At 42.6% G+C, this 72,089-nt stretch overlaps 1 protein-coding gene across 7 annotated transcripts; it reads right to left on the bottom strand.

The window, feature by feature from the left end:
* Positions 1-29,254: 29,254 nt before the first annotated feature.
* Positions 29,255-54,044, bottom strand: LOC133804663 (aspartate aminotransferase, cytoplasmic-like). 7 transcript variants are annotated; one of them, XM_062242804.1, is made up of 13 exons: positions 53,838-54,044; positions 53,696-53,767; positions 53,459-53,520; positions 53,276-53,359; positions 52,970-53,072; positions 52,758-52,878; positions 52,408-52,571; positions 52,092-52,229; positions 51,800-51,921; positions 48,998-49,092; positions 48,444-48,564; positions 30,043-30,173; positions 29,255-29,910 (listed from the first exon to the last, which is right to left on the bottom strand). In XM_062242804.1, the coding sequence occupies exons 1-12, from the start codon at positions 53,925-53,927 to the stop codon at positions 30,089-30,091; spliced, it is 1,257 nt and encodes a 418-aa protein (XP_062098788.1). In that variant the 5' UTR covers positions 53,928-54,044; the 3' UTR covers positions 29,255-29,910; positions 30,043-30,088. The 7 variants fall into 7 exon arrangements, 6 of the variants coding, with proteins under 6 accessions (XP_062098788.1, XP_062098789.1, XP_062098787.1 ...); XR_009878569.1 differs by lacking the exon at positions 48,444-48,564; XM_062242805.1 differs by lacking the exon at positions 29,255-29,910 and having other exon boundaries at positions 29,936-30,173; positions 52,970-53,069.
* Between the last annotated feature and the right edge of the window lie 18,045 nt (positions 54,045-72,089).

Below are 72,089 nucleotides of genomic sequence, written 5' to 3' on the forward strand. Positions count from 1 at the left end.
TTTCGACATAGATGTTCTCCCTAGTCTCTGTTTGCTCGGTGTAAAAAATATAAATGGAGATGTACTTTTCTCCTTTTTTTCTTCTTACTCCCTTTTGTCTCGGGAGTATTTACATCATCCTTCTTCCTTTTAGAAGAGTTATCATTGGAAGGTTGTACAGCAGTTGGCATCGCCGAGCTTGCAACATGGTTCGTATTCATCATTGTAGTTATTGGGGCAGGAGGTGCCAACTGTAATGTTAACCTAGCCTTTTCTACATTGATGAATCTCTGTGCTCATAGCATGAATTCCATTATGGTCTGAACTGGTTTTCGCTGCAGGTCAATCCAAAGGACGCTTCATGGCAGGATTCTAGCTCGAATTGCCATCAGGTGACTGCTGTCATCAACGTCTCGAGCTCGGGAAACTTCGATATTGAATTTCTCAATATATTTTTTGAGTGATTCTCTTGGGTGCTGCTTAATATTTTCCAAGGATGAAGCCTCCAACTTAATGATTTTCGCAACTTGAAATTACTTTTTAAAATCTTTGGACAATTACTCCCACGACGAGATGGAATTCCTTCAAAACTTATGGAACCAACTTTTTGCTGCTCATGTTAAAGTTGTGGGGAACAACATACATCTGAGCTCGAGTCCCACATTACTTGCTCTCATCACCGTATTAAAGGTGCTTAGATGGCTTCCTAGATTAGTACTTCCATCGTATGGTGCCACATGGGGTTATCTTAAAACCACTTGGAAAAGGTATGCTCGAAATATGAGGGGCAAAAAGTTCAAGCTCCTCATCTGAGTCATAAGCTTTCTCCTTGTTTTTATCTTCTCAAAGAGCCTAAATTGTTCTTGGAGCATGTTTATTCTTTCCTAAACCAGATCTACTAGGGGTTGAGCATGTAATCTGGGGAGCTGGTTATTGTTCATAGGAACTCCAATTTCCTACTCCTTGATGGTGCAACAGTTTATAATTATTCACGTACGCTGGTTCCAAAGGCTCTCCTCATTGGGCATTTAGATGTGCCCTTAGGTTTGAGTTTGGTTGGTTGTACTGCCCCCAGTTATGATTTAGATGGTCTCGAAGATCAGGGTCATTATTTGGGTAGTTCTCATAGTATCTTAGCTCGATGTTGTTGTGATTGGTTAAATACATGGTGAAATTGGACAGCTCGACTTCAGCGTGAGTGTTCGCATTGACGCAGGCAGAGGCTGAGGCTAGTCCCTCAGTAGTGACAAGTCAGATTTCTAGTGCTGGAACCTCTTATACTGTTTGGATTGATTCTGGTGCTACACACTCTTTTGTTTCTAGTAGGATAATTGATAGACTATGTAGACCATGTGATTATTATACTACGGGGTTTGGAACTTTATTGCCCACTGGGGAGTTAATAGTCTCTAGGAGATGGACCAAATCGTTGCCAGTGACAGTGGATGGAAAACAGTTGTCAGTTGATTTTATTGAGCTAGTAATGAATGACTTTGATATGATTTTGGGCATGGACTGGTTAGTGAAATATGGGGCAACCATAGATTGCAAAAAGAAGATGGTAACCTTTAAGCCTAAGGGTGAGGATCCCTTTGTATTTGTTGGCATTATGCATGGACCCCATGTACCAATGATATTAGTATTGAGGACTAGAGACCTGGCGAGGTGGTTTCATGGGATTCCTAGCCAGTGTGGTAGATACCACTAAGGTCGTGCCAGTGGGACCAAATGAGACTAGATTAGTGTGTGAGTTTCTGGATGTGTTTCCAGAGGATTTGCCAGGGTTGCCACCACACAGAGATATAGAGTTTGTTATTGAACTGGCTCCATGGATAAAGCCAATGTCTTGGGCACCGTACAGAATGGCCCCAACAGAGTTAAAGGAATTAAAAATACAGTTGCAAGAGTTGTTAGACTTGGGTTTTATTAGATCCAACTTCTCACCATGGGGTGCACCAGTCCTGTTTTTAAAGAAGAAGGACGGTTCTATGAGGATGTGCATTGACTACAGGGAACTGAACAAGTTAACAATCAACAACAAGTATCCTCTGCCAAGGATAGATGACTTGTTTGATCAGTTGCAGGGTAAGACGGTATTCTCAAAGATAGATCTTCGATCTGGTTATCACCAATTGAGGATCAAGGAAGAAGATATACCGAAGACTGCTTTTCGCACCAGATATGGGAATTATGAGTTTCTAGTCATGTCATTTGGTTTGACTAATATCGCAGCAGCTTTTATGGATCTGATGAACAGGGTTTTCAAAGATTATCTGGATCGGTTTGTGATCATCTTCATTGAAGATATTCTAGTTTATTCTCAGTCAGAGGAAGATCAAGGGCAACATCTTAGGCTGGTGTTACAGAGACAGAGAGCACAAGCTGTATGTGAAGTTCAAGAAGTGTGAGTTGTGGTTACCACAGGTGACTTTTCTTGGTCATATTGTCTGTAGAGATATGATCAAGGTGGACCCAACTAAGATTGAGGCAGTCATAGATTGGCCAAGGCCAAGGAATGCCTCAGAGATATAGAGTTTCCTTGGATTGGTAGGTTACTACAGGCACTTTGTGGAAGGGTTCTCAAGGATTGCTACCCCACTGACGAAACTGACACGCAAGAACCAAAAGTTTGCATTGTCAGATAGGTGTGAGAACAGCTTCCAGGAGTTGAAGCGGTGTTTGATTATCACTCCAATTTTGAGTCTTCCAACAGATCAGGAGAAATGTGTGGTTTACTACAATGCCTCGAGACAAGGGTTAGGTTGTATCCTTATGCAGGCATGGAAGGTGATTTCCTATGCATCACGATAGCTGAAGGATTATGAACAATGGTACAATACGCATGTTCTAGAGTTAGCAACGGTGGTATTTGCACTAAAGGTATGGAGGCATTACCTTTATGGGGAAAAGTGTGAGATATACACTGACCACAAAAGCTTGAAGTATTTCTTCACACAGAAGGATTTGAACATGAGACAAAGGCGTAGGTTAGAACTGGTGAAGGATTATTACTGTGAAATCATGTATCACCTAGGAAAGGCCAACGTGGTGGCAGATGCCTTAAGCCGGAAAGGTCCAGGACAATTATACGGTGCGAGGAAGATATCCAAGGAGTTGGCAGAGGATATGACCAGAACAGGAATAGATTTAGTGGTGGGCCAGTTAGCCAACATCACCCTATAGTCTACTTTTTAAGAAAGGATAAAGGAAAGTCAGTTAAATGATTCATAACTGATGAAAATTAGAGGGGATGTCCTAGCTGGAGTGGCTAGAGACTATTAAGTATCATATATGGGCTTACTGAGGTATAAGGGTCAGATTTGTGTTCCGACGGATGCTATTATCAGAAAGGAGATTCTGGATGAATCTCATACCACCCCTTACTCTTTGCATCCAAGCACCACAAAGATGTATCAGGATTTAAGATCGCTATATTGGTGGCCTAGGATGAAGAGAGATGTAACTGAATATGTGGCTAAGTGCCTGACATGTCAGCAGGTCAAAGTTGAGCATCAAAGACCAATGGGGCTATTACAGCCTTTGGATATCCCAGAGTGGAAATGGGAGGATATCACGATGGATTTTGTGGTTGGGTTGCCCAGGACTGTGGGTCAATATGATTCGGTGTGGGTTATCGTGGATCGATACACCAAATCAGCTCACTTCTTACCAGTGAGGATGACTTATACAGTTGACCAGTATGCAGATATCTATGTGAGAGAGATAGTGCACCTTCATGGGGCTCCGAATTCGATTGTATCAGATCGAGACCCCACATTTACTTCCAAGTTTTGGGGAATTCTGCAGAAGGCTATGGGTACACAATAGAAGTTTAGTACTGCTTATCATCCTCAGACAGATGGACAATCTGAGAGGACGATACAGATATTAGAGGACAAGTTGCGAGCATGTGTGCTTGACTTTGAAGGGTCTTGGAGTAAGTATTTTCCTTTGATAGAGTTTTCCTACAATAATAGCTATCAGTCAACCATTGGAGTGGCTCTTATGAGATGTTGTATGGTAGGAATTGTAGATCGCCCATTCACTAGGATGAGATGGGAGAAAGGAAATACTTGGGTCCTGAGGCAGTTCAGAGGACCAACAAGGCTATTGAGAAGATCAGAGCTTGGATGCTCGCATCTCAGAGTAGACAGAAAAGTTATTCAGATATGAAGCGCAGGAACGTGAAGTTCCAAGTGGGAGACTATCCTTATAGTTTCACTATTGAAAGGGGTGAAGAGATTTGGAAAGAAGGGCAAGTTGAGCACTAGATTTGTAGGACCTTTGAGATCCTAGAGAGGATCGGTCAGGTGGCCTATAGATTGGCCTAACCTCCGGCATTGTCGGCCGTACACAATGTGTTTCATATTTTGATGCTTTGGAGGTATGTATCAAATGTGACTCATGTATTGAGTTACAAGGATCTGAAGCTGTAGGCAGATCTTTCTTATGAAGAACAGCCAGTCAAGATATTAGATAGGAAGGACAAGGTCTTGAGGAATAAAACCATACCTTTAGTTAAAGTATTATGGAGGAACAGCAAGGTCAAGGAAGCGACCTGGGAATTAGAGTCCAACATGCAGGATCAGTATCCCAAGATGTTCAAGTAAAATTTCGAGGACAAAATTCCTGTAAGGAGGGGATAATTGTAACGTCCCGATTTCCCTAATAAGGCTTAGTTCCTTGATTAGGGGGTCAGGAGGGCAATAATTGATTTAATTATGTATTACGTGATTATATGCATAATTATATGAATTATGTGAGTTATATTATAATATTGCTATATTGGCATGTTTAGGTGTTTAAGCATGCATGTGGGCTCGTTTCTTATTAGAAGGGCATTTTCATAATTTTGACTCATTAAGGACATATTTTAATAAATGTGTGTGTGTGTGTTTTATGGTTGAGACCACATTATTATGTAGATATATTTGGGTTATTTGACATGAGGCGATCCTAGGGAGCAAGTTGGTAGTTTAGTCATAACGGGGTCTAATACCCGGCTCAAGGTGAGCCTAGGGGTATCTTGTAAAGTTAGTATATTACCGGAATTTATCGGGTAATGGGAAATTATTTGGGATTACTGGAGAGGTGTTAATTGAGATTAGCTAGAAATGTATTAAATGTCGTATTGCCCTTAAGGGCATTAGAGAGCAAGGACATAAGCAAGGGGCATTTTAGTCTTTGTGCCAAGGTAGTGACTTAGTCACTTGATTGCCTCAGAGGTAGGAAACAAAAGAAACACTCAACTCTCTCTCTCCCTGACGTTCTCACTCTTTTTCTCTCCCTTGCTTTGTTTAAAATCATTGAATTTTGGAGGAGTTTGTATCGAATTGAAGGCTTGAGGCTAGGATTGGATTAGGTTCAGCTCAGGGGTCGTAATTCTCAGTTAAGGTAAGCTCTAAATCATGTTTTGATTAAATTCTGATTTGGTTTTTAGAGTGCTCTTGAGTTTTGAGCTCAATGATTGAATTTTGATTTGTGATGAGGTTTATGGCTAAGTTTTTGGGTATTTGTGTTGCCCTAAGTGTAGTATTGAAGTTTTGGGACTCAATTATGGGTTTGGTATCACGCTGGGGTGAATTTTGAGTGAATTGGCTCGGAGAAATTTTTTGAAAACCTGGGTTCGCAGGGTCGCGCGCGTGGTCCTGTTCTTGGGGCACCGCGGCCCTCATGAAATCAGAGGCCAAGGCAGTTCTCTGAACCGCCATGGCACTGCGGCACTTGGTGGGCTGCGCCGCGATGCGTATCCAGAGAAACAAGGTCAGGGCTCTCTGACTTGTAGAGAACCGCGGCACTTAGTGAGGGGCACCGCAACTTAAATGGGGTTATTGGCCAAGCTAGGTTTCTGGTGGCGGGAACTCAAACCTAAGGACTCGGGAAGGGTTCTACTACCCGGTTTAGTAGAATTCGAGGTCCCGGAGGCAAGGGCTTGGTCCATAAGTCTTTATTTACTTGATATTGATGGATATCACTTATTATGGTTGTGACTAGGGTACCACTAGGGCTCAAGATGGGATCGTGCTCAAGGGTCGTTGTTCATTAGCTTGAGCTTGGACCAGAGGTAAGAAAATTACACCCAATATGTGATATATGTGATTAGGGCTTAGCCCGGTTGTTAAAGGATATGATTAGGGCTCGGGCCCCTGTGAATGAGCATGATTATGATTATGCATGTGATTGATTAAGCATGCTTAAATTCTTTTTATCTGGATAATTATTAAATGATGTCTGCCTATCTGCATTATTTGATTTAAAAGGGTTGAATTATTAGTCAAGGACAGCAATAGCGCACTGAGTGCTAGTCAAAAGCATTGAATTTTAAGTCATGGGCAAAAATAGCGTGCGGGGTGCAAGCCGATATGGTCAGGCCTAATCAAGAGCATGGTATACGCTTGACTGACCCTATGGTCGTTTTGAAATTAAAGCGCCAGGTACGCTGGACCAGCTTTAAGGTTGGTTATACAGAAGATAGGGCGATGGGTCCCATGGTGACTCTATAGTCCCATATCCTAGGGCAACGGACCCCGGTGTGACTCTATGGTCACGTACCTAGGCCAACGGGCCCCAGTGTGACACTATAGTCACTTATCTGAATAGAATGCATGCATGAGTAGGGATATTACTACTATGCATGCTTATTATGATTCTGTAATATGTTATTAACTACTTATGAGCATGTTTAAATTTTCTTGTTGAGCCTCGGCTCACAGGTGCTTTGTGGTGCAGGTAAGGGGAAAGGGAAACTAGACCAGCCCTGAGTTGGAGAGCTTCGGTGGCCAAATGACTTGTTTAGAGAGTCTAGCACTAATTAAAATACATAGTGTAACGATCTTGGCTATCCAAGGCCTTACACTAATATTATTACATTTTGGGACCTACAAGGTTCAGGCTCCTCATCTGGACTATACTCATGGTCGGCTTGCCTAATACCCAGGGTAAAAACACCATGACAAAGGGAAGGCCACGACAAAAAGTTTGTACCGTATTCCTCAAAAATAGTGGACCTAAAGTGCAAGGTATTATCTACCGCTATGGTACATCTCGGGTAACTATGGTCGTAGCGTACGACCAAATGATCCACACACTGAAGGAGGGTCACATTCAGGTCCGGATCAACTAGGTGTCGACTCATGAGCTGCCTTGGGTTGAATCAAACTAGCCTAAACCTGGCACCAGCTCAGTTCATTTCTCTATATGGGTTACCTTGGCCGGAGGTGCTGGCTTCTGCCCCTGAGTTAGCTCAGCCTGGTTCAGGATCTTGTCCATCCTCAGGAATCTTTCTTTTACGCACCAACTGTGCGACCTCCTCTTTTTCATTGACCTCTTCAGTGGCTGGGAGGAGTTGCTGGGGAGGAGGGGGCTCTTGGAGGGGGCCTCGATGTAACGACCCAAATTCGCTAGTAAGGCTTAAGGGCCTTGAGTAGTGTGCCTGGAGGGCATAACGGGATTTTTGTGTGGCTTTAATGAGTTTAATGCATGATTATGATTTAATGCACGTTATATGACTATTTAATTATTTGAGATGCATGACTATGTGAATTAGTATGCATGTAGACCTGATTATCTTTGAAAGAGCATAATTGTAATTTGGCCATTTTGGGCATGACTGTGTTGATATCTGTGATCTATGACTCGAGACGATCCTAGAGTGAGCGGGTTAGCGGAAAAGTCAAAGCGGAAATCTATACCCGGCTTGGGTTAAGCCTGAGGAGTTTAAATGAGAATTTGGAAAATATATTGAGGTTAATCTTGATGATGTGGAATGTATATTTGGTGATTAATCAGGTATTGGGTAGCGAGCGGGAATTATTAGGAGCACTTGAGGAATTAGTGGGAATTTGGGTAATATGACTAAAATGCCCCTTATGGGAAAAAAGGTTTAGAATTATTAAGGAGGGCATTTTGGTCTTTAGGCTTGTAAGAGATGAGTTAAAGGGGGCTTTATACTTAGTGGATTTTGTAGAAAAAGAGCTATAGGCTGAAAAGAAAGAAAGAAGGAAGAGAAAGGAAAAGAGAGAAAAGCTTAAGGGTTTGTTCCAAAGAATCGGTTTGTGGCTCTCCCAACCATTTTCCCTTCATCTTTCTTGGAGTCAAGCTCAATGGAGAGCTAGGGTAGGCTGAGCATCAAGGATCCTAAGCTAGACTTGAGGATTGGCAAGGGGTTAGCAAGATCACATCAGAAATTTGAGGTAAGTTCTTGGAGATTTCAGTTTTAGGGCTTGACTGGTTTGAATTGTGTATTTGAGCTAAATGGATGGGATTTTTGGGGAAATCAGGTCAAGGTTGTGAAGGTGCAAGCTAAGGAGGTCTAGGGTTCAACTCAAGGTCAAATTTCCATCCACGGTATGATTTCTAAGACCTTATCTTTATTGTTTGAGTGAATTTCTGGTTTTTGGGTTCATTATGGTAGATCTTGAGTTTTGGGTAGCTTGAGCTTGGGGTATGAGTTCTTGGGATGCTTGGGATGAGTGTGAGGTGTTGATAAGTGTGTTTTTGGGCTTGGGAATGATTTGGACAAGTTTGGGGTTGAAATGGTAGAAGGAAATCACAAGAGGCGATTTTTGGGTTTTGCTGGTCTGCAACTAGCGCTACAGCGCTAGGCAGGGGGCGCTGTAGCGCTAGCCCCTATTTCTGGAGGGGTGGTTCTGCTTGTAGCGCTACAGCGCCCTCTTTAGAGCGCTACAGCGCCCTCTTTAGAGCGCTATAGCGCTGCACTGTTCACAGAAGGGGATTTTTGGGTTTTTGATGAGGGATTTTGACCTAGGGTTCGGGGCTCGATTCCACCACTTTGTTTTGGGGATCTAGGACTTCCCAGGGGCTCGGGATTGGTCCCGAGGCTAGGTTTTGGACTTGAGGTTTGGTAATGACTTTGACTTGTGTATTTTTCTTAGGTAAGCGCTAGGGCTCGAGTAGGATCGTGCTCAAGGAGTCAGGTTGATCAAGGCCATCGAATTTAAAGGTAAGAAAACTGTAACACCCAGGATTAGCGCATGGGCCCACAGTGTTATTGCAGGGCATGGCCCTAGATTGTTTTACTTGCAAATGTATGACCTTGGATGAATTATTATATGTTTGAACAGATTATTTCGAAATGTATTATGCGTGCGATTATAATGAAATGAACAGCTAAGGCCGAGAGCGGCAAGGGTCGGGTACGGCCTTGGGGCCAGAAGTAACTCTCAGCACATGGGGTGCTTATAGCCAGGGTGGGACCCAAAGGATACATGAGTTATCCTGACGGTGAGGACCGAGACCCCAGGCTTTGGTAAGGCCTCTGGGGCGGTATGGCCGTGCTTGTTTAGTCTGATGGTTTTCCTATTTATCAGTGGATTATGTCAACTATATACTATGCATATGTTATGTACTATTTGGGTTTTCTTGCTGGGCTTCGGCTCATGGGTGCTCTGTGTGGCAGGTAAAAGCAAGGAGTCAGTCAACCGGCCATTAGTATGGAGAGCGTGGGGGCGGCGCGTACATGTTCGGCCTGCCCGACTGCTTTGGTTGGGGGAATTTTGTATATGGCTGTATTAACTCATTCTTTTGATAGTTAACCTGGTGTAAATCTATTTTTGAGTTGTAAATATTTTGTAAACCTTATTTTGGGATCCCAGATGTTTGATACTTAATGCTTTCAATGAAACTAAACATTTTCAAAGAGTACAGCCTTAAATTCTGGTTTATTCACACTTTTGGTTTTAGAAAACACGTAGAGTCGGTCCAAAAGCACGATTTCTATTTTAAACTCACTAAGTAACGGCTCTAAGGTAGTAGGGCGTTACAACTTAGTATCAGAGCGAGCCAAGGTTTATTGGTTCTGGAGATTGACCGAACATGTACACACGCTGCCATTGAAAAGCTCGACTTAGGGTTGATTGGTATGGTCAATTGATATATACATGAATATGTGTTTAATGCTTTGTGTGCCTGCCTAGATTGTTATGAGCATGATGAGTGAAATAACATATGCATGATGCCAGGGCAGGGCTCGTTGTGTGCTGTATGATATCTATATGTCATGTTGGATTGTTGATTTTGGTTGTTGTTGAGATTGAGAGGTGGAAATTGGACCTTGTTATCATGCCTGATGAGCGGTGTCACTGATTGCAGGCATTTAGTTGTAATGCCTCGCCAATCATCGAGACTCCGCGGCATTTGGGCCGAGGATGACAACCAGGGTCAGGACCCTCCACCTGCTCCTCAGAATTGGCAGCAGATTTTAGCCGAAATGGAGGCTAGGTTGAAGAGAACAGAGGAAGAGCTTAGTCAGTTGAGGTAACCAGCTCCTCCACCAGCCACTGGGTTACCACTACAGCCGAGTGTAGCACCAGCTCCGGTTCAACCTGTGACTGAGAACAGGTTGGAACCTCTGTATGAAAGATTCAGAAAACAGCAACCTCCTACCTTTGAGGGCGGAGCAGACCCACTGTAGGCTGAGCAGTGGATGAGTACGATTTCTGTAATCTTGGACTTCATGAGGGTTGAAGGAAAGGACAGGGTTGATTGTGCCAGTTATATGCTTAGAAATGATGCACGAATATGGTGGGATGTGGTAAGGCAGCGAAGGGATACTGCAGCTATGACTTGGGAAGAATTCAAGAGCATTTTTAACGAGAAGTACTACAGCGTGGCAGTTCGAGCCGCGAAAGCTGATGAGTTTATCAACCTGACTCAGAGCAGGTTATCTGTCACTGAGTACACCCTAGTATTTGACAGATTGGCGAAGTTTGCGCCAGAGCTAGTGCCGACTGATGCGGCCAGAAGGGATAGGTTTATACGGGGATTGAACGTAATGATCGCCCGTGATGTGAGTATTACACTGGCTCCAGAGACTACTTATGCGCAAGTGGTAGACAAGGCCCTCACTGCTGAGAGGGCTGAGGATCAGATCTGGAAAGATAGCGCTGCTAGGCGCGATACCAGGAGGGCAGTGCCTTCTTCTTCTGGGCCTAGTCGGGGCAGTGGCCCCAGTGAGCAGAAGAGAAGAGCGCCAGATTCATTTGCTCCTTATGGTTCTGATAGGAGGGTTCGCGGTTCGATGGGTGGTCGTCAGGGCGGAAATGACAGCTGGAGGAGCTTTCCGATGTGTCCTCGATACAGGCGACGGCATCAGGGCGAGTGCCAGACCAGGGCATGTTTTGTTTGTGGGAGCACCAGCCACTTGAAGAAATACTGCCCGCAGGCCAAGAAAGAGGAGCCAAGGCAGGGAGACAGCCTCGCTCCTGCTAGGGTTTTCACTTTGACTCAGACTGAGGCAAAGGCCAGTCCCTCAGTGGTCACAGGTCAGATTTTTAGCGCTGGTTTCTTGTTTACTGCATTGATTGATTCGGGTGCTACTCACTCTTTTGTGTCTACTAGGGTGATTGATCAGCTTTGTAGACCTAGTATTTTGTATGCTAGGGGTTTTCAGACTTTATTGCCAACGGGAGAACTGGTAGTCTCTAGGAGGTGGGTTAGAGCATTACCAGTAGTTGTAGACGGTAGAGAATTGTTTGTTGACCTGGTTGAACTAGATATGGAAGATTTTGATATAATACTAGGAATGGATTAGTTAACACGGTATGGAGCAACAATTGACTGTAAGCGGCGAATGGTGACCTTTGAACCAGAAGGCGAGGCACCCTTTGTGTTTGTGGGAACGGTGAGTGGACCGTGGGTGCCTATGATCTCAGCACTAAAGGCTAGAGACCTGATGCAGGAGGGTTGCATAGGATTCCTAGCGAGTATTGTAGATTCCTCCAAGTTGGCGGCAGAGGGACCGAATGAAACCAGAGTGGTCTGTGAGTTTCCAAACTTGTTTCCAGCAGATCTGCCAGGATTTCCGCCACAGCGGGAGATTGAGTTCGTCATAGACTTGGCTCCGGGAGCAGAGCCAGTGTCCAAGGCACCCTACAGGATGGCTCCGGCAGAATTAAAGGAATTGAAGATTCAGTTGCAGGAACTACTAGATTTGGGGTTTGTCAGACCGAGTTTCTCGCCATGGGGTGCTCCAGTATTATTTATTAAGAAAAAGGATGGATCGCTCAGGATGTGCATCGATTACAGGGAGTTGAATAAGTTGACCATCAAGAACAAGTATCCATTGCCTAGGATCGACGATTTATTTGATCAGCTTCAAGGGAGTACAGTGTTTTCGAAGATTGATCTTCGATCAGGCTACTATCAGTTGAGGATCCAAGAAGAGGACGTACCATAGACTGCTTTCCGGACACGGTATGGGCATTATGAATTTCTGGTTATGTCCTTTGGATTAACCAATGCCCCAGCAGCGTTTATGGATTTGATGAACAGAATTTTCAAAGATTATCTGGATAAGTTCGTGATTGTATTTATTGATGATGTCCTAGTATACTCCTAGTCAGAGGCAGAGCATGAGCATCATCTGCGCCTGGTGTTGCAGCGGTTAAGAGAGCATAAGTTATACACTAAGTTTAGCAAATGCGAGTTCTGGTTATCGCAAGTTTCATTTCTAGGCCATATTATCAGTAAGGATGGGTTACTGGTCGACCCAAGCAAGACGGAAGCAGTAAGAGATTGGCCTAGACCCAGCAATGTTCCTGAAGTTAGAAGTTTCCTTGGACTAGCAGGTTACTACCGGCGGTTTGTAGAGGGGTTCTCCAGAATTGCTACTCCATTGACAGAATTGACAAGGAAGAAGACCAAGTATGTGTGGACAGATCGATGTGAGAACAGCTTTAAAGAGTTGAAGCGGCGGTTGATTACTGCACCGGTGCTGAGCCTGCCAACAGATGATGAGAAGTTTGTGGTCTACTGTGACGCTTCTAGACAGGGTCTGGGATGCGTGTTGATGCAGGCTGGGAAAGTGATAGCGTCTGCATCAAGGCAATTAAAGGAGTACGAGCAGAGATATCCCACGCATGACCTGGAGTTAGCTGCAGTGGTATTCGCACTTAAGGTTTGGAGACACTATCTGTATGGAGAGAGATGCGAGATATACACTGATCACAAAAGTCTAAAGTATTTCTTTACCCAGAAGGACTTGAATATGCACCAGAGACGGTGGCTAGAGCTGGTAAAGGATTACGATTGTGATATCCTATACCATCCTGGGAAGGCTAATGTAGTGGCTGATGCATTGAGCCGGAGGGGCCCAGGACAGCTGTATAGTTCGAGGCAGATATCTGACAGACTAGCCGGAGAGATGGCCAGAGCAGGTATAGAGTTAGTGGTTGGTAGGTTAGCCAACATTACTCTCCAGTCAACGCTCCTTGAGAGGATTAAGGAAGCACAGGGAAGGGACCCCCAGTTAGTTGAACGTAGAGAGAATGTCCTAACTGGAGCAGCTAAGGATTTCTCTATTTCTGAGATGGGTTTTTTGAAGTACAAAGGACGGATTTGTGTTCCAATTGATCCAGACATTCGGCGAGAGATTCTGGATGAGTCTCGTACCACTCCCTACTCCTTGCACCCAGGTTCTATGAAGATGTACCATGACTTGAAGGTTTTGTATTGGTGGTCAGGCATGAAGAGGGACGTGGTGGACGATGTGGCTAGATGCTTAACCTGTCAGCAGATTAAGGCTGAACATCAGAGGCCAGCAGGATTATTACAGCCTCTAGGGATTCCCGAGTGGAAATGGGAAGATATTGCCATGGACTTTGTGGTTGGATTGCCGAAGACCGTGGGTCAGCATGACTCGGTGTGGGTGATTGTGGACAGGTATACTAAGTCCGCCCACTTCTTACCTGTGAAGACAACTTATACTGTGGAACAGTATGCAGAGCTTTTTGTGAAGGAGATTGTTCGACTTCATGGGGCTCCGAGGTCGATAGTATCCGACAGAGACCCCACTTTCACTTCCAAGTTTTGGAAGAGCATACAGAAGGCAATGGGCACACAGCTTCGGTTTAGTACTGCTTATCATCCTCAGACGGATGGACAGTCTGAGAGGACAATACAGATACTGGAGGACATGTTACGAGCTTGTGTGTTGGATTTTGGGGGATCTTGGAGTAGGTATCTCCCTCTGGTTGAATTCTGGTACAATAATAGTTATCAGGCGACTATCGGAGTGGCTCCGTATGAGATGCTGTATGGGAGGAAGTGCAGATCACCGATTCACTGGGATGAGGCAGGTGAGAGGAGGTATTTAGGTCCTAAGATGGTTCAGAGGACCAATGAGGCACTTGAGAAAATTAGAGCTCATATGCTCGCCTCCCAGAGTCGCCATAAGAGTTATTCAGACCAGAGAAGCAAAAGCGTGGAATTGCAGGTTGGTGATCATGTATTTCTCAGGGTTTCACCCCTGAGAGGAGTAAAACGATTCAGCGTTCGGGGCAAGCTGAGTCCCAGGTTTGTTGGCCCCTTTGAGGTTCTAGAGCGAGTTGGGGAGGTGGCTTACAGGTTAGCAATGCCTCCAGCTCTATCAGGGGTTCATGACGTGTTTCATGTATCCATGCTCTGGAAGTATGTATCGGATGCTACTCATGTGTTGAGCTATGAGAACTTGGAGTTGGATCGGGATTTATCATACGAAGAAAAGCCTGTTCAGATCCTTGATAGAAAGGACAAAGTCTTGAGGAACAAGACCATCGCCTTGGTTAAGATATTGTGGAGGAATAGCAAGATTGAAGAGGCGACATGGGAACTGGAGTCGGACATGCGGGAGCGGTATCCCGAGTTGTTCAGGTAAATTTCGAGGACGAAATTTTCATGAGGAGGGGATAGTTGTAACGACCCAAATTCGCTATTAAGGCTTAAGGGCCTTGAGTAGTGTGCCTGGAGGGCATAACGGGATTTTTGTGTGGCTTTAATGAGTTTAATGCATGATTATGATTTAATGCACATTATATGACTATTTGATTATTTGAGATGCATGTAGACCTGATTATCTTTGAAAGAGCATAATTGTAATTTGGCCATTTTGGGCATGACTGTGTTGATATCTGTGATCTATGACTCGAGACGATCCTAGAGTGAGCGGGTTAGCGGAAAAGTCAAAGCGGAAATCTATACCCGGCTTGGGTTAAGCCTGGGGAGTTTAAATGAGAATTTGGAAAATATATTGAGGTTAATCTTGATGATGAGGAATGTATATTTGGTGATTAATCAGGTATTGGGTAGCGAGCGGGAATTATTAGGAGCACTTGAGGAATTAGTGGGAATTTGGGTAATATGACTAAACTGCCCCTTATGGGAAAAAAGGTTTAGAATTATTAAGGAGGGAATTTTGGTCTTTAGGCTTGTAAGAGATGAGTTAAAGGGGGCTTTATACTTAGTGGATTTTGTAGAAAAAGAGCTATAGGCTGAAAAGAAAGAAAGAAGGAAGAGAAAGGAAAAGAGAGAAAAGCTTAAGGGTTTGTTCCAAAGAATCGGTTTGTGGCTCTCCCAACCATTTTCCCTTCATCTTTCTTGGAGTCAAGCTCAGTGGAGAGCTAGGGTAGGCTGAGCATCAAGGATCCTAAGCTAGACTTGAGGATTGGCAAGGGGTTAGCAAGATCACATCAGAAATTTGAGGCAAGTTCTTGGAGATTTCAGTTTTAGGGCTTGACTGGTTTGAATTGTGTATTTGAGCTAAATGGATGGGATTTTTGGGGAAATCAGGTCAAGGTTGTGAAGGTGCAAGCTAAGGAGGTCTAGGGTTCATCTCAAGGTCGAATATCCATCCACGGTATGATTTCTAAGACCTTATCTTTGTTGTTTGAGTGAATTTCTGGTTTTTGGGTTCATTATGGTAGATCTTGAGTTTTGGGTTGCTTGAGCTTGAGGTATGAGTTCTTGGGATGCTTGGGATGAGTGTGAAGTGTTTATAAGTGTGTTTTTGGGCTTGGGAATGATTTGGACAAGTTTGGGGTTGAAATGGTAGAAGGAAATCGCAAGAGGCGATTTTTGGGTTTTGCTGGTCTGCAACTAGCGCTACAGCGCTAGGCAGGGGGCGCTGTAGCGCTAGCCCCTGTTTCTGGAGGGGTGGTTCTGCTTGTAGCGCTACAACGCCCTCTTTAGAGTGCTGTAGCGCTGCACTGTTCACAGAAGGGGATTTTTGGGTTTTTGATGAGGGATTTTGACCTAGGGTTCGGGGCTCGATTCCACCACTTTGTTTTGGGGATCTAGGACTTCCCAGGGGCTCGGGATTGGTCCTGAGGCTAAGTTTTGGACTTGAGGTTTGGTAATGACTTTGACTTGTGGATTTTGCTTAGGTAAACGCTAGGGCTCGAGTAAGATCGTGCTCAAGGAGTCAGGTTGATCAAGGCCATCGAATTTAAAGGTAAGAAAACCGTAACACCAGGGATTATCGCATGGGCCCACAGTGTTATTGCAGGGCATGGCCCTAGATTGTTTTACTTGCAAATGTATGACCTTGGATGAATTATTATATGTTTGAACAGATTATTTCGAAATGTATTATGCGTGCGATTATAATGAAATGAACGGCTAAGGCCGAGAGCGGCAAGGGTCGGGTACGGCCTTGGGGCCGGAAGTAACACTCAGCACATGGGGTGCTTATAGCCAGGGTGGGACCCAAGGGATACATGAGTTATCCTGACGGTGAGGACCGAGACCCCAGGCTTTGGTAAGGCCTCTGGGGCGGCATGGCCGTGCTTGTTTAGTCTGATGGTTTTCCTATTTATCAGTGGATTATGTCAGCTATATACTATGCATATGTTATGTACTATATGGTTTTCTTGCTGGGCTTCGGCTCACGGGTGCTCTGTGTGGCAGGTAAAAGCAAGGAGTCAGTCAACCGGCCATGAGTATGGAGAGAGTGGGGGCGGCGCGTACATGTTCGACCTGCCCGACTACTTTGGTTGGGGGCATTTTGTATATGGCTGTATTAACTCATTCTTTTTATAGTTAACCTGGTGTAAATCTATTTTTGAGTTGTAAATATTTTGTAAACCTTATTTTGGGATCTCAGATGTTTGATACTTAATGCTTTCAATGAAACTAAACATTTTCAAAGAGTACAGCCTTAAATTCTGGTTTATTCACACTTTTGGTTTTAGAAACCACGTAGAGTCGGTCCAAAAGCACGATTTCTATTTTAAACTCACTAAGTAACGGCTCTAAGGTAGTAGGGCGTTACACTCGAGCTCTGATGGCCAGTGTCTGATCTTTCTGGATCAACTTGCAGGCCACCATGGTGGCATCATTCACCACCATCTGGAACTCTTCCTCCTTGGCAGGAATACGAGCCAGAGTCTCATATTGACCTCCGAGGGTCTCTGACTGTCCCGTTCTCTTATATATAGTTGCACAAGGTAACAACTCGATCAGAATATGTTTAAACTTGGTTGAGAAGGAATTCAAGTACAAAGTTCAAGGAGCTGAGAAACTAATGAGGATGGTTGAAATATCGATGGGAACAATTCTTGAACCCTTTTGACATAAAGAATTGATCCTTGTAGTCATTAGGGTGGTTGGGGACGTCGATGATGGAGGCTGTGCTGGGGAATCTAGTTAGGTAGTAGAATCCATCACCTTGTCCCTTTGACTCTGGATTGGCCTATTGGGGGAGAGTGAGATAACACCGCCTCAAAAAATAGAATCTACACAAAATTTGGATTGACAGAGACTTAAAAAGATTGAGAAAGAACATGCAAACCCAAGTAGATCAATGGTGTTCTTCAACTTTGATGAAGCTTCGAAACCCTAGGAAAGACCACCACTTTGAGCAATCATAACAATCCCCCACTTGGTTAAATGCAAGCCTCATTCTCTAGCTTAAAACAGTTTTGATGCATAAAATAAAGTGCCTTTTGGTTTGAACTTTACCTTAGTGAAAATACCACAAGGTCTTATCAAAATCATTAGTTTCTTAAAGCTTGAACCAAGTATTCCATATGATAAAGCCAATGATACCTCACACACCTCCACCACATCATTTTTTTCCCCACTTTCTCGCTTAGCACTATCATGGCCATGTGCTCATCTCTTCATGAACTTTCCAGGTAGAAACTCCAACTCCCATGAGAGGCGGCACCACCTCTAAGTCCACATAGGTGAAATTCTTACAGCATCTTTGTTACCTTTATAGATGCTTGGTACACTAAATTGAACTTCATTAAAATCCCTAGGCTTAACCATAACTCGATAGCAACCAACACTAACTATCTCAGATGGAACTCATTATAAATTTTAGTGTTGAAACTATTCACTTATCAATGACTTCTTCTTTCCCATTGAACTCTTTCCCTTGATTTGTATAAGTTGAGAGTTGGGTTTCCATCATTGGTGAATCTATTCTTCTATGAGTTTCAATCCCATCCCTTTTGAAGTAGATTTTACTAACCTTCTCACAAGTGGTTTTTGTAAATGGATCCGCTAAGTTCTCACTTGTCTTAACATATGAGATTGATATGATTCCACCTTGAATCAATTGTCTCACATATTCATGTCCTAAACTAATGTGTCTAGACTTTCCATTATACACACTATTATATTCTCTAGCAAGTGCAGATTGGCTATCACAATGTATTGAAATTGTCGATACCATATCAGTGGTTAAAGGAATATCCATCATGAAATTCATAAGCCACTCGGCCTCTTTGTCGGTTACTGCTAAAGCTATAAACTCCATTTCCATGGTTGAGTGTGATATACACGTTTGCTTCTTGGAGCCCCATGATATTGCACCTCCTCCAAGAGTAAACACCCAATCGGTGGTGGAGAGATTATCTCCAACTCCCGATATCCAATTAGCATCGGAATATCATTCAAGTGTCTTTGGAAAATTTTTATAGTGAAGACTATACTCTTTGGTACCCTTAAGATAACCAAGAATTCTCTTAATAGCTTTCCAATACTTGATACTTGGATTGCTAGTAAACCTACTAAGTTTTCTAACTGCACATGCAATATCTGCTCTTGCTCAATGAGCGGCGTACATTAGGCTACCTATTGCACTTGCATATTCCACTTGAGCTACCACTCTTCCTTCATTCTTTTCAAACTTCATGTTTGAATCAAACGGTGTATGTGCCTCTTTGATTTTGAGAAGACTAAATTTGTCGAGTACTTTTTGAACATAGTGGGTTTGACTCAACACAAAACCCCCACTATTCCTTCTAACTTTGATACCTAGAATGGTATCCACATCTCCAAGGTCTTTCATTTTAAAGTTAGAATATAGAAACCTCTTTGTTTCTATTATTCCTTTCATGTCATTATTAAAAATCAACATATCATCTGCATATAGACACTCAAGTATTACTAAGTCACAACAAGTCTTATAGTATAAGCATTTGTCTGCATTATTGTGTCTAAATCCATTAGAAACAATGACTTTATCAAACTTCTCATGCCATTGTTTTGGAGCTTGTTTCAAACCATATAATGATTTGACAAGTCTACAGACTTTATGTTCATTTCCTTGAAGAACAAAACCTTCATGTTGCTCCATATAGACCTCCTCCTTGAGATCCCCATTTAGGAATGTTATTTTGACGTCCATTTGGTGAACATAAAAATTGTATATAGATGATAAGTGTTGTACCCTAATTTTAGCTCGAATCATCCACTCAGTTCGGGTACAGCTGGCAAATAAATATACGAAGAAATAACCAAGGGAATGATATCTGCTTATTATCCACATAAGCCACTCCAGTTTCACATGGGTACGTGTGGTGTTAGGTGTCCTGGGTTTAACCCGAGCTAAAAATACGAAAGGTTATAAAGTGTGAACTCATAATATTCAAACAGCTGTCGAAGTACGAGCTCGGAAAGATATCCAGCTCGTGATAACTCACATATATTGTGTACCCACGGATCCCCAAAGACTCGGGTACTTTAATACCATTATTTATGACCAGCCTGTCATATTTAATCTTCCAGATATTAGGAGACCATTTATTCTGTGATCAAATCATATCCCAGTATAAATGGGAATTGTTTGTATTAAATGTAATAAATATGTAAATCTGTGATTGACTCACGTGGTTACCAAAACCTATCCATGGAATTTCTGTATAAATACTGAGAATATTGGACAGGAAAAGGGACTGATTATTCTGTAATACTGAAACTCTACCAAAATAGAGAGAGAAACAGCAATAATATAGACTCGTGGACTAGGTGGATATTAACCACTGAACCACATAAAAAAGATTTGTGTTCTTGTGAATTCATTTCATCTTTCGTTACGGTTTATTACTAAGCACTAATCAACCTTATTATTTCTTAATACACTGTTTGCGAAAAACCGTGTCAACAATAAGGCAAACAACAACCTTATAGAAGTAGTTCTTGCTACCGATGCATATGTGTCAAAGTAATATATTCCCTCTCTTTGTTTGAATCCTTTGGCTACTAGCCTAGCCTTGAAGGTTTGTATGGTGTCATCAGTATGGTATTTCTTTCAAAATACCATTTGCACCCAATTGGTTTAGACCACTTTGGAAGGTCAACAAATCCCCAAGTGTGGTTTGACATAATTGAATATATTTCATCATTAATTGCCTCATTCCAAAAAGCGGAGTCTCTTGAGGACATTGCTTCTTTGAAGGTTTTTGGATCATCTTCTATTTGAAGTACTATTGCATGTTTCCAAGTAACTCCCTCATTGTCACCTTCAACAAGGTATAGTGTCTCTATTGGAGAACACTTCTCACTTGATCCCAAATCTTTGAGCCTTTGGTTCCTTCTAGGCAATTGAGGTTGCTCACCAACTATTCTAGGAGTCTCCTCTTGAGGCTCTCTAGTTTGAGTTGGTTCTAGTTTGTTGTCATCGCATGACATGTTCTCAAAGAACTCAACCTCTCTAGATTCAATTATTACATTAGACTCCAAGTCTAATAATCTATAAACTTTTCTATTTTGGGCATAACCCACAAATGCACATCTTATAGCCCTTGGACCAAACTTGGTCCTTTTAGGATAGGTGCTCTTGCAATAAGCAAGACACCCCCACACTTTAAGATAACCAATGTTTGGGTTTTTTTTCCCTTCCATAACTCATATGGAGATATATCATTTTTATTCATGGGAATTCGATTCAAAATATGACAAGCGGATAGCAAGGCTTCACCCCCACAAACTAAAATTCAATTTTGAGTGTAATAGCATAGCATTAATCATCTCAATAAATGTTCTATTTTTTCTTTCCGCTATACCGTTTTTTTGTGGAGTATAAGGGGCTATACATTCATGAATTATTCCATGTTCTTCACAAAACAAGTTAAATTCATTTGAAATATATTCACCACCCCTATCACTTCTAAGCACTTTAATTTTCCTTTCAAGTTGATTTTCAACTTCTGCTTTATACATCTTAAATACATCAAATGCTTCATCTTTATTTTTAAGCAAATATCATATGTGATCCTAGAGCAATCATCAATGAAAGTAATAAAATATCTACTTCCTCCTCTAGATATTCCATTAAGTTCACATAAATCACTATGTAGCAAATCTAACAACTTAGAGTTCCTTTCAACACTAGGAAAATGTTTTTTTACCATTTTAGATTTAACACATAATTCATATTTGGCATGCTCAACATTATCACAATCAATTAATCAACATTTGAAAGCCCTTTTAATTGTGCTAAATCCTATATGTGCAAGCCTAACATGCCACAAAGTAATAGAATTTGAGTCAAGCATATAACAAGAAGAAGAAACTTTATTGTTCACATGGTCAATGGAAGTACAAAGTTTGAACATGCCATCACAAGCATATCCCTTTCCCACAAAAACATTGTCTTTTGATAAAATGAGCTTGTCGGAATCTATCACAACCTTGATTCCCGGTTCGCCAAGTAAATTGCCACTCACAAGGTTTCTACTCATTTCTGGTACATACAAAACATTAGTGAGTAGAACCTTCTTGCCGGTTGTGAAGAAAAAATCAATAGTGCCCTTTCCTTCAACCTTGGACCTTTTCTTATTGCCCATTTGGATCTCATGTCCTTCCTTTGGAGATTAAAAGGTCTTGAATAGAGTTCTATCATAGGTAACATGAATGGTGGCACAAGTATCATACCACCACCCACTCACCTTTCCATGAATGGAATTAACCTCGCTTAGTGTTACCACTAGATCCTCTTGGGTTGAGTTGACTCTTGCCTCCTTGTTTTGGCTCTTTTTGAACCTACAATCTCTAGCAAAGTGGCCATTTTTGCCACACACAATGCAAGGTCTCTTGGAACTTTGGAATTGTCCCTCATTCTTCTTGGGCCCCAAGGGTTTTTTACCCTTGCCCTTATTCTTTCCATCTCCTTTGCTCTTGTTAGGAGGGTTACCACATTGGCCTTAGAAGTCTCTCCATTGGACTTTTCTTCATTCATATCTCTAGATAAAGATTCCTCCTCAATTCTCAAGTGGTTGAGAATTTCCTCTAAAGAAATCTCTTCATTTCTATGGAGAATCTTCTTTCTATAGCCTCTCCAAGAAGGAGGTAACTTGGCTATAATGGCACCAACAAGAAATTATTCTGGAAATACAATTTTAAGAGTAGATAACTTATTCACAATAATTTGCAACTCATGAATTTGAGGGAGAAGGGGTTTATCTTCATAAAATTTAAATTCCATATATTGAGTTTAAGGAATTTCTTAGTACCTTCCTCTTCTGCTCTGTACTTCTTTTCCAAGACCTCCCAAATCTCCTTGGCGGTCTTGGTGTTGGTGTAGAGATCATAGAGCCTATTCGAGAATGCATTGAGGATGTAACCCATACATATCAATTCATCTTCTTCGCGCTTCTTCCTTTCTTTGACAACTTCTTGAGTATCATCTTCCTTGGGCTCTTCCAAGGCTTTTAGGTCTTTATCTAAGACATAGAAAACTTTCAAGGTGGTGAGCAAGAATCTAATCTTGTCTTGCCAAAGAACAAAGTTAGTCCCATCAAACCTATCCAATCTAACAAGTCTTGAGTAATGAATTTCAATGCTGAAAGAGAGTTAGATTCTTCCATGATATGCTATCTCAAATTGTAGAGTATTAGAATGTTGGGGGAGAGTGAGATAACACCACCTCAAAAAATAAAATCTACACAAAATTTGGATTGACGGAGACTTAAAAAAAATTGAGAAAGAACATGCAAACCCAAGTAGATCAATGGTGTTCTTCAACTTTGATGAAGCTTCAAAACCCTAGGCAAGACCACCAATTTGAGCAAACCAAAACACAAACCAAGGCTTATACACATTGCAAAACATTGTCCTAATACTCTATTTCCTAGCCACCATGGATGATTAAGGTCTTCTCTCGAGGAAATGAGGATTGAGATTGAAAATGCCTTCAACTCTCAAAGTCAATCACTTTCTTGGAGTGTTCTTGGAGAAAAAACTAGAGATTCTTGGAGCTAGAGAGAGAGGGTAGAGAGAGATTGGAGAGAGAGATCAAGCCTTCCGAAATACTATTTTGACCCTTATATAGAGTAGGCACTGTCATTAGGTCTAACCAATAGGATTAGACTTGAAAAACACGTTATTATGAGCATTTTACATAATTCACGTACCACAGTAGGCGACACGTCGCCTACATGCATGTGATGCGTCGCCTGTTAGGGTTTCTTGAAACCCTAGGCTTCAGGCGATGTCTCGCCACGTCGCCACCCTCTCTGACTTTGGACACTTCCAAATGTTCTATAAATGCTCTAAATGCTACCAAACTTTTTGGGAACCCTTAGATACTCTCATGTATCACTTTGGATCCAAAATTGCATTTTATAAGTGCCTACAATTGAAGCTCAAATTCACATCTTCATTATGTGAATTTTACAAAGTGCTTATACTTTGCGTATATTTTAACACTTATCATTTGTATTTAACCAACCATAACATCGCCTTGAGGCAAAAGAAGTACATAATATCTACAGGGGTGGGGACCTCCCACTCGTGCTTCAAAAATAGATATTTTAGCTCTGCCAAAAGTCAGTACAAATTTGTGGGGAGCTGGAATGGTGCCAGTTCAACGTAGTTTAAAAAAATCTATGAAATACTAGTCCAGGGGAAGAAAGGCACAAACCTTCAAGTGCTCATCATTCCAAGCCCCAAAGTCGTCCTTAAGCGGAGTTCAGCTCCGCTCTCCCTCTAGCGGAGGGCGGGCAACAAGACCCTCGAACCCTGACTCGATCTCATGACTCACTAAAATTTTATTCATCTTGCCATGAGTCTTTATCCGAGATTCTATATGCTCGACCTCGAAGAACGCATTGGGGTCAACCACGATCTCCCTATCCACCACTGGGCCAAAGTGGGGAACAAGGCCTTATTCTTACTTTGGGAAGAAGAGCTCACCACTAACTTCTTCTGGTTAGCCATAATTTAGTTTTCCTGGCGACAAAGCGGCCTGTTAGAGGCGACCTAAGATAAAACATTGGTACTATGATAAAGGTATGACAATCCAAGGTTTTAGATTCGATCTATTCGACCTAAGATATATACGAGCTAAGATTTCCCCTAGCGCCAATGTGTGTGTGCATGCGCGGTCAATGACCACGCACCATAACCTCGGGAAACCCCTGATACTTTGGGATTCACTTGTCAGATCCAATACCTTTTTGGAAAGCGGTTTAATGCAAAACCACTCGAGAAATTGTAACCCTTAAGCTACCCAGAACTGAACCTAAAATCCCTCAAATCTTCACATTCACAAACCCAGACGATCCACTTTCAAACCTAGAAAACCCAGTAAATCACTCATTTCTTTTTGTGAATTATTTCTAATCAAACCTAGTGCTATTGTTTTTGGCCTAACAAATACCCATACTAAACTCAAACAGAACCTAAGTAAGAAAATATACTAGAAAATATCATAAAAGTTATTAAAAAAAAGATGAAATTTAAAACGGATATAAAGATACTTACAGTGTGGTTTTTCAGTCGAGTAAATGATAGTAGCACTAGAGGTAATAACCTGAAAGCTTTTAGAAAATGAGGGAGCACATAATGCTCTGAAAGTATTTTGAGAAGAAAGAAGAGGAAATATTTTGAATGCAAAGGTGGTCAGGTACAGGTCTGGTTCTCCTATTTATACGTAAACTTCGGGAACCGATCTAGGCCACATGATTAGATTAGTTCAAGATCCAAGGGCCTAGATTAAATAAACCAAGCAACCGCAAAATGTTGACAAGACACTTGTAACAGTACTCGAAACCTGAATAGGCGCCTATTATAGACCGACAAGTGTCTCGCACTTGAGTGAGTGGGTAGGCACATTTTTACATAATAGAAGCCTAAAATCCCCTACTATGCGTGTCAGAAGTGACACCATGCACGAGCAGGAGCTTGGGGGGAAATGTTTTACCCCAAAATAAATACGAACGGAATTACTCAGCACGGGGTACAACTGGCAGACAAGTTTATGAAGAAAGCGTACAGATAGAACATCTAGCTAACTCAGGAGTGAGCAGCTCGAGTCAAACTTGACGGCTTACGAAAACCAGATAGTCTCCAGATCGCCTCTTGCACCAAAAACTTAGTTTGAGATGCGGGATAGCCAGATCGCCTTCGTGAAACTTTGAACATGACCCGTGTCAGTTCAGGTTAGTTCTTAGACATCTAGCTCGAAGGAAGTGTTTTGCTCACAGAAGCCTGATCATGACGCACAGTGAAGGATCCTAAAAGGCTCAGAGATTCCTTATACACTCGTTAATGCTCAGATATTATTTTGTATTTATTACCCGATATTGGGGGCATAGAATCAATAGTCATTTATGTATTTATGCAAATAGGATGTTACCCAAATATGTATGTTACCATATTTATGCACAGTTACCCAAAACTGTACAGACAGAATTCCCCATAAATACAGGGGAGAACGGACAGAAAGGGAGAGAACATTTTGTATACTGAAACTTTGGTGAAATTGTGACAAACAAACTCATGGTGAGAACAAAACAGATCAATAAGAATGACTCATGGACTAGGTAGATTTTAACCACTGAACCACGTAAAAATTGTGTGAGGGTTCTTGATATTTCTTACTTGTCCAATTATAGTTTAGCAATAGCCTAATATCTCTATTTTTTGGATTTCTTAATCCACTGTTGGCGAAAAACTACGTCAACACTTTCTATTGTCTAATAAAAGCCCAAATAGGCAATGCATTGCGTGCGCTATCCATACGGAGGTGTATAGTTACGTATTTTGGCTCCAAAACTCATTTCAAAATGCTCTAATTTTATTAGTCAACACTAATTACACTTCCTGCACTATTTAAGGGATTCGTATGAGATTTCAGTGAATTGATCACTCTCCACTCTCTCTCTTTCTAACTCATAAAGATTACTAGTTTTCTCCAAGATCTTCATCAAGAAAGCTTGATTTGTTTGAATACCAAGACTTGTTATTCTCAATCTCATCTCCCATTGTAGTATCTTCAAGCAATATCATAAGGGAGGCTAGAAATAGAGATTTGGACAACAATTCTAATTGCGTCAAGCCTTTTTTCCATCTCCATTGTTTCTCTCATAAAATCATAACTTCTATGATTTTATGTAACTTGGGTTTTCACCATAAATGTCATTTCTTCCTCATGCCCTAATTTGTGTTCTCTTCCATTAAGTCTATTGTTATATTGTGATTAATTCTCATGAATTGCAATATATACATATTGTGTTATAAGCCATATCCCAACAATAAAAAATATTTATTTCCCAAAAGGTTTTTTTTATTAGTATACTACTATTATATAACAAGAAACCCTAATAATGACACTATTTTCTATTTACATTATTTGTATAAAAATAATCAATTGTGGTCCACAAGTCATAAAATAATGAAGGCTTAATTAATGGCAATCACATATTAAATCTTTCCATATACATAATACAATCATTATTATTCATCACATAACAATTTAATAATTAAAAAAATATTTTTTTTTAACAACACCCAAAACTGCCCATTTTTGTATTTGAAATTGCAGAAGAAAAAAATGGGTTTATACATTTTTAGACCTTATGTTTTGTTTAATTACATGTTTGGACCCTGTGTTTTGACAAATTACTTTTTGGACACTGTTTTCTAAAATAGTTCAAATAGACCCCTAAACCCGATTTTGATCAAAGTTTTTTTAACTAAAATCACAAATAATTCATCAAACTAACAACTCAGAACAAAAATATAGTCATTCTGCATAAGAACTGTGATGTTGTATTCAATTTTTTGTTCATCAAAATCAGGTTTAGGTGCCTATTTGAACCATTTTACAAAACACAGGGTCCAAAAACTAATTTGTCAAAACACAAAGTCCAAACAGGTAATGAGACAAAACACAGGATCCAAAAAAGTATAAACCCAAAAAAAATAGTTGTAATCTATAAAAAAAAATCCATGGCATCCGATGACATTAGGTTGGCAGGATGAACCTGAATAAACTAAAAGGTTTATAAAAAAAAGGAATAATAAAACAACTAAAAAAGATAAAGAAAGGTTTAAAATGATCTTGAAAAATAAACTAACAAGTTTATGATAATGGTAAAAATAAGAGAAATTGGTGAAAATTACCTCTTTTTTTAAGTGATTTTGCACTTTGGTCTACTTTTGATACTTTTTTACAAAATGATCTATGTCTAAAATTCGACCAGTTGTCTAAAATTTTCGACCGACTGAGCACCTGTCTAAACTTTCGACTAGCTGTCTAAATTATGAGATGTGATTTTGCAAAGAATTATTAAAATTAGGTTAGAATGCAAAATAACTTTAAAAAATAGGTCATTTTGCCAAGGGACCCTAAAAATAATCATTAAAGAAAAACAAGCAATAAAAAAATGTTAGAAAAACTGGTTTGATTTGTAAACTAATCAGTTTATTTTAATCGAACAGAATAAATTGTGAAAACATCAAAAATATAAACCAATCATAAAACTTGTCAAGCACTCTCTGCTAAATAAGTAACTTAGTTTATTTTAACTACTAATACCTATTATATGATCAAATTTATAAGCCAAACAATTACAATTTGTGTAGAACCTATAACAAACACAAAATATAAACATACACAACATAGTTTATTTAACAGTAAAAAAATAACTAAATATGAAATGAAAAAAAAAATCTGAGAATAAACTAACTATTTGCATCTTTTAAACTATAAGACCGAACAAAAAACACACAAAAAAAGTTTGTTCTAAGAGGAAATTAACGTAAGGTGTATAGATTTGTCAAATCATTATATAATTTAAAACCAACACCGACACAATAACATGAAAAGTTTGAGGGTAAATAGCTCTTGGGGTTCCCAAGCTTTACCACTTGTATCACTTAGGTACCCAATTTTTTTTTTTTTTGTAGCATTTAGATCCTCAACTTTTAAATTTTGGCTCACATAGACCTCCGATGTTATATTTTGTTAAATAAAACCTAATTTATAAGGGTAAAATGAGATTTTTAAAAAAAAAATATAACACCCACTTGTTTTTTCTTTTTAATCAAATTAATCATTACCAAATATATTATTTTGGCAAATTAACCTAAATATTCTTATCAAATATTGAAAAAATATTTTCTATTATACCTCTAAAATATTTAATATCGCTTATACATTAACTAGTTTATTATTTTTAATAAAAATAATTTACGTACTTTAAATTTTAGAACCATGAAATTTATTAAGAGTACTTTAATCTATAACATCATTTTTTTCTCACTACACGCAGTTCTATTTAACTTCTCATAAATTGTTAAAAATTATTTCTACTTTAAATATAGAAATGTGTGTAGTGAGAAAAAAAATTATGTTATAGATAGAAGCGCCCTTAATAAATTCAATGCTTCTAAAATTTAAAGTATGTATCTTTTTTTTATTTCTTAATATTTCAAGAGAATATTTTAGTCAATTACAAAAATAATATATTTGGTAATAATTAATTAATTAAGAAGGGTTTAAAGAAAAAAAAATGAGTGCTATATTATTTTTTTTGTTAAAATCTTATCTTACCCTTATAAATTAGAATTTATTTAATAAAATATAACATTGGGAACCTAAGCCAGCCTAAAAGTAAAGGTTGATGATCTAATTGCTAAATAATAAAGTTTGGAGACCTAAGTAATACAAATGGTAAAACTTGGGGACTTGTTATTTACCCAAAGTTTGATGAAGCCATTGTCTCACACGAGTTTAGACACAATAGAGCAAAAAAAATGCTTATACTCTAAAACTTATAATGACTATATCATTCTAGCATGCTTATATGTTGATGATATGTTGATATTAAGTAATGATATAAATGTATAGTAGAAATAAAGAGGTTTCTATCTTTTACTATTAAGATGAAAGACCTTAGGAAGGTTGATACCATAGTAGGTATTAAAGTAAGAATAAATGTGAATGGATATGTCTTAAGCCAAACTCACTATGTTGAGAAGATGCTTAACAAATTTGGTCATCTTAATATCAAAGAGACATACATGCCCTTTGTTTCAAGCCAAAAGCTTGAAAATAATAAAGGTAAAGCAGTGGCTCAATTAGAATACGAAAGTGCAATAAGGAGTTTAATGTATATCGCACATTGTACAAAAGCAGATATTGCATTTACAGTTAGTAGACTAAGTATGTTTACTAACAATCCAAGTATCAAATATTGGAAGGTCACGGAGCGTTTTTGGATACCTCAAAAAGACCAAAGATCTATATCTCCAATATTCAAAGTTTCCAAAGATACTTGAAGGATGTTCCAACACTGGTTGAATATCCAGTGTAGGAGGTAATCTCTCTACAACTAGTTGGGTGTTCACCCTCGATGAGTGTGAGGTTTCTTGGGATCTAAGAAACAAATATGTATAATTCATCTTAACCCATGAATAAAAGAAATTTTGAGCCTACCATACAACTTTCAAAACTGACTTTTAGACCTGTATTCTCAAGCACAGGCAAGAAAGATAAAATTTTGGCTTCTTAAAAGTGATTGTGGATTCCTCTTCTTTTCTATTCCTTATCTGAAAGGGGCCTCCCTTACTTCCTTCCTTTCTTCCAGTTTTGCCTCCCCTGTTGTTTTGGGTATTTATTTTTTTTCTCTAAATATAGAGCTTCAAGAAAGCAAAACATTCAATGTGACATTAAATACGTTTAACAAATTAAAAAATTAAGTTGAATTTACAAATAGAATAATTGCAAGACCCAAAATTAACTTGTGTAGCCTAAAAAATATAGAGATTTACAAGAGAAATCCAAAGACAGGAATGGTGTGCAGCAGAGGTAGATAATTTAGATGACACGAGTAACAGCAGCGTGAATTGCTTCCACCAAATGAGGTACTGTCCTTGAGCTCAAACCAGCCATGCTGATTCTCCTGCCCAATGTAGTATAAGCAATCATATGTAAGAGCCAAACAAATCAGTAAATGAAATAAGAACACCATGTATCCCCGTTAAGAGTATTGTGTAACTAGCGTTTGGATACAAACCAGATAACTTCCAAACTTGAACACTTGCAATGGAATGTAAAACAAATGTATTTTGCTTATGAAATCAAAATACACAGTTTTAATCTAAACTAAAAGTTAATTTTAGACCGAGGAACACAGTATGAAAGGGTTCATCATACGTGAGAAGTTTATTGCATTTGCATAAGAATGTGCCAAAGTTTCCAAACTAATGGGCTGAAGAGACTTTTTTCTTCTCGTTTTTTTTTTTTTTTTTTGATACACTGGGGATTAGAACCCCTCCCCCTTCCCCTCTCACTCACACACACACCCAACCACTTGAGCTAGCCTCTAGTAGCTGAAAAGACTTTTGAGAGCAAGTGAAACTTTTTATCTTACAATGACGACCAGTAACACAAGCTTGATCTAAACTAAAAGTTAGTTTCAGACCTAGGAAAGCAAAATACATAATGAGACAAGAATATTGAAAAAACTCAAAGAGAACATGATATACTAATCAAATATGATATATAATTCAAAGTTAATCAAGACGCTATAGACTTCTTGGTCTCAAACTCAATAGTATGTAAAATTAGAGGGAAGCTGATAGGCCACCACTAACCTATGTGTACACACGGAAGAAAAGGAATGCCAAGGAGACTGCCAAGTCAGCAGAGGAGAGTGTAGAAACTGTAGAGAATTAAGGGGATGGGACAAGTTTGCTATGTGGGCAAGGGTAGTATACGGTCAGGTACAGGATTGCTAGTGTGCACCTGTTAGTAAATAAGGACCAGTAGAGTAAGGAAGAGGGTGTGGAATAGCTAAGGTTGTAGAAGGAGAGAATACAGGCTCTCGAAATCCTGTTATTTCTTTTATTCAATGAAATTCCTTCATTATTATCCTATTTCTACTGTTTAGTGTTGCTGAATTAGCAGGGATGCCCTATCAATTGGTATCACAGCATTGATCCTCAATGGCCAAGAAATTTGAGGCAGCCGTAGAGGCTTTGGAAGGAAAATTTTCGAAACTCCAGCAGGAGGTGCAGTCTGAGTTAGCAACCATGAAGACAGATATGTCCTCTGTGAAAGAAGGTATAGCTCAGATGTCGACAATGGAGAAAGCACTGCAGCTACTTGTTGCTCAGCTGAACCAACCAGCTCGTAAGGATCCCGGCGACTCGTCGGCTATCAAGTTTCAACCAGGCTCGACGCACAACTGACAGAGAGGCAACCATGGGTAATCAACCATCAGGATCTCACGATGTGCGATCGACTCCGTTTCCACCTCCAACCCACTCGGACTCAGTTTTTTTCTGCTCCTTGGTTTGGTCGAGACTATCGCCCACCCAGGATGGAGCTACCCTTGTTCTCGAGGGACAACCCAGACGGTTGGGTCTATCATGCCGAGAGGTATTTCTTGCTCTCCAAGATGACTGAAGCACAGATGTTGGAAACTGCTATCGTCGGCTTAGAAGGGGACGCCTTAACGTGGTTCCAGTGGGAAAACCAACGTCGACCCATCACATCATGGGCGACCTTGAAGGCTTTGCTGCTGTCGAGATTCCGTTCCCAACCGGTCGGGTCTTGCTCAGAAGAGTTCCTGTCGGTGAAGCAAGAGACCACCGTCAAAGAGTATCGTCTCCGGTGGGAGGCGCTAGCTTCTCGGGTACCCGACACACCCGAGCATATATTAGAAGGGAACTTTGTAAAAGGGGCTCAAGGAGGAAATCAGAGGTGCTATCCATATTTTAAAGTCCATGGGCCTTGCTCAGATCATGGATATGGCCCAACGTGTAGAAGAAGGCCCCCAAATGCTAGCTGGGTCAAGCCCGACTAATCGGACATCCACAACTAAACCAACAATGAGCCCTATCACCCCAATTCATTCTTTGTTTTCTTCATGGACGAACAGGACACCGTCAACTCACCGCCAGTCTTCTTCATCGTCGACAACCATCACTCAAGCTCCGACCAACACAATGGGAACCACCAAAGCAACTCCAGCAAAGCGTATCACAGAGGCAGAATATCAAGACCGAAAAGCTAGAGGGGTTTGTTTCAAATGTGAGAAAAAGTGGCACAGAGGGTATGAATGTGAGTTAAATGCTTTGTAGATGATATTGGTTATGGATGAGGAGGAGGGTGGTATGTACCACAGTAAAACTTAACAGAAATTAACTCAGAATTGAATAAAATCAGGGATTCATAAGCTTGAATTCCCTTGCTGCCTTTTCATTAAAAATACCCAGAATTCGAGAGCTGGGATTCTCTCCAAATACAACACAATTCTTACAGCACAAAGAACATAATACGTAATACTCCCCTTTAATACTCAAGCTCACAACTCTATTCTGTACCCCAATACATTGTACCCCAGCCCTTCTAACTACTTGCTGACCTGTCATTCCTTCTTACCCCCCTAGCATACACATACGTCAAGGGTGGCCTATCATTACCCCCGGCCCAAAGACGCACCTTGTCCTCAAGGTGGAAATCTGGGAATTGCTGCTGGATTGTGCCCAAATCCTCCCAAGTCGCCTCAAACTCCGGTAGATGTAGCCATTTGATCAACACCTGTGGCTGCTGAAATTGAGTACCGGGACGCAAGGCCAACATCGCTTCAGGCTCAAGAAGCCACTCCAGCTCTTCAGTCAAGTTGGACGGTAAAGGAATGGCTGTTTGATGTGGGCCTAAAGCGGGTCTCAACATCGAAACATGGAAAACTGGGTGAATTTTCGTTTGAGGTGGCAGTAGCAACTTGTATGCTGTCGATCCCACTCTGGCCAGAACTGGAAAAGGTCCAAAAAATAAAGGTCCAAGCTTCTGATTTTTTCTTTTTGCCAAAGTCTGCTGCCTATATGGTTTCAGCTTCACATAAACATTGTCCCCAACTGCAAACTGAACATCGCGCCTCTTTTTATCAGCTTGAGCTTTCATCTTTTGTTGAGCTCGCTGTAAATTCATCTTTAACAGATCCAAAATAGCGTCACGGTCCTTCAAATTTTTCTCCACAGCAGAAACAATAGTATGATTGCCTTCAATCCTTATCAACGGCGGGGGGTCTCTGTGGTAAAGAGCCTTAAAAGGCGTCATTCCCGCTACTGAATGGTACGCTGTATTGTACCAATACTCTGCCCATGCCAGCCATTTGACCCATTGTGAGGGCCGAGAGCTCACAAAACACCTTAAGTAGGTCTCCAAACACCTATTGAGTACCTCGGTTTGGCCATCTGTCTGTGGGTGATAAGCTGAACTATATTTCAGCGAAGTTCCTTGCAACTTAAACAGCTCCTTCCAAAAAAGGCTGAGAAATACTTTGTCCCTATCGGAAACAATGGACTTAGGAATGCCATGTAATTTGACGATCTCTTTGACAAAAACGGCAGCAACAGTAGCAGCTGTATAAGGGTGTAGAAGAGGTACAAAATGGCCATATTTAGACAAACGGTCAACCACCACTAAGATTGAATCGAACCCATTGGAACACGGTAACCCCTCAATGAAATCCATCGATATATCGTCCCAAACTTGGTCCGGTATAGGTAATGGCTGTAACAAACCAGCTGGAGACTGCGCTAAATACTTGCTTGGTTGACAAGTATGACATTCAGCAACAAACTTTTGGATATCTTGTCTCATTCCTTGCCAATAAAAATCAGCGGCGATGCGCTGAAATGTGCGGAATGCCCCTGCGTGACCCCCCATGTTGCTACAATGATACTCCTGTAATATCAGCAATATAAACGGCGAAGAAGAGGGAACTACCAGCCGCCCTTTGAACTTCAAACACCCCTTCGAAAAAGAGTATCCCAATACCTCTTTGCCCTGCTGAAGTTGCTGAACAATGGCAGCCAGATTTGGGTCTGTAGCTACATGATTCTTTAAATCTGAAACAGAAATCAGATTAGGAATGGATAAAGCATTGCAAGCTCCAATCTCTGGTACCCGTGAGAGAGCATCAGCGGCTTTGTTTTGAAAACCTGGCTTGTATTGGACCTGAAAATCATAACCCAGCAGCTTCGTAAGCCACTTTTGATGCTCCGTTGCTACCATTCTTTGCTCAAGCAAGTACCTTAAGCTCCGCTGGTCCGTTCGAACTATAAACTGGCGGCCCAAAAGGTAAGGACGCCATTTTTGTATAGCTAAAACCATAGCCAGAAGCTCTCTTTCATAAACTGATTTGCAGCGATCTCTAGGTGATAACGCCTTGCTGAAATAAGCTATTGGACGTTGTTCCTGCATCAAAACAGCCCCAATCCCCGTCCCCGATGCGTCCGTCTCCACTATAAATGGGGCAGCAAAATTTGGTAAGGCTAAAACAGGGACCTCACACATTGCTTTCTTAAGTGCCAAAAATGCCGCCTGAGCCTCTTCATTCCAGCCAAATGCATCCTTCTTGAGCTGGTCCGTTAACGGTCTTGCCAAATACCCATAACCTCTTACAAATTTTCGATAGTAGCCGGTGAGTCCCAAGAATCCTCTTAGCTCCTTTAAATTTCTGGGTGCTGGCCATTCTTCCATCGCTGCCAATTTTAGTGGGTCTGCCGAAACACCTGCTGCTGAAACAATATGCCCCAAATATTCCAGTTGTGACTGCCCAAATAAGCACTTCTTTTTATTTGCATACAACTGATGCTGGCGCAGGCGAGATAACACCAAATCTAAGTGCTGCAAGTGAAGCTCCAAGGAAGCGCTGTAAACAAGTATATCATCAAAAAAAACAAGACAAACTTTCTCAAAAACTCACGAAAAACATCGTTCATTAAGGCTTGAAAAGTGGCTGGAGCGTTGGTTAAGCCGAATGGCATAACCAAAAATTCGTAATGTCCTTCATGGGTACGGAAAGCCGTCTTCTCAACATCCTTTGCTGCCACCCTTATTTGGTGATAACCCGCCTTGAGGTCGAGTTTTGAAAAGACCCTTGCCCCATGTAGTTCGTCCAACAGCTCCTCAATGACTGGAATGGGGAATTTATCAGCAACTGTTTCACGGTTTAATGCTCTATAATCGACATCAAACCTCCAACTCCCATCTTTTTTTTTTACTAGCAGTACGGGGCTCGAAAAGGGACTGGTACTGGGCTGAACTATCCCCGCCTGTAACATCTCCGTCAACAATTTTTCTATCTCATTTTTTTGTATCTGCGCGTACCGGTAAGGGCGCACTGAAATGGGGCCAGCTCCTTCTCTCAAGGTGATGTGGTGCTCATGAGAACGGTGGGGTGGCAGTCCTTTTGGCATGTCGAATACAGCTTCATGTTTCTGCAGTAATCCTTGTATTTCAGCTCCATTTTCAGTCGACCTACTTTCAACTTCGGCAGTAAGTGCACCACATTGAATCCAATAGCCCTGTCCTTCATGCTGAACTGAATGAATCAAAGCCTTCAAGGAGATATGCGACTTGCATAAACTAGGGTCCCCTTGCAATGTAATCCATGTACCCCCAATTTCGAATTTCATGACCATGGTGCGCCAGTTCACTTGCATATTCCCCAAAGTACTCAGCCATTACATACCCAAGATAGCATCGGCTCCCCCCAGTTCTAACGGTAAAAAATCTGTCACCACCCGTAGCGACCCCAGGTCTAACTCCACATTCTTGCAAAGCCCCTCCGTTCGTACTCGTCCCCCGGTGCCCAGCAAAACCCCATAAGCTGTAGTCTCTGTAACGGGCAACTTAACCGCACTAACGAGGTCCTTCGACACAAAATTGTGCGTTGCTCCACTGTCGATAAGCACAGTCACTGGGTGTTCGGCTATTGACCCCAATATTTTCATTGTGTGAGCTGATGATATGCCCACTAATGAGTTAAGAGACAGCATCGCTAATTGTTCTTCCTGTACTGTTTCCTCCCCCGAATCTGGACTAGAGGGGGCTGACTCTTGGCTCTCTGAACCTTCGATCTCATCTGCAATCAACATCACATGCAAAGATTTCTGTTCACAAACGTGCCCCCGATGGAACTTCTTATCGCAGCGAAAACAGACCCCACGACTCTTCTTATCTTGGTACTCCTGCTCCGTTAGCCGTCGTAAGGGTGGGGGGGTGACCGGCGTTGCTGACGGCGGCCCAGTGCTGGTCGACGATGGTTGCGGGGAGCTGGCCAAAAACGCCGTAGTCGATCTCGTGCTGGGATGCTGCTGTGAAAATCTGGGCAACGAAATTGGGCCGGCCTGTGCCCTAGCCGATCCAGTTCGGTGGTGGAAACCCAATCCAGATAGGAAATGGCCCTCTTCAATGTGCTGGGCCGTCTCCATGATTTGGGCCAGGCCCGACGGTTGTAACACGTGCAACGGCCCACGGATCTCCTCCTTCAACCCCTTGATGAAACTTCCCTCCAAGACGTGTTCAGGAACACCGACTACTCTAGATGCCAGAGCCTCCCATTGAAGCCGATATGCTCTGACTGTAGATTCTTGCTTGACGGACAGTAGCTCTTCCGTCGACGACTCCACGGGAGCAGATCGGAATCGCACCATGAGAAGGTGCTTCAACAATGCCCATGAAGTAATCTGGCGACGGGAATTCTCCCATTGGAACCAAGTAAGAGCGTCTCCATCCAGGCCGATTATAGCTGCCTCCAACATTTCTGCTTCGCTCAATCGATTCAGAAGAAAGAATCTCTCCACACGGAAGACCCAACCCTCTGGGTTCTCGCCAGCAAACAATGGCAGCTCGATGCGTGGTGGTCGGAAATCACGAGATTGCTGTAAGTCAGGATGTGTAAACGGCTGCCCCGTCGACGGTGTTGGAGGTGGGTGCATCGCCGAAGGAGCTCCGATTGCTGGATGAGAGGAAGAGCTGTCGCCGTCAACTGCCTTCTTCTGTCGATCATCCGCCGCACTTGTACTTGCCATTCCCGGTCGCTGAGTTGACTGGAGCAGCTGCGTGATATGTGCAACCAAGAATTCCACCTTCTTTTCCAATTCTGGAATTCGTTGTGTGTCCGCTCGTAAAGCGTCCAGCTCCTGCGGCAGGTGTTCGATCTGCGATCGAATTGCCGTAACTTCCTGCCTCAGTTCAGACTGCACCTCTTCGATCTTCTCTTCCACCAGCTCGATCTGAAAATTTGGTTTCGGTCCCAACTTGGATCTGTTGCTCTGATACCACTTGGTATGTATCACAGTAAAACTTAACAGAAATTAACTCAGAATTGAATAAAATCAGGGATTCATAAGCTTGAATTCCCTTGCTGCCTTTTCATTAAAAATACCCAGAATTCGAGAGCTGGGATTCTCTCCAAATACAACACAATTCTTACAGCACAAAGAACATAATACGTAATACTCCCCTTTAATACTCAAGCTCACAGCTCTATTCTGTACCCCAATACATTGTACCCCAGCCCTTCTAACTACTTGCTGACCTGTCATTCCTTCTTACCCCCCTAGCATACACATACGTCAAGGGTGGCCTATCAGAGGGCAGTTCCCCACTTGAATCACCACCACCAACACCGAAATCCTTGGAGGATGCCACTGTGGAAGAAACATTAGCTACTTTATCATTGAATTCTCTAGTTGGTATCACCTCAGCTAACACAATGAAATTGGCAAGTAGGATTGGGCAGCAACCAGTTTCCGTTCTTATCGACAGTGGAGCGACACACAACTTCATTTCAGTCGACATTGTGAAGGCAGCGAGTATCCCAATTGCTGCCACTTCTTGTTATGGTGTTTTGTTGGGCACAGGTGGTAAGGTGAGAACCGATGGCATTTGTAGCTCATTGGAGCTTGATTTGGGAACTCTCCGAGTAGTTACTAATTTCCTTCCTTTGGAGTTAGGAGGGGCAGATGTAATATTGGGGATTAAGTGGTTGGAGACCTTGGGGAATCTGCAAGTTAACTGGCGTACCATGGTGATGAAGTTTGAAGTAGGAGGCTCATGGATAACTCTACAAGGGGACCCTAGTCTTTGCAAGTCTCTGATTTCCTGGAAGGCAATGATACATTCGGTGCAGCAAGGCGAGGGATTTTGGGTAGAGTTCGGGACCTTTACAGTGGAAGGAGAGCCAAAACTTACCTCTATACCATCACCGATAATGGCAGCTTTGGATAAGTATGATGTTGTCTTTAATATGCCGCAAGGGCTGCCACCTACACGAGCAAGAGAGCATGCAATTTGTTTGACCGAAGGAATGGGACCGATTAGTGTACGATCATATCGGTACGCTCAAGCTCAAAAAGATGAGATTGAAATATTGATGGCTGAAAATGTTACAAGCTGGGATTGTGCAACCCAGTACCAACCCCTTTTCGAGCACGGTACTATTGGTGAAAAAGAAGGACGACAGTTGGCGATTTTGTGTAGACTACAGAGCCCTTAATCAGGCTACAGTGGCGGATAAGTTTCCCATACCAGCCATAGACGAGCTATTAGATGAGCTACATGGCGCAAAGGTATTCTCTAAGTTGGATTTGAAATCTGGTTACCATCAAATTCGGGTCTGTGCCAAGGATGTGGAGAAGACGGCTTTCCGAACTCATGAGGGCCACTATGAGTTTCTAGTCATGCCTTTCGACCTGACAAACGCCCCTGCCACCTTCCAAACATTAATTAATGAGGTATTCCGTGATATTTTGCGAAAGTTTGTCCTTGTGTTCTTTGACGATATCTGTTAGGGTCATTTTAGGTTTGTTTTAGAGATCATTTTAGGTTGTGTTTTTAGTTATTTAGGATTGTTTAGTGCAGATTTACGCTTGTTTTCTATTTGTTTCAGGTTTTAATGGTCAAGTACATAATATGGCATGAGATGAGAAGAAATATGTTAAATATGATAAATAAGATGGATTTAGTGTTGATTGTGGAGTTTCAAGACATTATGTGTGGAAGATACTACATTAAAGACGCTCAACACACGTCGTTTATGCTTTATAACGCAAGTATGAGACTTTAAGCCGCATTTTGACCAGGATTTATTCACTTTCTGGAAACACTTCTAGAAATAGAAGTTGTAGATATTTCTTTTAGCTTTCCATATCTTTTTGAATCATTCAATTCAGAGTTATATTGAAGGAGTTATGATCAAAATACGATGAGCTGACGCTGCAGGCTGTTCAAAACGAGTTCTATTTTATTCTATGCAAAGTAGCAGCGCTACAAACCAGCGCCCCAGCGCTGCCGAGAAACAGAGAGCATGTTTTGATGCGGGTTGTAGCGCCTAGGCACTACATTTCAGTGCCCCAGTGCTATCAGTTTTCCAGAAGCGTGTTTTCAGACTTAATTACAGCGCCTCAGCGCTATCCCGTGGCGCCCCAACGCTAGGGTCCGTACGGAAACGCAATTTAAGGGAATTTTCAGGGGTAATCTTGTCTTTTCATGAAAAAATGAATTAGGGTCTATAAAAGCTTCCTTAATGACGTTTTTAGAGAGGAGGAGATCAGATTAAGCAAGGAGGCTGGAGAAGAAACAAAAACCTAGAGATCTTTTCTTTATCTTTTGATTATGTTAAATTCTATGTTTATGTTTGATTTAGTCATGTTTATGAACTAAATTTCTTATTGGGTTTTCTAATTGACTCTCTTGAAACTTTATTATGATTTAATGCATTTATCTATTTCTTCTTTATCTGAAATCTATTCAATTTGTGTTTATTATGTATGTAATTGACTGCGCACCTTTTACATATGATTTATGAATTTGAATCAAAATCTAAAAAGTGAGATTTGAATATGCTAAAATTGAATAGACATAGATTTCAATTTAGAACGAGAGTATCAAATTGGTTTATGTGATTTAGGGTTGTATTCATTGCTTCCTATTGTTTGAATTGACCATAGAAATATAGGGAATTCACATTAGGTCGAGTTTTCTATTTCTTAACTCGAATAGTTAACACTTTTGCATGCCTATCATTTCAGTGAGAAGAGTTTCAGTAGTAATTGCATTAAAAAATAATAGAGTGGATAGTAGAGAAGATTAGGATTCCTAATTGTTTTACAGTGAATTTAATCCTTGTGTTCTTGTTATTATTTGATTTCTGCAATTTTCATTTATTTCTGTTTTCTTGTTTTCAAAATTCACAAATCCAGTTTTCATTAGTCAAATAGAAATTAAAAATTAATTATTTGGTAATTGATAAATCAGTCTCCGTGGGAACGATATCGGTCTTACCAAAATAAACTACAAAAACAATTACGTATACTTGCGTAGCTTTAATTCTCGCAACAATATCTTAGTGTACAACTCTACTTTGGAGGACCATGAGAATCACTTGGACATGGTTCTAAAACGATTACAGCAACATCAGCTATACGCTAATCGTAAGAAGTGCTTATTTGCCCAAGGGCGGCTAGAATACTTGGAGCATATCATCTCAGCTGAGGGTGTAGCAGCGATCCCTGTAAACTAGCAGCTATGGCCAAGTGGCCCATTCCGAAGACCTTGCGAGATTTGCGAGGTTTTTTGGGTCTTACGAGATACTACCGTAAGTTTGTGAAGGGGTATGGACAGATTGCAAAGCCATTCACTGACCAGCTGCGCGCTTTTGGATGGACTAATGATGCTCAAGAGGCCTTTATTTGCTTGAAGAAGGCTCTGTGTTCAGTGCCTGTCTTAGCTTTACTAGATTTCTCAATCCCATTTGTACTAGAAGCGGATGCGTCAGGCAGTGGTTTAGGGGCTGTTTTGATGCAAAATCAACGGCCCATCGCTTTTTACAGTCAGGTCCTTTCCTCTAGAGATCGCACCAAGTCCGTTTATGAGCTAGAGTTGATGGCAATTGTGCTAGCTATTCAGAATCGGCGCCCTTACTTGTTGGGTCGCAAGTTTTTGGTTCGCACGAATCAACGCAGTCTAAAGTACTTGCTGGAACAGAGACTAGTGGCTTTAGAACATCAGAAATGGCTCACCAAATTGTTGGGGTATGATTTTGATATTGTCTATAGACCGAGTCTTGAAAACAAAGCAGCAGACGCTCTCTCTCGGATTCACCAAGACGTGTCTTTGGCTGCCATATCTATACCAACTTTGCTTTCTATTCCGAATTTACAAGCACACGTGGCGGCAGACCCATCTTTTGCAAAGATTGTGCACGAAATCAATTTGGGCAGGCACACAAGCGGATATTCTTTGGTTCAGGGGTGTTTGAAGTTTCGGGGCCGATTGGTTATTCCTTCCACTTCTCCATTCATCACGTTATTACTGCAAGAGTATCATAGTGGCAGTATTGGTGGTCATTCTAGGGTGTTTAAGACATTTCAGCGGCTGGCTAGAGATTTGTATTGGTCGAGTATGAGAAGAGACGTTCAAAAGTTTGTGGCGAAGTGCCCCACATGTCAGCAGAGCAAGTTCTTGGCTCAGTCCCCAGCAAGTTTGTTGCAACCATTACCAATTCCGGAACTAGTTTGGGATGACATCTCAATGGATTTTATTGAGGGCTTGCCAATATCGAATGGATTTGACACGATATTGGTAGTGGTCGACCACCTTAGCAAGTATAGTCACTTTGTACCTCTCCGCCTACAGTGTTTGTGCGTGAAGTGGTGAAACTTCATGGAGTCCCTCGCTCAATTGTTTCCGATAGGGACAAGGTGTTTATGAGCTTGTTTTGGAAGGAGCTATTTTGCTTACAAGGCACTCAACTCAAGCATAGTTTAGCCTACCACCCCCAATCTGATGGGCAAACCGAGGTCGTCAATAATAGTCTCGAAACATACTTGAGATGCTTTGTGAGTACTAAACCCAAACAGTGGGTCAAGTGGCTGCTATGGGCTGAGTTTTGGTACAACACCTCCTATCACACTTCAGCTAGAATGACCCCGTTTCTAGCATTGTATCACAGGGAACCTCCACCATTGATTAGATTTGAGAATGGAAGCACAAAGGTGCCAGCGTTTGAAGAAACTCTAAAAGCTCGAGATGATGTTTTGGAGCTATTGAAAATGAACCTCCACTGAGCTCAACAAACAATGAAGGTTCAAGTTGACAAAAAGCGCCGTGAGGTCCACTTTTCAATTGGTGACTTGGTCTATGCGAAGCTAAGACCTTATAGACAGAGATTCGTGGCCAAATGCCGCAAGGAGAAATTAGCTCCTCGTTTCTTTGGACCATTCCCAGTTTTGGCTAGGGTGGGGACAGTGGCATACCACCTTCAATTACCTCCAGATTCCAACATTCATCCAGTTTTTCACGTCACTTCTTCGTGCCGCTTTAAGACCACATCAGCAAGCGTCGACGTTACCTCCTGAGTTGACAGAGGACATAGAATGGCTCTGATAGGTATTTCCTGCCAACTCAATATTACAAGTACAGAAACCAGTAGAGCTAAGATAGAAATTCAGTGCAGCTTTTCATTGAACTAACAGGAATTAGAGAGCCTGTGTCTCTCCAAATACAAGTTTTCTCAGATAATTCACAATACACTCATTCCCTTACATTCCTCTATTATTCTCCTACTACTAGGTACACTCATGCACCCCTGCACCTGCCCTTAGGCTACAATAACTCACATAACTACTTTCTAAACACTAATTCCCAGTACTGCCCTTAGCTGACTTGGCACCCAATATACTCTTTCCTTTCCTTCTAGCGTACGCGTACGTCAATGGTGGGCTATCAATACCCCTTGCCCAAAGACTGACCTTGTCCTCAAGGTGAAATTCAAGAAATTGCTGCTGTAAAGTGGGAAAATCTTCCCATGTTGCTTCAAATTCAGGGAGGTTGACCCACTTGATCAAGGCCTGGGGAGGAGCCGTGTGTGTTCCTGGGCGCACATCAAGCACCTTCTCAGGTGTTAAAATCCATTCCATGTCTGCTGCCACCTCTGGAGGTAAGAGCGATGCTTGCTGCTATGGTCCTAAAGAAGGACGAAGTAGTGAGACATGAAAAACTGGGTGTATGGCTGAGTCTGGAGGTAGTTGGAGGCGATAAGCAACTGTCCCTACTCACGCCAAGACTGGAAAAGGTCCGAAATAACGCGGCACCAGCTTTTCATTACGACGTTTAGCCACCGATCGCTGCCTATATGGCCACAACTTCACATAGACTAGGTCCCCAACTTCATAGCGAACCTCTCTCCTCTTCCGGTCAACTTGTGACTTCATCTTTTGCTGGGCCCGTTGGAGATTCAACTTGAGTAGTTCTAATACGTCATCCCGAGTGCACAATCTCTCCACAACCGCTGATACCTTAGTACTCCCATGCTCAAACCGAACCACTGGAGGTGGATTTCGATGGTACAAGGCTAGAAAAGGGGTCATCCCAGCTAAAGTATGGTACGACGTATTGTACCAAAACTTTGCCCATGGTAGCCAAACTACCCACTGCTTGGGTTTTGTACCTAAAGCATCGCAAATACGTCTCAAGGCATCTGTTGACCACCTCTGTTTGGCCATCGGATTGTGGGTGATACGAAGTGCTATGCTTGAGTTGAGTACCTTGGAGGCGGAACAACTCTTTCCAAAAAAGGCTGAGAAATACTTTGTCTCTATCGGACACAATCGATCTTGGTCCCACGTAAGCGCACCACTTCCTTCACAAAAACAGTAGCAACTGTGGTGGCAGAGAACAGGTGGCGGAGTGGTATAAAGTGGCTGTACTTGGTGAGTCTATCCACCACTACAAATATGGTATCGAACCCATTGGACAGCGATAAGCCTTCAATGAAGTCCATTGAAAGGTCCTCCCAAACTTGCTCCGGAATCGGCAATGGCTGTAGTAAACCAGCTGGGGATTGGGCTAAATATTTACTTCGTTGGCAGGTAGCACATTCCGCCACATACTTTTGCACATCCTTTCTCATACCCGACCAATATAAATCCCTTGCTATCCGCTGAAATGTTTTGAATACCCCAGAATGTCCGCTTATACTGCTGTCGTGGTACTCTTGCAATACAATGGGAATGAATGGAGAGGTTGAAGGAATGACCAAGCATCCTCTAAACTTCAAACAGCCCTGCACTAAAGTATACCCACCAGTATCTCGACCCATGCTGATTTCATGGATGATTTTAGCCAATATCGGGTCTGCCTTCACATGCGCCTGTAAGTCTGGTATGGATATGAGTGTTGGTACAAAGATGACAGCCAAGGACACCTCGTGATGGATCCTAGAAAGAGCATCAGCCGCTTTATTTTCCAAACCCGGCTTGTAAACAATTTCAAAATCGTAGCCCAAGAGCTTTGCGAGCCACTTTTGATGCTTGGAAGCTACCAATCTTTGTTCCAGCAAGTATTTTAGGCTCCGCTGATCTGTACGGACCAAAAACTTACGGCCCAACAAGTAAGGACGCCACTTTTGTACAGCCAACACGATGGCCATTAACTCTCGCTCATAGACGGACTTAGTACGAGCTCTAGAGGATAGAACCTGACTATAAAAAGCTATGGGTCGCTGATTTTGCATGAGGACTGCCCCCACCCCACTGCCGGATGCATCCGCCTCTAACACAAAGGGAATAGAAAAGTCGGGCAGTGCTAGAACAGGCACGGAGCACATGGCGTCCTTCAATCGAACAAAGGCATCTTGAGCTTCTTTTGACCACCCAAAAGCATCCTTTTTTAACTGGTCTGTTAGAGGTCTTGCAATCTGCCCATAACCTCTTACAAATTTACTGTAATAACCAGTGAGGCCCAAAAATCCTCTCAAATCTCGTAAGGTCTTGGGAATAGGCCATTCCGCCATGGCTTTCAATTTGCTCGGGTCCGCTGAAACTCCTTTTGCGGAAATGATGTGACCCAAATACTCTAGTTGTTCTTGAGCAAATAGACACTTCTTGCGGTTGGCATACAATTGGTGTTGGGACAGCCTCTCCAAAACCATCACCAAATGACATTCATGGTCATCAAGAGTAGAGCTGTACACTAAAATGTCATCAAAGATAACGAGGACAAACTTCCGCAAAAAATCACGAAATACCTCGTTCATCAATGCTTGAAATGTGGCAGGGGCATTTGTAAGGCCGAAAGGCATCACAAGGAACTCATAATGGCCTTCATGTGTTCGGCACATCGTTGGCAGCAACACAAATTTGGTGATATCCGGATTTCAAGTCCAACTTGGAAAACACTTTAGCACCATGGAGCTCATCTAATAGTTCGTCGATGACCGGTATAGGGAATCTATCAGCCACTATAGCTCTGTTTAGGGCCCTGTAGTCTACACAAAATCGCCAGCTCCCATCTTTTTTTTTTACTAACAAGACTGGACTTGAGAAGGGACTATAGCTGGGTCTGACAATACCGGCTTGTAACATTTCTGTCATCAATCTCTCAATTTCGTCCTTCTGAGCTTGGGCATACCGGTATGGCCGTACGCTAATAGGTCCCATTCCTTCCTTCAATGCTATGGTATGCTCCCTTGCTCTAGGTGGTGGCAGCCCTTGCGGCATATCAAACACAGCCTTGAACTTGTCTAAAATGGTCACCACAGTTGGCGAGATTGGCCTTACCCTTGTTTCCTCCTCTACTGTCAAAGCCCCAAACTCTACCCAAAAACCCTCACCTTCTTGTTGCACCGTGTGTATTAGTGCCTTGAGAGAAAATTGTGATTTGCAAAGGCTGGGATGGCCTTGCAATGTTATCCATGATCCGCCTACCTTGAACTTCATTACCATAGTCCGCCAATTTACTTGCATATTCCCCAATGTTTCCAACCACTTGATGCCCAAAATCACATCTGCCCCTCCCAAATCTAACGGTAAGAAATCAGTAACTACTCGAAGAGGTCCCAAATCGAGCTCCACTGAACAGCAAATTCCATCGGTTCGAAATTTTCCTCCTGTGCCCAACAACACGCCGTAGCATGATGTTGCTGTAATCGGAACGTGTGCTGCCTTAACCATGTCAGTCGAAATAAAGTTGTGTGTGGCTCCGCTGTCGATGAGCACGGTAACGAGCTGCTGCGCAATCTTGCCCGCTAGTTTCATGGTGTTGGCTGAAGTAATTCCAACCAATGAATTCAGTGATAAAGTAGCCAAAGTTTCTTCACTCGTCATATCTTCTAATGGTTCCGGGGTTGTTGGTGGTGACTCCATTTGTGGGCTACCGTCATCCTCATCCATCAACAGAATCATCTGTAAAGCCTTCTGCTCACATTCATGCCCTCTATGCCACTTTTTTTCACACTTGAAACACACCCCTCTTGCCTTCTGATCTTGATATTCTGCTTCAGTGATTCTCCGTGTCGGTGGGTTCTTCATATTGACTGCTGTAGTACTTGGTGCCGGCGTTGAAGCTGAAGCAATCGAAGAATTTTAGCTGAAAATTGATGGTGGTTTAGGAGTCCAAGCTGAAATGGATGGTCGGTTTGGAATGATAGGGCTCAAGTTGTGCTTGTGAGGAGGTGAACGAATAAGTGAGGTCGGGCCACATAGCATCTGATGACTTTCCTCAACTCGTTGAGCCACATCCATTACTTGGGTCAAGCCTATGGGCTTCAGGATATGAATAGCACTTCTGATCTCTTCTTTGAGTCCTTTGACAAAGTTCCCTTCCAGAATGTGTTCAGGGGTATCGGGTACCCGAGAAGCTAAAGCCTCCCACCTAAGCCGATAGTCCTTCACCATCGACTCCTGCTTCACCGACAAGAACTCCTCGGCTACGAATCCGACTGGTTGCGCCCGAAAACGGGAGAGAAGGAGTGTCTTCAATGTTGCCCACGATGTAATCGGTCGCCTGGCGTTCTCCCACTGAAACCAAGTTAATGCGTCTCCCTCTAAGCCGATAATGGCTGTCTCGAGCATGTGGGCTTCGGACAGTTTGGACAACAAAAAATATCGCTCGGCTCTGTATATCCAGCCGTCGGGGTTGTCGCCGGAAAACAAAGGCAGCTCCATTCGGGGGGGACGGAAGTCTCGGCCAAAACAGGGGCCAGAAGAGAAGTGCTCAGGGTGGCCGACCAGTGAAGTCTGAGCAGATTGGCTCTCCAGTGACCCAACTGGTTGTCTCCCTGTCGTCGTATCACCGTCGACCGCTCGGTGAGTCCGATCGACACTTACAGCTGCAGATTGGTGGACCTCCTTACTGGTGGGTTGGTTCATTTGAGCGACAATTAGTTGCAAGGCCTTCTCCATGGCTGGCATACGAGCTAACCCCTCCTTCAGTGAACCCAATTTTGCCCTAACCGCCGCTAGTTCCGACTGAACTTCCTGCTGGAGCTCAGAATCTTTTCCATCCAAAGCCTCCACCACCGCGTCGAACTTCTTGGCCATTGAGGATCGGGAGGCTTTGATACCAATTGATAGGTATTTCCTGCCATCTCAATATTACAAGTACAGAAACCAGTAGAGCTAAGATAGAAATTCAGTGCAGCTTTTCATTGAACTAACAGGAATTAGAGAGCCTGTGTCTCTCCAAATACAAGTTTTCTCAGATAATTCACAATACACTCATTCCCTTACATTCCTCTATTATTCTCCTACTACCAGGTACACTCATGCACCCCTGCACCTGCCCTTAGGCTGCAATAACTCACATAACTACTTTCTAAACACTAATTCCCTGCCCTTAGCTAACTTGGCACCCAATATACTCTTTCCTTTCCTTCTAGCGTACACGTACGTCAATGGTGGTCTATCAGGCTCCTTACACCAGAGAAAGTGCTTGATGTACGCCCCGGTACGCATAAGACCCCTCCACAAGCTCTGATTAAATGGGCAAACATCCCTGAGTTTGAGGCGAACTAGGAAGACTTTTCGGTACTCCAGCAGCGATTTCCTTTTTTCACCTCGAGGACAAGGTGAGACTTTGGGCAAGGGGTATTGATAGGCCACCACTAACCTATGTGTACACACGGAAGAAAAGGAATGCCAAGGAGACTGCCAAGTCAGCAGAGGAGAGTGTAGGAACTGTAGAGAATTAAGGGGATGGGACAAGTTTGTTATGTGGGCAAGGGTAGTATACGGTCAGGTACAAGATTGCTAGTGTGCACCTACTAGTTAGTAAATAAGGACCAGTAGAGTAAGGAAGAGTGTGTGGAATAGCTGAGTAAGGTTATAGAGGGAGAGAATACAGGCTCTCGAAATCCTGTTATTTCTTTTATTCGATGAAATTCCTTCATTATTATCCTATTTCTACTGTTTTGTATTGCTGAATTAGCAGGGATACCCTATCAGAAGCCTAAATTAGACTACATCGTATATGCCACACTAGCCTTAGAACCTATCTGACTCATAGATAAAATACAAAAGGTTTCCTTGTTGGTTTTGCGTGATCATGCTACTTTTACCATGTAGAAGTGAGAAGTACATGTTATTATTACCCATCAGATGACATGTAGACGTGGTATTCTTTAGTTATGAAGGCAATTTGATCTTGGCTTAATCCTGAGAGAGAATACATTCCCACCTGCCTGATTATGTGACTCCAATCACCAGGTGTGCCTGTGAAATTTGAGAAAAGATGTTTTCTGACATGAAATTGAACCAAGTTGATACTTATACTTTGGATTGTGGAAATGATTTTCTATCAAGTTAAAACTTCACTATACGTACAACATTCATTTAACCAGCAGAAAAGTAAGGCACCTCAATAATCAAGTTCAGTCAAAATTCAAAATGAAAATACTTCCGCAAGAAAAAAATGATCCCTTTATCCATAAATTCAGAATGCATATACTAACATACGAATATAAGGGTGCATGATTATACTATTTATGACAAAATAGAATTATGGTGCTACAGTGAACTCATTCCTTTATTCTTGCTTTGCCTGCTCATGTTGCCTTCCCGTTCCCCATACCCAACTCTTGTTTGATATTATTTACCAAGAGAAGTGGATAAGAATAAAAATTAAAAACAAGGTTGATTAACTTGCCTTTATCACATAAAGTATTAACAAGTTTTTGTCGAATATTAATAAGGCGATCATTCATTTTCTTCAAGTCGCTAGTCCACTCGTTATACATCTCCCTGCAATTAAGCATCGTTAATTTTCAAGGATAGGTTTCAGAAAAAACAGTAAGTGATAATATTATCAAGCTTACGCGCACGCACACGCACAAAAACATGTCTCCTAATCAAGATTCAAATGATTACACTATGTTTTTGTTGCACCAATATGTAAGTTAAATTTCCTTAGGTCGTTTTAATTTCATCTAATTTGGATTGGGAAATTTGAGGTATTATGGAGCACTCCAATGGCTGAGAAAAAAATTGTGAAGATGAGCTTCCAATGGGTGAGCAAAACTTGAGCTATATTACATTTTTTTTTACCTCAATGAATAGTACCACTCTACATTTAGAGAGAACTATTCATTGACCTATAAATATTTTATTTTTTCTTTCTATTTCTTTTTTCATTGTATTTTATTCTTTTTCCTTTCTCTCTATCTCCTTTTCTAGTATTTAAATGAATAAAAAATATATTTAAATGATGTAGAAAAGAAAAAGAGAAGTTGATATATGGTGCAATGTTAATATTTGATGTAAAATAGAAAAAATAAGATTTTAGTGATGTATTTTGAAGGATAGAATAAAGCATCCGTGCTGGGCCTATATTTATTATTTATACCAACTTTAATAATTATTACAAAAATATCCCCCAAACCATTTTTTTGACAAATTTGCCCCTAACACAATTTCCATCTTCTCTCACTAAACAAAAATACTCCGACCATAAATCCCTCTTTCACCCAATTTAGACACACTCATCTAAAACAACACATACAATAAACACCCCCATTGAAGCACCCATCAAGTTTTTTTTTGTTCTTTTTAATGATTCAAAATCCAATCCAAAACTCAAACCCACTAAAGCATTCAATTAAACCACTAATAAAGGTTTCGAACACATTAGTGCATAATTTATTGGTTTTGATCACAATTTTTTCTGATCTGAAATCTACAGAATTTCAAACAAAAACGATGATCCCATAAAAATCTGGCCTCTAAAATCAAATTTTCATGGGACCATAGTTAACCATTGTTTTGACCTCTAAAATTAAGTTTTCTTGGGACCATCATTAACCATCATTTTAGCCTCTAAAATCAAATTTTCCATGGGACTATCGTTGCATAAAATTTGATAAATACTTTGGTGAAGCATAACTTTTTACTTGGTTGTCAGTTTGAGATGTTTTATTTTATTTTATTTTGGTATTTATTTTTAAATCTACATGTTTAGAATGTGTAGAACAATACATTTGGAATGTGTAGAACCTAACATTTAAATCATTTATGTCTCAATCTTCATTACAGACTCAAACAGACTGATTTTGAAATTTGAGGTTCTACACCCAAATTTAAGGTTCTAAACATCCTAAATGTGTAGATCTCAACAAAAATATCATTATTAAAAAACAAAAAATCACCTCAAATTGACAACCAAGAAAAAAGTTATGCCCACCAAAGTTTTTTATCAAATTTTATGCAACGATGATTAACAATGGTCCCATGAAAAACTTTATTTAAGAGGTGAAAATGATGGCTAACCATGCTAAAACAATGATTAACAATGGTCCCATGAAAACTTGATTTTAGAAGTCAAAACAATGCTAAAAAGATGCTTAACAATGGGAGACCAAATTTTCATGGGACTATCACAAACCATTGTTTTTGCTCTAAATTCTGAAGATTTCAGACTTGAAAAAAAATTGCGACCAAAACCAATAAATTATGCACAAATGTGTTTAAAACCTTTAAATTATTGTTTTAAGTGAATATTTTTGTGGGTTTGAAGTTTAGATTAGATTTTGAATCAGTTAAAATAAAATTTAAAAACTAGATGGGTGCTTCAATGGTGATGGTGTGTTTATTGTATGTGTTGTTTTAGAAAAGAAGTAAAAAAAAATTAATGAAATAAGTGCTTAAATTGGGTGAAAGAGGGATTTATGGCCTGAGTATTTTTGTTTTGGTCAGAGAGAAAGAGAAGAGAAGAGAGGGAAGAGGATGAAAATTGTGTGAGGGGCAAATATGTCAAAAAATGACGTGCCCTTGTTCAATACACCAATAGAGTATACACAACACAGATAGTAATGGAGAAGAAATTACGATTTTGATTGGAAAAGAAGGTTTCAGTACAAAAGCTAAACAGGTTTTTGAGAGACCTGTACTCTCCAGATGCAAATACTCACACTGAATTTCTGCATACCTCACTCTCATTCCCTGACCCCACCTATATTCTTTTTGCATAACTAACTCTGAAATTGCAGAAATACCCATAATGACTCACAACAAACCTGCCCAAACTACCCTTGAGCAGAAGCGTGCCCTTGCCCTTTTCCTCTCCTAGCATAAGTGAACCGAATCAAGGGTCTAACACATATTTTAGTAATAATTATTAAAATTGGCATAAATAATAAATATAGGGTATTAGGATGCATAACAACTCAAATTTCACCGTGGATTTTCATCTAGAAGTTTTCTCGTGTGTGAAGAGCCACTAGAAGTCATACATTTCAACCCAAGAAATGGCCTTTCATTCATAAAATCGTCTATACCAAAAATACACAATCTTAATCTAGAGAAGGAAATGAATTCTAACTTATCTATTACTGTTGCTCTTATTGACCTGCTCTATGCATGTGAAAGGAGTAGATTATTATTAAAAATAACTCAATTTCCTAATTCAGATTAGTGATACAAGGAAGAAGCAAAATGAGTTCGCATCACCCAATACCTGTCCTTTAGGATAGCCGTCACCATGGAAGCCCCATGGATAGGTGGATTAGAATACATGGGTCTTATCACAAGTTTCAGCTGGCTCTCAACCTCGATAGCCACTTCAGCTGTCTTGCAAACCTACTAAAAGGGAGTTTCCGTCAAATGTGCCAACAACAACAAAGCCATTGAGGTTGATGGACAAGAGTTTAGAAATGAGCAAGTACAAATGCATGCAGTGTTGATAAAAGAGTGATAATGTCCTCAGAATTATATAAATGTTTTAAAATGACAATAATTTCGGTCCTTACAATGAGAAGGGCACCAACACGTTCCCCATATAGTGCCATATTCTTTGAATAGGACTGAGCTATAAGGCTCTCACCGCCATCAGTAACAAATAATCGTACGGATTGTGCATCGGCATCCAAGTTTCCACTAACTAAACCCTAAGACAGCTCAGGCGACAAAGGTTATTCAAAAAATAATATCAAAAGCTTTGTACCTAGTTCTTGGAGAGCATATTTTTCAGGGTAAGATGGGGTAGAGAAAATGCCTCGAGCCAATGTTCAAGTACCAAGGGACTACTCTTTGAAATGTTCTAAATTTAAATGAATCAAAGCCTACCTGATAAGCCGAATCAAAAAATGGTAACAACCCCTTAGATCTTATGAACTGTCTTATTTGTTCCCACTCCTGAATTGTAGGATCAACACCAGTTGGATTATGACCACATGCTTGGAGAAGCACAATAGATCCAGGGGGTGCAAAAGAGAGGTCTTCCAACAAGCCTGTATCCAGAGCCAAGACAATCAATTTAACTCTCAATCAAATAAGAGTAAACAAGTTAGAAGTCAAATGAGACATAAAATATTTAAATTGCAACAGAACTGGCGAACAATTTCATCCAAAAAAAGTTGTCATAAAACCAATAATTAAAACAAAGTAGCTTCAAATATATAGACAATCCCCCAGACCTTGAAAGTCCAGCCCATGCGTTGCTAGATCGTAGTAGCGATACGTCTTCACAACCAGACCAACCGAAGAGAAAAAATTTGGGTGGTTTGAATAGGTAGGCTTAGGTATATATACTGACTTCTGCATAGGAAATAACAATAAAAACCATGGATGCTGCATTAGCACCAAGTAAAATGAATGCAAAAAAATAGAAATTTGAAGTATGTAGTACTTGGTGGTAATGTTTAGCCAAAAACTCAGCTCCAACTCTAAGGGAGCCACAGCCAGCCACGCACTGGACAGTAGTCACTCTGTTTTCTTTGATAGCCGGGCTACTTTCAGACAAGTGAAATATGCAACAGAATAAGAAAACCATTACACTTTCTGATTTAGAGAAAACTATTCAGTTGGCGATGTGTGACATAGATACATTCGATGATTTAAGACACGTTGCATATCACTGAGTATTCTAAGTATCTTAATGTGACCCCAAAAAAAATAAAGAAAAGAAGAAGGTAGCTTAGCACTTCTATTATACCTCTCAGCACCCAAAATGAGGTTAGAGCTCAATTCATTGAATTCTGGTATGCCAGCTATAGGAAGATATTCCTTACCCAAGGACCTACACCATGCCATGTTCAGTTTACTCAACCAGTGTTCATACAAAATCATATTGCAACTTGAAACAAAAATGAAGGTCTAATTAAAAAAAAAAACGTACAGGTCATTGACTAGAAGCTGCTCTACTCGTCTAACTACATTCAAAACAAAGGGTTTTCCCTCCTGTTGTGTCACAAGAATCAAATGACATATAGTGATTTTATTTTATTTTGAATAAGCAGCGCTCATGTATGTGTCTATATATATATATATATATATATATTGTGTACGGTCACAAACTACAAGTCTAGTAGTAAAAAATCTACAGAAGTGACATAAGAAAAGATTGAGAACACACCTCTGTTCTATAAACTCCAATACCCAGATTCAGCTTCAATGGACTTGGGTCTTCTCTGAAAGCAGCCATAACCTGTAGTTGAAACGACGATTATAAGTTGAAAGTAGAAGCATTTGATGACATTGAAGTAGAAGATGCTTACCGCATAGACCAGGGGTTCAGGAGCGAAGGGAACATCTGAAAACGCAGATTCACCATCTTGGGAGTCCGAACAAAATTCAGGAGACTCCATGGCCAAAATTCAGAGGTGTGGCCGTACGGAGATTGTGGGTGTTTGGGTTGGTGTAAACTTCAACCACCGATAAGAGAATTGCTAAGGGCGTGCCGAACAATTCAATATGTCTCACTTATTTAAATTTAAAAAATATTATCACGTAGACTCATTTTATTATTATTAAGTATGCCTACAAGGACCTTAGTAATTAAAAAATATATATTTTTAGAAATTATCCCTTATACGGTCTTTTATCATTATTTTTCATATTTAAGTTATTTATTTTTCTTTTTCATTTTTATAAAACATTTTATTCAAAATTAAAGTTTAAATATTTTTTTATTTGTTCTTTACTGTTTCTTCTACTCTTTCTCTCCCATGTCATTCAACCAAGTGTGCATAAAGAATTTACTTGTTCATCCTAAAATTTCATTTTATATAAGCAGAACCACTTTCGGTATAAATATATTTCAACTTTTAAAAACAAATAATTTGTACTGAACATTATCATAATTGTCAAATTTAACATCATTCATAAAAGAAAAAAAACTTTAAATAGCAATAAAAGTACTATACATGATCTTATTAAATATATAAATCACAAGTTCCTTCTTACACATATATATGATTTATTTTTTCTCCTATATATAATATCATATAAATTGTTGAATTTGAAATTTTCTTAAGTAACTTTTTGTATATATTTTTCGTAGAGTTTAAGTTTGTGTTATCCAGATTTCCGGATAGCGTTTAGATTGATGACCTCGGGGAAGCAGAATTATCGATGTCTTTCACGGTAGGTGACCAGAGCTCGCGGATGAACAGAAAGGCTTCGCCTCTCCCGTTTAGTGTCCGGATTACTCTTCCAAGCAAACACAATACGGAAACTCGTCAACTCTCCCGGAGTCCCGAAGGGGTATCCTTCGGGGAAGCTCCTTCCAGGAGAAGCTCTCCGAGTGGTCTCCGCGGAAGCAGTTCCGTGCCTCGCACGGAACAAAGCCAAACGGTCGAGTCCTGGAGGAGGCATATTTGGAATGATATCCGCCTGACACAGGATCCCGCCTGACACGCCCGTCAGGTCAAAGCCGCACACATCCCAGCACGCCTAAGGGTACCTTTTCGCCTACTGTTCCGCTGACAACTTGGAAAAGACGGCTGACTTTGTGTGCTCCCCATACTTTCACGTAAATATACCCACATAGAGTCTTGTAGCCATGCTACTACAGTAATTGTATCCCTATTTATGGCTGGTGTAATTAAGACTCATGTACGTAGAGAAAAACCCTAATCCAAAACCCTAGCTATAAAGACCCCTTCATTTTACAAGAAGAGGGACGAACAAATCATATAGCAAAAACTCTACTAAAATCTCTCTAGCTTCATCTTCTTCAAGAGAACCCGAGAGAAACACTGTGAGTGTGTAAAGTTCTTGTGCACCAGCCATCTTACTGTAACCTTTCCCAAGTATAATAACATCGACTCGTGGACTAGGGCTTGTTAACGCCTGAACCACGTAAAAACACTGTTTGTTTAGTTACATTTCAGCATTTCTACAGTTCTTATCTTTTTATTATTCTGTTAGTTATTCGTTTCCGAAAAACTCGGTAAACAGTTTGTTTCCAAGGATTTTCCTTGTAATAGTGCAAGACCACTTTTAACTTAGAATGTAAATAAATCATTGTTCGCCCTAAATATCCACGGGTTATTAGCGAGCTAGAAAATGGCATAATTCTATCAGCCACGTGGAAGCCACCTACCCGGAGCTGCTGTTACGGGTCTCTACCTCTCTAGCTCGAGATAGCCAAAGGTTTAGTGAGATTACTAAGGCATCGGATCATCAGCGTGGATACCACGAGCTGAGATTACATCAAGCTCGGGGTACGAGCTTGAGTTGACACCTCCGACCCTTTATAAAGTCAACCACGCAATGTAAGCGTGCATATATCAGACATCACGTGTCTACTCCATTCCTGAATTCTCGGACACGCAGCATAAATGTGCGCGTTCAGACACCCCACGATTGGTTTGGGCCATGCGGCCAATTATGCCCCTTTCCTATTGATTAGACCACACTTCATTGTCAGGTTTTAGGAATTAATCAGGAATGTCGAAGAAGTGACATGATGGGTAAGAAGGTCACGGGATGACCTCCTTTGCCAACACCCAGGTGTCCTCTCCCTATAAATATGGAGACCCTGGGAGTTGCAAAGAGTTGGCTTCTTATTTGTAAAGAAATACCTTGTAAGGAATATCAGAGATATATCAATAATATCGGCTGGTGGACTAGAAGGATTTTAACCTTTGAACCACCTAAAAAAATATTCGAGTTATAATCTTCATTTGAGATCATTCATCCATTACGGTTCATCACTTAGCACTAATCCCTCTCCTTATTTATATAATTATCTACTGCCGAAGAACCGTGTCAACAGTTTGGTGCTTTCATTGAGAGTTTTTAGATTGGTGCTATCGCAAATACCCAACCATGGTAGTCACTCGCTCAAGACATGGTAATGAGGCGGACCAACGAGATGGGCAGGAGGCCCACCATGCTGCCATATTCAATGATCAGAACCCTGAGGTTCAGTAGCGGCCGGACAAGCAGCCAATGGGCCAAGACGACACTAGAAGTTCGGCTCCTCGGCCGCCCAATCCGAACCCGGATTTCTACACGGCGGTAGAAATGGAAAATGCACAGTTGAGGAGTTAGCTGGCGAAAGCAAACCAGCAGATTCAAGAGGTTTTGGCCCGACTACCCCCTCTTACAACCGACGCTAACATCGGATGAGGCATGGTGAGACTCATAAGTCTCGCCGGGGTAATCGGTCCAGGCCCAGTCGGTCGGTCAGACCCCCAACATCAAATTCTACTCCCACGTCGCACCACTGGGAAACCACATTTGAGGAACTTCCTAGGGCTGAGCAGCAATTCAGCCGATCGGTCCGGACCTCAACTCCTAGCTCACTTCCGCCCTCGAGCGCACCCAGGAGGGCTCGAGAAAGCTCGTGAAGGAGATCCGGGGAGGGCTCACGATGACAGCCCGCCCCGGCCAGCAGTCCTGCACCCCGCTCAAACCGCCGAGTGCAGGACGCGGAGGATGGTATAGCGGAGCGGCCGCGACCTAGCTTAATCAGCCTTGACGGGACTAGGATCGCATCCCCGGTCAGGCATCCTCCTTCACCAATAAGATACCCATCTCCTCCCTGGCCAGTCCGAGGCATTCTGGCTCACGGGAGCAGCAGGAGAAATCCTCCCTCCGCCAGACCTTCCCATCGTAGCCGGGCGCCCAGGGAAGTCCCGGATCCTCACCCCCAGCGGCGGGCTCTGAGCTTTTCAAATGGAAGTTATTGGACCGGGAGTCGTCGAAGTGACATCTCCGGCGGAGACCTGCGCCATCGCTTGAGCTCGACGCAAAGCCCTCAGGCCGCCCCGAGGGGCAACCTCTGAGATCGTCTAAACTCTCAAAGAGGAGACCCAGTTGGAAATGGCAGTCGTGTTCACCAAGGGGAAGGCCTGTCTGAAGTACGTGACAGCGGGAACGTCCCATATAACCTATCTCAAGATAGGAGGGACAATAACCCACCTAGCGCATACCATGGAACTGGGGCTATTGAACAGCCCCAGAACAACCAAGGAAGTCAGGACCAAAACCTTGAGCGTCTGGCTCAGAAGGAGGAGCTGATGAGGAAGCTCTTATCAGAAAAAGAAAAAGATGAGTACGACTCGGGGGACGAACTCGAGCTCTTCACCCCCAGCATAGCAGCTACGACGTATCCACCTGGTTTCCGTATGCCTCACTTGTCCAAGTTCAACGGAGACGGGGACCCGTCAGATCATCTGGGTATGTTCAACACCTTGGTGATGGCCCACAACATCGGTCCCGAGCTGAGATGTTTAATATTTCCTTCCACCTTGACTGGGTCGGCTAGGCAATGGTTCAAACAAAGTAAAAAATAATCCATCAGCTCGCAGAAAGCCTTTTCTGCCGACTTTAAGAGGGCATTCTGAGCTTCTCAGGCTGCCCGCGTCAAGGTCGACACCCTAGCGAACGTAAGACAGCAGCCTGACGAGCCTCTGAAAGCTTACCTGAGCAGATTCGCGAACGTCGTTGCTCGAGCCAGGGACGCAGACGACAGCTCCAAGCTCATGGCCTTGAGGACTGAGATCCTCGTCGGAGGCGGACTCTGGGAAGAGATATAGAGAAAGGGAGTCAGCACCGTAAACGAATTCCTAAATAGGGCCCAAGGATGGATAAACCTGGAGGAGGCGCGAGCATCGCCCGCGGGAACCAGCTAGGTCCCTGAACAGCCCGCTGGAGTGGGAACGGATGTCGTGACAGCGACACAAACCGTTACACAGAATAACCAGTTTGGTGGAGGCAAGAGAAAAGGGAGCAGCGAGTGTAACGCCCTACTTCCTTAGAGCCGTTACCAAGTGAGTTTTAAAAGTAAACTTTGTGCAATTAACTCGCTAACCGAGGTTTTGAAACAAAAGTGTGACTAATTAAAAGTTAAGGCTGTAATCTTTGAAAATGCGTCGTTTCATTAAAACTTCTATTATTAAACAATTGGGATCCCAAAATAAGGTTTGAAAACTAATTACATCTTGAAATAAGGTTACAGTTGAGAAATCATGAAATCATAGATTATTACAGCCATTTTCGAATAAACCCCCAACCAAAGCAGTCGGGCAGGCCAAACATGTACGCGTCGCTTCACGCTCTCCGTACTCATGGTTGGTTGACTCAGTCATTGCCCTTACCTGCAACACAGAGCACCCGTGAGCCGAAGCCCAGCAAGAAAACTCATGCAGAACATAACATATGCAGTTTATACAGTTTATCATAACAGATAATCCACAGATAAACAAGTCAACCATTAGACTAAGCAAACACGGCCAAGCCGCCCCAGAGCCTTACCGAAGCCTGGGGTATCGGTTCTCACTGCGAGGATAACTCATGTATCCCTTGGGTCCCACCCTGAATATAGCATCCCATGTGCTGTGTGTTACTTTCGGCCCCACGGCCGCCCCGGCTTACGCCGTACTCGGCCCCACGGCCGCCCCGGCCTACGCCGTACTCGGCCCTTGCCGTTCATTTCATCATATTCACACATATAGTACATTCGAAATAATCATTCACACACATCATGATTCATTTAAGGTTAAACATTTGCACATAATACAATCTGGGGCCATGCCCTATTCTCGGGTGCTATAGTTTTCTTACCTGCATTCCGAGCCTCCTGATGCACTAAAGCCGCGAGCACGGTCCTCTAGCACGAGCCTCTCAAAGAACCTAGTCACAACACACAAGAAACATCCCTCATTACTAATCAACCCAAAACCACTTCCCGGGACCAATCCCACACTCCCGGGGCCTCTAAAACCTTAAAACAACACCCCGGAGACATCCCCCGAACCCCCGGAGCAAAGGCCTAAAATTGCCTAAAAATGATGCCCTGAAATTTGCCTTGTGCCGCGGCACCACATCCTTGTGCCGCGGCACCCATCAGTCAGAGGCTCCCTTGCCGCAGCACGAAAAACCTGTGTCGCGGCACGCCTTCGCAGACCCAGAATTCTGGGTTTTCTCCTGCGTTTTCTCCGAGCTAAAACCTTCCCAAATCAACCCAAACTCACACCCAAGCCCCAAAATCCACATCCTTGATTTCAATTTCAGAAAAAATAAAAACTCAAACATCAAACTTAACCCATGCTCAAATTCTTAACCCATAACATAATCAAGCCTTAAATGTGTATAAAATTCCTTACCTCATATGGAGAACCCATCCCTAAGCTTCCTTCATCTCCTAGGTCTCCAACTTCTCCTTCTCTTCTTCTTCTTCTTCTTCCTCATGCCCTAGCTTTTCCCTCTCTTTTCTCTTCTCTTCAAACTCTATCAAGACCAAAATGGTTAAGCCCCAAACCGTGTACCCCATAAAACCAGCTGCCATTTATCTAATTCCCAACCAAATGACCATTTTGCCCCTCCTTGCCTATCCTTTCCCACCTAAACCTCAAGGGTACTTAAGTCTTTTCATTTCTACCATTTTCTTTCTAAAACTTGTTACTCTCAGCAGTAACTAATGGTTACCCAGGTTACTAAATCTCCAATAACCATTACCCGCTAAATCTCAACTTAACCACAAAATTCCCGAGGTACCCCTAGGCTCCTCCCGAGCCGGGTATAGAAATCCCGTCGTGACTCTTGGGTTAACTAGCTCTCTAGGACCGTCTCGGCACGTGCATCACAATAATACAACCACACCCACGTGGTACAATTCACAGAATACAATTATCACATATCGACGCAGTTATGCCCAACAAGGCCAAAATTACAGTTATGCCCTTCTAACACGATCCGGGCCTACATGCATACTAATACACATAGCCATGCATCTCAGTTAAACAAATAGCCAAATAACATGCTTTAAATCATAACCATACATTTAACTCATAAAATCACACATAAATCCCAACATGCCCTCCTGGCACACTAATCAAGGCCCTTAAGCCTTATTAGCGATTTTGGGTCGTTACAACTACCCCCTCCTCATAAAAATTTCGTCCTCGAAATTTACCCAAACACATCAGTCGGCAACCCGCAACCTGACCATAATCTCCAAGGTCCATCGCCTTACTTTAGTTCCTACCAATGCTCTTTCAGGAGAACAATCTTGGCTCGCAAGATCTCGTCTAATAGCCATACCATGATAGCTTCTTGCTTACACCGCAACCCTGCTGAAACCTCAGGGTCTGCCTAGATTACAATGACCAATTCATTGTCTTATTCTTGATTCTAGAGTTGCTCAAAAGTCATCACCTCCACCAGGTGGGATCAACTTGTAGGCCCCACTGGCCTAACCCTTAGTACAACTTCGGAATTTTGTGTTGAATCAAGAGTCAGAACTCTCTCTTCTTTCTCTGAACACCTTACAGATCTCGTCTGTTATTACGCAGAGATGCAACTCTTTCCTTCTAGAGCTTTAATTCCTCATAATTTAACCATTCACAAGCTCTTTACCCTTTCAAATAGGCAGACGCTCTTGCCTTAAGAATTCCAACCACTTGTCTGGCTTTCACTCTGAACCAATGCCAAAACGTAGTATTCACTAACCTTCACCTCTTACCATGTCCTATGTCGTGTTTCATTAACCAGACACTAGCAACTGCTACCACGACTAACTCCTCAGGGATTACGCTTCCCTTAATACCTCAGGTATTCGCCTACTCAGCGCTCAATTCTTTAAGATGTCTGATAAACTTTCAGACTGCTATTCCACTTGCAATCAACTGATAATCCCAGATTCCCACTCTGTTCTTTTCGTTCTCTAAGTCCATTCCAAAATTTAAACTACTAAAGGGTCTCAATTCGATATCATCGACGCTCCGTCCTGAAACCAGTTCACTCGACCCAACCAACATTAACTCAAACAACTGAGTTAAACTTTTCATGTCCAAATACCTTACTTAAGGTCTAATGTGGTCTATTCCCATGATACACTACCACATCACCTAAACTCTGTCACCCGCTCAACCCTCCCGGTACAACGTACCCTAGGAGGTAGAATGATGTCCATTCAGAATCCTCATTCAAAACCATATCCTACCTGGATCCTTCACTCGATCCTGGTATCCTACTGTACCACCATGACAGGGTCCTTCCCTGTTTCAACTCAAGTCAACACTTCGGATTCCATAGCTCAGTGACGCTCACCAGCTAACCCTTACCTATTAACATCATGCCGATCTCAGTCGTTGCTTTGACCACCCCAATACCATCTATGGCGCTATTCCCCGGCTGACACACGCCTTACAGCTAGGAGTTCCGCCTCCAATTAAATTTCCCCTCGTCCAATCGAGAATTCAAACACTGATCATCAGTCTGTTACTTTTCACCACAACTGGGTCTCAACGTTAACCTTCTTACTAATACCCAAAACTCAAGTACCTTATGCCATACACAACAGTCGACTTAATGTTCCAAGTGTATCAACCATGATCCATTCTGTCGCCTCCCGCAAGGTTCAATCCATCCTCGCGCCAGATGCGCCTGGGCGTGCACAACTCGTGATGCACTCCCTCATTTCCATAACCCTACCATAGATCAAGTCCTTTATGAAATCACTCTTTACTTAACCAAAACACCCGCATATTCCCGCATTACCAGATACTAAACAATCATACCTTGTCTTCTGAATTTCTTTCTGATTTGATACCACTCAGTCCGCCTAACCTCGAGTTTACTGTTCCCCTCGTCTCTGATGTAGTTGTCTCCCGGAGATGCTCGTGCAATAGATGACGCGCTTACCAGTCTTGTTATGCCTTTAATTCTTCGGACGTTCTTCATTAGCTTCTTTGCGGCTTCAGATCCATTCTTCTCTTACCTGTCCTTCCTCCTTGTAGCTCTAATCTGAGTACTCCTGAAGACGCTCAAACCAACAATCCGTAGAACCTTACCTGAGACTCTGCCTTCTGGGTACAAACGTCTTTCGCATAATCACTTGCTCACCATTTCCGTCTGGGAGTAATCCATATGTACTGCTCGTGAACTTGAAGGGGACTTGCCCAGACCGTTTCCGCATTCTCAGCCTAAAGAACTTACCTGTGCTACTGTAGTTTGAACCATTCTAGAATCTTTGTGAACAACCCCTCACACCCTACCCGGTGCAAACTAGACAATCCACGAAATGTCTCTATCCTTGGTTTCCAACTGGCAATAACCGGGTCGTAGATCAACTCTTGGAGACATCGTCCCAACTTGTATCCAACATTGTACCTTTCGTTCTAACCCGACGATGCTAACCATCCTCGCAGTAACTCACACTGGCTACACCAGGCTTAGATTCCTTCGTTGCTTTAATAGACTTTCTGTCAGCCAAAACCGTCTTTTACAACATTCCTTATACCAATCCTATCTGTAGTCTGACCTTGAAGTATTCCCTAAATCTTTCTTTGCATACCCACATCACTTTCCCACTGGTCAGCTCAGTTTCCATTCCGTCTCCTTTACATACTCTAGATGATATCCTCAACAATCCATCTGCCAGAGTTTCTAATTCCTTCTCAATAAGTATAACTGTCCTCAGCCTCTCAAATGGCACCATAGAGGCAACCTCTCTATGTCCATCTCCCTCTCGGAACATTCTCAACACCGAGTCCTTCCAGTTCTCTACATGACCAAAGCATAAACCATTATGTTAGATACTCACCCTCGAGGAATCAGCCTCGAACTACGAATGTAGCGAGGCATTCAAGTTCCCCGTTTCCCGCACCATGGGAAAACCATCCTAACATCTCGATAACTACCTTTTCGATCAGGCTTCTTTCCAACCTCAATCTAGGTGCCCAAGCACTGTCTGGAGTCCTTTTACCTCCAAATTGAGAATCCGACCTCGCTGCGTTCTATCAACACAAGTACCGTCTCATCAACAAGACCTTTCCCCTTTCTTGGCAATTCCAGAAGCCACAACCCTATCCGGGGCTCTTTTAACTCGATTATCACGAGTCTATCTTTACTAATTCCATCAAAGGAAGCACTGCCCTTGCGGCTCTAGCACTCATGCTCTAATCATCAACCATCAGTTCCTCGAACCACATGGCCCTCTCCGCCATCCACATGCGGACGATAATTCCTTATATCAGGGCGGCCCAAATTCCCTAGACTATTCCAGATCTCGTATCCTTAAATGGGTCGCCATCCAATTCCGGTACATCCGTCAGTATAAATTCCCAAATGAATTATCCAATTCACCAAACCCATTGATCTACGCTGTTGTTACCCCTAACAGTCCAAACCAGACTTACACATTTGCCCGTCTCCACGGTTCTAATCATGTCTTTAAAATCTCTTCTAACCATTCATCATCTAGGTTCTTTCCAACCCAATAAGCCAGTACCTCAGCCCGAGTATCACTTCCAGGCAACTCTCTGCCTCAACATTTAACACAACCCTCTAATCAGGATCTCTCATCCTCTTAACCAAGGGTGGAATTAACTCTGCTCGTCTATTGATAAGTCCCTTGCCAACTCGAGCTCTCCTCCAAATCCGAGGATAACACCCCTTAAAGCCTTTCAAGTAGTACCCTTATCTGTCCATCCCTTACAGTAAACCATCACCGGTAACCTTACTGTTAAAACATCTAAATCAGCCATCTCCCCAGAGGATCCGCTGTTCTTCTATCCCATCTCAACTAACAAACTCCACAGCTTACTCACACCCTGGTGACCTTTTGCTGCTGCTCTCAGGGATAACTAGAGATCTCAACTCCAACTTATATCTAGAATCCCCCTTTCAACACAATATCAGGACCCTAAACCCTTCTAGGAACCCGCAACTCGAGTTCATCCGTCAAAACTGACCAAACTCCTGAACTCTGTGGTTCCTACTCTGAACCAAACCACCACTAGGTCCAAATATCCACAGGTATAATGCACACACAAGCCTATACTAGGTCAAATCCACAACGATATACATTTAGCTACCAGATTCAATCATTACTAAGTATATCCATACTCATCATGCTTCATACAAGCCAATAAACAGATATAACATATGAATTTAATCCAGAAAATTAACCACATACACTCAATATGCGAACCATTATGCCAAAATTCATCCATATGCATAATAGTATTATTCAGCATGCATCAATCTCAACATGCAATAGTCAAGGACCAGGCCCTATCCCACACTCCCGGGGCCTCTAAAACCTTAAAACAACACCCCGGAGACATCCCCCGAACCCCCGGAGCAAAGGCCTAAAATTGCCTAAAAATGATGCCCTGAAATTTGCCTTGTGCCGCGGCACCACATCCTTGTGCCGCGGCACCCATCAGTCAGAGGCTCCCTTGCCGCAGCACGAAAAACCTGTGTCGCGGCACGCCTTCGCAGACCCAGAATTCTGGGTTTTCTCCTGCGTTTTCTCCGAGCTAAAACCTTCCCAAATCAACCCAAACTCACACCCAAGCCCCAAAATCCACATCCTTGATTTCAATTTCAGAAAAAATAAAAACTCAAACATCAAACTTAACCCATGCTCAAATTCTTGACCCATAACATAATCAAGCCTTAAATGTGTATAAAATTCCTTACCTCATATGGAGAACCCATCCCTAAGCTTCCTTCATCTCCTAGGTCTCCAACTTCTCCTTCTCTTCTTCTTCTTCTTCTTCCTCATGCCCTAGCTTTTCCCTCTCTTTTCTCTTCTCTTCAAACTCTATCAAGACCAAAATGGTTAAGCCCCAAACCGTGTACCCCATAAAACCAGCTGCCATTTATCTAATTCCCAACCAAATGACCATTTTGCCCCTCCTTGCCTATCCTTTCCCACCTAAACCTCAAGGGTACTTAAGTCTTTTCATTTCTACCATTTTCTTTCTAAAACTTGTTACTCTCAGCAGTAACTAATGGTTACCCAGGTTACTAAATCTCCAATAACCATTACCCGCTAAATCTCAACTTAACCACAAAATTCCCGAGGTACCCCTAGGCTCCTCCCGAGCCGGGTATAGAAATCCCGTCGTGACTCTTGGGTTAACTAGCTCTCTAGGACCGTCTCGGCACGTGCATCACAATAATACAACCACACCCACGTGGTACAATTCACAGAATACAATTATCACATATCGACGCAGTTATGCCCAACAAGGCCAAAATTACAGTTATGCCCTTCTAACACGATCCGGGCCTACATGCATACTAATACACATAGCCATGCATCTCAGTTAAACAAATAGCCAAATAACATGCTTTAAATCATAACCATACATTTAACTCATAAAATCACACATAAAAATCCCAACATGCCCTCCTGGCACACTAATCAAGGCCCTTAAGCCTTATTAGCGATTTTGGGTCGTTACAGCGAGGGCGGCCAGCACGGCCCAAAGAAGAACAAGTCCGTAGAAAAATTTAAGCCAGTCTACGCGACTTATATCGAGCTCACACACACTAGGGAGAACATTTTCCTAGCAAACTCTGCTCGCCTCCCCTGGAAGAAGCCGGAACCATTGAAGCACCAGAAGGGTAAACGAGACCCTTCCAAGTTTTGTCGTTTTCACAACGACATTGGCCACAACACCGATGATTGTAGGCACCTGAAGGATGAGATCGAGACTCTCATCAGAGCCGGACCCTTGGCTCAGTATGCACGGAATAGAGTTCCCGCTGGCCATCCAGCTCCAGAAGTTCCGATAAGTCAGCCCGGGTCTCGGATAGATCAGGACGTCCCTCCTCCTGTGATAGGAGGAGAGATCTCCACGATCTCAGGAGGCCCCCATCTGGCGGGCACGAGCAGAGGTACCCAAAAGAGATATGTCAACAAACTTAAGGTGCATAATGGAGTGGAGTTCGTCCCTGAGCAGCATCTACCCAAACAGCAATGATTGGAGAGGCAACCAATCATATTCACCGAGGAAGATGCCAGCCACGTCCAGTTCCCTCATAACGACCCTCTGGTCATAGCCATTCAGCTTGCTAACCGGAGGGTTAGGAGAGTACTAGTCGATAATGGGAGCTCTGTAAACCTACTATTCTTGTCTACACTGGAAAATATGGGTTTATCTGTCACCGGGATGAAAGCCACCTCCATGATGCTATACGGATTCTCTAAAGAAGGGTCGGTGGCAATAGGAACAATCAAGCTGGTGATCACCTTGGGAGAGGGACCCTGGACTGTCTCAAAACTCCTCGAGTTTGTGGTCATCGATTGTCCCGCTGCATACGATGCTATTTTGGGCCGACCTACATTGATAGCGTTCAAAGCCATAACCTCCATCCGCCACCTCGCGCTAAAATTCCCCTCTTCCTCGTGGATATGCACGGTCCGAGGTGAGCAGCTTGCTACCAGGGAATGCTACAGCATTTCTATAAAGGGAAAGTTAAAACCCGAGCAGTTAACGATGACCGTCCAGGGCAGGAATGAGGAATCTCAGGAACTTGTGCCTAGTCCTGGGATTGAAAAACCTTAGAGTGCCAAAGGGGAGAATATCATCTTAAATAATGATATCCACCCCAGAGTACGTGAGGATAGATCCGAGCTCCAGGCCATCGAAGAGCTCGAGGAGGTAAACATCGATCCACAAGATCCCTCGAGGGTGGTGAAGCTCGGGAAAAATCTATGTAGCAAAAGGAAGGCGGAGCTGATTAAGTTTCTGCAGGAGAATCTAAACGTGTTCGCCTGGTCTCATGAAGACATGGTAGGGATCAGTCCGAGCGTCATCATGCACACCCTCCACTTGGATAAAAGCATGCCTGCGAAATCCCAGAAACAAAGGAGCCTAGGAACAACCTGAGCTGAGGCCCTAGAAGAGGAAGTAGCCCGGCTCCTAAAGTGTGGCTTTATCCGCGAGGCAAAGTTCCCGATCTGGGTCGCCAATCCTGTATTGATCCCGAAGCCCAACGGGAAATGGCGGACCTACATCGACTTCTCCGATCTGAACAAAGCCTGCCCCAAAGATTGCTTCCCCTTGCCAAGGATCGACCAATTGGTAGACGTCACGGCGGGGCACGAGCTCATGTCCTTTATGGATGCATACTCGGGCTATAATCAGATCGCCATGAATCCAGCAGACTAGGAACACACTAGCTTCATGATCCCAACTAACGTTTATTGTTACAGGGTCATGCCCTTCGGGTTGAAGAACGCCGAAGCTACATACCAGAGGTTGGTAAATAGGATGTTTGCCAACCAGATCGAGAAGAACATGGAAGTGTATGTTGACGACATGCTGGTCAAGTCGAAAACTGCCAATAACCATGTTTCCGATCTGGAGGAATGCTTTAAGATATTGAAAGAATACGACATGAGGCTTAACCCCCAAAAATGTACTTTCATGGTCGCGGCAGGAAAATTCCTGGGTTTCATTGTCAATACCAGGGGAATAGAAGCAAACCCCGATAAGATCAGGTCGCTGCTCGAGATGCCTTCACCTCGGTCGCGAAAGGACGTTCAAAGTTTGACAGGAAGGGTGGCGGCCCTTAATCAGTTTATTTCTAAATCTACCAACAAGTGTTTGCCATTCTACAACCTGCTCCGGGGGAATAAGAAATTCGAGTGGACCGAGGAATGCGAACGTGCTTTCCTCGACCTAAAAGCACATTTAGCCGAGCCGCCCGTATTATCCAAACCAACAATAGGAGATCCTCTTTTCCTTTACCTAGCTGTCACGGAAGATGCAGCTAGCGCCATATTAGTCCGAGAAGAGGACCGATCTCAAAAGCCAGTCTATTACATCAGCAAGAGGCTTCTCGGAGCTGAATCCCGGTATCCGTTGACGGAGAAGATGGCTTTATGTCTCATTACGGCCTCCTGAAAGCTCAGGCAGTATTTCCAGTCCCACTCAATACACGTCATAACCAATCAGCCTTTAAGGCAGGTTTCGCAAAAACCTGAAGCATCGGGACGTCTGTTGAAGTGGGCTATTGAACTCAGCCAATTTGAGATTTTGTACATACCGCAAACTGCAATAAAAAGTCAGGCCCTGGCTGATTTTGTGGCAGAGTGTGCAGGATTTCGAGAAGATCCTGTAGAAGAGTCAGCCCAGGCCTCCTTAGCCCAGGCCTCATGGAAGGTCTTCGTAGATGGCTCGTCTAACGAGAACGGCTCTGGGGCTGGTATCATATTGATATCCCTGGAAGGACATCGATTCCACTCGGCATTGCGATTCGGATTCAAAGCGTCCAACAACGAGGCTGAGTATGAAGCTTTACTGGCTGGGCTAAGGGTGGCCCAGGAGCTGAAGGCTAGCTCCGTCCAGTGTTACAGCGATTCGCAGCTTGTGGTAAACCAAGTGTTAGGGGAATACCAAGCACGAGGAACCAAGATGGCTGCTTACTTGGCCAAGGTAAAGAAAGAACTATCCGCATTCGAGCGCGGATCAATCGAGCAGATACCTCGGGAACAGAATGCCAACGCGGACGCCCTGGCAAAGCTCGCTACCTCCGGGGAGACGGAGACTTTGGGGTTAGTGCCGGTAGAGTTCTTGGAAAGACCAAGCATAGAGGAAGTCGGGGCGGAGGTCGAGATGATCGACGCCAGACCGACCTGGGTGACTCCCATCCTCGAGTATCTCACAGCAGGAAAGTTACCCGAGGAGTGAAATGATTCAAAGAGGGTACTTTACCATGCACCAAGGTATACAGTGATAGATGGGATATTACACCGGCGTGGACACTCTTTACCTCTCCTACGGTGTGTTCTGCCAGGCGAGGCGAAGACCATTTTGCAAGAGGTGCACGAGGGTTTCTGCGGAGATCACACTGGGGGGCAAAGCCTGGCCCTGAAGATATTAAGGCAAGGGTATTACTGGCCCACTCTGTCAAAGGACTCGATCTCCTACGTCAAAAAATGTGACAAGTGCCAGCGATTTGCCACAGTTGTCCGAGCTCCCCCGGTCGAGCTGAAGATGATCTCGTCCCTGTGGCCATTCGCGATCTGGGGGATTGACTTGGTTGGTGCCCTCCCTACTGGAAAGGGAGGAGTTCGTTACGCGGTGGTGGCTATCGACTACTTCACCAAGTGGGCAGAAGCAGAGCCCCTGGCAACGATCACTTCAAAAAGAGTCCTGGACTTCGTGGTCAAGAGCATTATCTGCCGATTCGGGCTGCCAAAGAAGATCGTGTCAGATAATGGAACGCAGTTCGATAGCGACCTCTTCACCGAATTCTGTGAGAGGCATGACATTGTTAAAAGCTTCTCCTTCATGGCCTATCCCCAGGCCAATGGGCAGGTCGAGGCCGTAAATAAGATGCTAAAGGCAAGCCTTAAGAAGAGACTGGATGAAGCCAAGGGAATCTGGCTAGAACAGCTCCCCCAGGTACTATGTGCTTACCGAACCTCACATCGAACACCGACGGGTCATACTCCTTTCTCCCTAGCTTTCGGGAGTGAGGCAGTCCTTCCTGTCGAAGTAAAGGTAGCCTCGCGTAGAGTCCAGGCGTTTGACCAAGACCAGAATGACGAATTGCTCTACGCGTCCCTCCACCTGATTGACGAAAAACGAGAAGATTCACAGCTGCAGCTCGCACATTATCAACAAAAGGTCACTCGTTATTTCAACTCAAAGGTCAGGAAACGCGTCTTTAGCGTTGGCGACCTGGTACTCAGAAGAGTCTTCCTTGCAGTAAAGATCCCAAGGATGGAGTGTTGGGACCAAACTGGGAGGGGCCCTACCAAATAACCGAGGTCGTGAAAGAAGGAACCTACAAGCTAGCTCGGCTTAATGGAGAAGCAGTCCCACGGACTTGGAACGCTACCCACTTGAAGAGATATTATCAATAATATCTTTGTAAGGCTTAATTGGAAAGGCCATCTTTTGTTTATTAAGTAATAACAACTAATCTTTCACATTATTGTATATGTTTGTGGGTGTAAACTCAAGTAACCATGAAAGACCCTTTTCCTGATTACTTGGGGGGCATATATCTTGGATATAACCATGTCCTAAAACTTAGAAGTTAGTTCAAATTGATTGATCGATATTTTTCTTAAAAAGTACGAGATATCGATAAAGAATTGACGCGAACTAAGTTTTCAAATTAATATCTTGGATATAACCAAGTCCTAAAACTTAAAAGTTAGTTCAAATTGATTGATCGATTTTTCTCTTAAAAAGCACGAGATATCAATAAAGCATTGACGCGAACTAAGTTTTCAAATTAATATCTTGGATATAACCAAGTCCTAAAACTTAGAAGTTAGTTCAAATTGATTGATCGATGTTTTTCTTAAAAAGCATGAGATATTGATCAAGAATTGACGCGAACTAAGTTTTCAAATTAATATCCTGGATACAACCAGGTCCTAAATCTTAGAAGTTGGTTCAATTTTTTTCCTAAAAAGCATAAGATGTCAATCACAACACCAACAAAAACTAAGTTATCACCAAATGCATTGAAGAGAAGTAACCATAAGGTCGGGGCAAAAATATGTAAATAAATTGAAATAAAGTTGGGAATACCAATTGTTTCGAGGATAAAAACCTCGTGATGAAAAATTACAAAAAAAAAGTAAATGATAAAAGTAAAGGAGAAAAATCCTAAGCCCCGCCAGGCCGCTCTGATGAAGTCACCCCTCGCCATCCTGCTCGGTGTAGTGGAAGTCTCCCCGGTCTCGGAGGGCGCCTCTTGTTGAAGGCGAGCTTTAAACTTCTCCAAAAAGGACCCCCACACGTCTGGCCCCAAGAAGCAAAAGTCACCATCTTGGTTGAAGGCCCAGCAGTGGTACAACATGGCCTCCATGGAGGAGCTGGAAGCTGCCCTCTCCGCCACCAGAGCAGCCTTGCCCTCCTCGACCTCGACCTTTGCGGCGTCTAGGGTGGCCCGGGCAGCCTTGGCCTCCTCGAGCTCGATCTTCGCGGCGTCTAGGGCGACCCTGGTGGCCTCGGCCTCCTGCAGCTTGGCCCGAGATGCCTCCAGCTCTGTCTGTGCAGCAACCGAAGTGGCCTGCGCGACTCTCTCATTTTCTCGGGCAGTTGCCAGGGCCGCCTTGGCATCCCGCTCCTGTTGTTGAGCAGACGCAAGGGCGACCTGAGCAGCCTGGTGCTCACCCCTGATCTCCTCGATCCTGGCCCTGGACCGAGATATGCTCCGGTGGAGGGCCAAAGCCGCTTGCAAGACCAAAAGATAATAAGGCAAGTGCCTTAGGGAAAAAAAAAAGAAAAACAAACAAACAGGAAGAACCAATGGCAAAGACAACTTACCGTGAGGGTCATCCCCAATGAAGACTCCATCACGTTCTCGGGGCTACATGTCTCGATCTCCCACAAATCCCTCGGGGTGGCGTTGTAGCAGTGGTCCACCATGTAGGTCGTTGTTTCATAGACTGTCCCCCTAAAGACCTCGGGGATTTTCTCCAAGGCCTGGGGGTTGACAGGGACGCGCACACCGGGGGTCGGAGCTGACAAGGTCCCAGTGGGCACCTCCCACTCCCGAGTAGGGACAGGAGGTCGCAGGGGAGGTGGAGCCATCTTCTCCACTGCAAGAGAGGGTGGAGGCACTTTCTCTATGGCAGAAGGGCCTTGGTTTTTCCCCTTGGCAGGGGACTTGGAAGAAGTCCCAGTGGTCTTCTTGGCCAGCCGGAGCCTCTTCACCAAAGGCCCAGAGGAGGGGTTTCCTCCCTGGAACATAGACCGCAGAACGTTGTCCCTAGGCTGCGACATGTAACGACCCAAAATCGCTAA

Source organism: Humulus lupulus, chromosome X, assembly GCF_963169125.1.
Source record: "Humulus lupulus chromosome X, drHumLupu1.1, whole genome shotgun sequence".
Lineage (NCBI taxonomy): Eukaryota > Viridiplantae > Streptophyta > Magnoliopsida > Rosales > Cannabaceae > Humulus > Humulus lupulus.

Excerpts from the sequence above, each read along its gene's own strand:
- LOC133804663 (XM_062242804.1), bottom strand. The coding sequence starts at position 53,927 with ATGGAGTCTCCTGAATTTTGTTCGGACTCCCAAGATGGTGAATCTGCG. Across the intron at positions 53,768-53,837 it reads CTGAACCCCTGGTCTATGCG|GTTATGGCTGCTTTCAGAGA; the intron begins GTAAGCATCTTC and ends TTTCAACTACAG. Across the intron at positions 48,565-48,997 it reads TAATACTTTATGTGATAAAG|GCACACCTGGTGATTGGAGT; the intron begins GCAAGTTAATCA and ends CAAATTTCACAG.